Here is a 71,541-nt window from a genome sequence, read left to right as displayed (position 1 = left end):
TCTTGTAACCTACAGGGTGATATTTTCTGACCGGGCTCTCAGCCAAGGGTGGGGCCCATTTGATTTTATGAGATCATGTCATGAGATAGACAACAAATTCCATATTATCTTTTCCATCTCTCTTGCCAGGTCTTTTGGAAGGGCCATAGCTCAGAGGTAGAACATCAGCTTTATATGCAGAAGGTCCCAGGTTCAATCTCCAGGCATCAATGGGAAAGACTCTGAAGTACTGGCAAGCCACTGCCAGTCAGTGTAGACAGTACTGAGTTAGATGGGTCAATGGTCTGGCTCAGTAGGAGACAGTTTTCTCTGTTCCTATGTCTTTTCAGTGGAAGTCATGTAAGGGTTACATGACAGTTTTAATGCAGCTCATTTCCAAATTGAATTCAAAATATTTTCTTTTTAAAAATGACATAATCTTAGATTGCTGTGCTCTTAGGGAAGTTTTATCACTGTATAAACAAGCATTATACAGGGATACGGGTGGCGCTGTGGTCTAAACCACTGAGCCTCTTGGGCTTGCTGATCAAAAGGTCGGCGGTTCAAATCCCTGTGACGGGGTGAGCTCCCATTGCTTGGTCCCAGCTCCTGCCAACCTTGCAGTTCAAATCATGCCAAAATGTGCAAGTAGATAAATAGATACTGCTCCGGCAGGAAGGTAAACGGCGTTTCCGTGTGCTGCTCTGGTTTCGCCAGAAGCGGCTTAGTCATGCAGGCCACATGACCCGGAAAAACTGTCTGCGGACAAACGCCAGCTCCCTCGGCCAGTAAAGCGAGATGAGCGCCATAACCCCAGAGACATCTGCGACTGGACTTAACTGTCAGGGGTCCTTTACCTTTAAACAAGCATACCTGTAGGCAAAAAAACTTATTATCTTTCTCTACACCCCCACCCCAATTCAGCTGACATGCTTCTGTACATGGGTGGTTCAGGGGGGGAGCTGCCTCCCCCCAAGTTAAATAAATAAAAGACTTAACTAACTGACTACTTGCATCACAGATACCTCGGTTCTGCCCCCCCCCCCCAACATAAAGCCTGCCCCACCTCCAATATAACCCTGTGCCCATGTGGAGAGTACCATCTACATTCATACCTCATGTTACATTTGCTTCAGGTTGAACGTTTTCAGGTTGCATCCCGCGGCGACCCGGAAGTACCGGAAAGGGTTACTTCCAGGTTTCGCCGTTTGCGCATGCGCAGACGTGCAAAATGATGTCATGCGCAGAAGCAGTGAATCGTGGCACGCGCAGACGCAGGTTGCGTCCTGCTCATGTTGCGAATGGGCCTCCAGAACGGATCCCGTTCGCAACCAGAGGTACCACTGTATACCTTCACTTCAGACATCCAAATGTTTTGGGCTGGATCTGAGCCAGTTCCTTTTGGCTTAAAATGGTTATCTTTCAGAAGGCAGAAGCACCTGTCATGCGATTTATGCTGTCTGTTCAACTCTCTATAATGCTACAAGGCTGAATATTTTGGGGGGGAGTTCCTAAGAAGGAAGAAATTATGTTACAATGCTGAAGTTTGGGGACTTCCAAAGAAGAAAGAATCACCCTTAAAAAGCAACAAAATGCTCACAAAGCAACCTTGTAAATAAGCCCACAAAAGTTACTAGCCTGCAGAGTGTTTTAATAGCTTGCTTGGAGCCCAGTAGAGAAGGGATAAAGAGCCCGCCTCATTCCTATACTGGGTGCAGAAGAGAGCCGTCCCCTCCTCTGGAAATCTATAGGACTTGGTTTCTGTCTTGAGTACAGAGGAATGATAAGTCACCCATCCCTCCTCTGCCAACTTGCTCGTTTTCCTGGTCACCTATTCCTACAAAGCTGGTGCAGCTTTACCTTTATTCTCTCCTTGCTCTTCACCAATGACCTCTACGCCACATTGGTCCTCAGTTGCCACTCCTTTGGCCCACATTTTCACGGGTTGTCTTGTTTACTTTGACACGTAGTGCAAATAATTCAACAGCTCAAAGTGATTGGCTGTGTGCGTAAGCTACTGTTTCATCCTAAGGGCTGCACATGTAGTAACATGATAGCAGCCATAAATTAGCTTATGGAGAAATGGATTTATGCCATGTTTATACTTGATACTTTGCAAAAAGTTCAATCCTTAAAATTAAATAAACCCTGCCCTACAGTTACCTGTTCCGTTAGACTTCATTTCTGAGGATGCTCATGTTTTCTTGTTTATTGGTGTACAGTTGTGCTTATCAAAATTGGACAGGGTGGCTGAGTAAGGGGGGGAAAGTACAGTTCACAAACTGGCAAGTCTCTGTTGCTTAAGGGCTTGCTTTACTTTAGACCCTGGTCATGTGGCTTTGACCTGATCCAGTCTGCCTGTGTAGCTTGTCCTACTTATTTTTTAACATAAAACGTGCCTGGAAGGCTGCTTTAGTTGAAGCTGCTGATTTTCTGTTTCCTGCAAATTAGCGCCATCATATATCTGAAAGCTACTTATTTAAGTGATGCTTACTGATTTGTATTGCCAGCATTTTTCAAAAGCAAAGAGCTGGAGAATTGGTTAGAAAATGTTTCTTGTAATCTAGCCAGGTCAAATATTGACGTTGAGATAGAATTCAGGAATTGCAGATACCTGCATTGCTGATGCCGGAAGTTCCGTTGTTGCTGCTTTCTCCCTTGAGTTCTAATTCTGCTGTTCTGTATGAGAGATACGCTCTCTGAATCTTGTGGCAGACTCATTGTTAGAGCTCTAGGAGCAGACTGGTGAATTAGTGCTAATAAGGCAATCCTGCCAAGAGAATATGAGGAACGCATCCTTGCCAAATCTTCCCTTATTGCCTCTTTGTGGTAGCTTTTCTGGCCTGCTCTTGGGATTCAGACAAAACAGACCTGTAGAACATTCAAAGTCAATTTCCGATCGGTTAAAAGCAGCTAAATTTCTGAGTGCACCTTCTGTAAATTGCTCTCTGCTACAGCTGAAAGCATCCTATGTTATTTTGAAAGAATACTGCACGCAATACCCTTTGGCTCTTCTCAGCCTTTGTGTTTTGAGGAGCTTTTTCATTTTCTAAGGATAGATTTCCCCCTCAGTCTCAATTCAGAATAGGCCTTATAGGACATATGTGGCATAACCACACAGCACCATACTTTCCCTCCTCAGTAACATATAGCAAACAACACACCTAAAAAACAAGCACCCACATTCTTCCTTAAATATGTGGGTTACAACAGAACCCTCTGTTTGTCTTAGCATAGAGAAGCTGTGTTTGGCTCCATGTATAGGTATGGGGGTTGCCACCCATGGCCTATGGCCTTACTTTGGTTTTGCTGTGTTATCTGCTCAGCAGTTCTTGAACTGTGCTCCAAGTTGGATGCAGGAAAAGTAGCCCTTGGCTCTCTCTCTAGGAGCAATCTTTCCAAGTAGTCTTTCTGAGATCATTGCATGATGGTACTATTTGAAATGAGAATTGTGGGAGAAAATTTGTTCATGGCAGAACTGTATTGAAAAAACACAAGAGGCTTAAACCTTCCTGACCTCTGCTCCATATTCTATTAAGCCTCTTGTGTTTTTTCAATACAGTTCTGCCATGAACAAATTTTCTCCCACAATTCTCATTTCAAATAGTACCATCATGCAATGATCTCAGAAAGACTACTTGGAAAGATTGCTCCTAGAGAGAGAGCCAAGGGCTACTTTTCCTGCATCCAACTTGGAGCACAGTTCAAGAACTGCTGAGCAGATCTTGCCTGGGCTGGATCAGTCCCCCACAGACACGATTTCTGGCACCGTGGAAGTGAGTCCCCGTGCTGCACTGCGCCGGTTTAGCGCAGTGCGCAAGCGGGCAACTTGGTTTGGGGGTGGCTCATGGGCCAGTCAAATTACCTCCGCAGGCCAATTCTGGCCCATGGGCCTTAGGTTGGTGACCCCTGAAATAGAGTATCCCATTTCTGTTCAGGAGGCTGCATTGTCACCTTTGCAAACACAGCCCCTGGAACCAGTTGATCTTGAGTTACCACTTAGCCAGGGTTTTACTAGCCCAACCAGAATGTTGTCCTCTTGGGTCAGCAGTCAGAACGGGAAGATACAAAGCCAGAAAATGTTCTAGCCGAGAGGTTCTTCCTGTTAGCAGGCACATGTGAGCTGCTGCAGCGTAGGCCATGCACGTTAGGGTATCTGTCACATGCCTGGTGGCTGCATTTTGCATTATTGGTGCTTTGTGAAGGCTAAAGTTTGTCCTTGCAAATGCATGCACACTTTGTTGCCAGACAGCGATCTGCCCCTTAAGAAGGAGATAATGAACTGAATGACCGGGTTGTTTTTATGTCAAGATCATATGTTTCATAGCTTTACTTCATGGCAATGTGTTCTCTTTCCCCCTCTTGCCCTCACAGGTCGAACAGGTGAAATTATTAGATCGTTTCAGCACAAACATCAAGTCACAAACAGGAACACTCTATCTCACGGCAACTCACCTGTTATTTATAGACTCGAGCCAGAAAGAGACATGGGTAAGGATTCCAATGGTTTTCTCCAGTGAGGCACCCTTTTTATTCTATTTTGTGTTGCTTTATTCTGATGTAGAGGACTCCCCAGGCCCAGTCTCCTGTCTTTCAATAACTGGGTAATTGTTGTTGTAAGCTGTTTTAAGTATGCAGAATGTGAGGTACAGTTGTTTTAAATGGGTATTGAACCACATGCCTCCTTCAGGTTGACTTCTTTGAGCTGCGCTGTTCCAATGTTTTGCAGGGCACTCTTCCAAGAATCAGAGGCTTTAGTTTCAGCCTCCTGAGAGAAGGCTATGGTATTCTCACTTCATTTGGGCCACTTGCCCAGATATCATTCCTGTGCATGCGTGGAGATTAGCACTGGCAAGTGTGTGAAGTCAGTCTCCCACTCCCAGGTCTAAGGCACATCATCAGTTCTCTTTGCCCATTCCGCCACAGTTAATAGTTTAATTTTGCAAACTGTTTTTTTTAAAAGTGTGCTGTATATCCTATAATAGTCTAGCTAATTAAACTCCATAATTTTATTGAGTTATGAATAATTGGCATCTCCCCCTTTGGTAGTTTCTTAATTTTAGTCTTTGAAAAGAGAGATAATGCTGAGAGTTTCATTAACAGGTTTCTGGCTATGTATAGCTAGTGTTTTCCCTCAGTGTGTTGGTGTGTCTGCATTTGTAGCCTGTTGAAGGTCACCTTCAGAAGCAGGACTAATAGAATATAGGTTAGCTAGCATCCCTACACCCAAAGGGGCTTTTCACTGCGTTCTCAAACAGCAGTCCCTGCTCCTCATTCCACAAGGCAAGTTGCTTTTGAATCTGACAGAGCCAGAGAGAATCGGAGAGCCAGTTTGGTGTAGTGTTTAACAGCGGTAGACTCATAATCTGGTGAACTGGGTTCGCTTCCCTGCTCCTCCACATGCAGCTGCTGGGTGACCTTGGGCTAGTCACACTTCTTTTAAGTCTCTCAGTCCCACTCACCTCACAGAGTGTTTGTTGTGGGGGAGGAAGGGAAAGGAGATTGTTAGCTGCTTTGAGACTCCTTCAGGTAGTGATAAAGTGGGATATCAAATCCAGACTCTTCTTCTTCTTCCTCTGAGGGGAGCTTGGAGTTATCTGAATACCAATTGCTGGGAACCAAAGATGCGGAGAATGCTGTTGCTCCTGTGAGAGCAGGATGCAGGACTTAGATGGAGCTTTGGCCTGATTCATCAGGGCTCTTCTTATCTTCCTAACTTTCAGATATAGTTTGCAGTGGAGTATGAGAAAATAAAAATAAATCCCACCGGGGTTACTCCTCTATTTAGTATATCATATTTATTTATTTTTTTCTTCTTACAGCTGAAAGAAGTCCCAAAGCCAGTTAAAAGAAAAGCAAAATACAAAATTTCATATTAAAAGTCCAGAAAAGCAATAGAAATATGTTAAAAGGTTGTTAATCAAAAATATTGCGGACAGGATCTTTGGATCCTGGTCACAGCATTAAGTAGTGTAGCACATCCAGTAACAAGCAAGCAACTTGAGATAATGTCTGTGGTTCTTCCATGGAAACCAAGAATTATGAAAACGCCATTGTGGGTTTTCTGTGTGCTGCAGATACTGCACCATCATATTGCTGCGGTAGAGAAACTCGCCTTGACCACGTCCGGCTGCCCCCTGGTGATCCAGTGCAAGAACTTCAGGATAGTTCACTTCATTGTTCCCAGAGAAAGGGACTGCCATGATATTTATAACTCCTTGCTTCAGCTGTCAAAACCAGGTAGAGTGGCTGCCTTTCTCATTACACAAGCATTCCCCTTGATCCTTTTACCTGATTCTCCTGTTGTTTTATCATGTAACTTAACTGTGGCTTATTATATAACTTAATTATGAGTGCTTGTGCAGCTGCTTTTTATACTTTGCAAACTGTTTCGACACTAAGCAGTATATAAATTAAACAACGACGACAGTGTGGTGACTCTGGAATCCCACAGCAAGGCTCAGGCTCCTTCCTCTTTTTCTCTTTCTCCTGGCTTGTTTTAGCAAGATACGACGAACTGTATGCCTTCTCATACAACCCGAAGCAAAAGGAGGAAGAGAGAGTGCAAGGCTGGCAGCTCATAGACCTTGCAGAAGAGTACAACCGGATGGACGTGCCGAACTCTGACTGGCAGCTATCAGATGCAAATCGTGATTATAAGGTAATAGATTGCTAACATAAAATAAAAATGAAATGAAAGACCAAAGTGAGAAGTGGCATTTTCCACCTCATTCATGCTGGAATAATTGTTGGTCTGTTCCTTTTCCTCATCGGAATTCAGTTTCAAAGGTTCGCTTGGAAAACCTTGTTTCTTGCAACTGTTTTGCAGCTGCTTCGATTGAATTCACACTCAATTGCATGCAGGAGGGACGGATGACTCAACTTGTCATTAACTGAGAGAATGTATGCCGCAATATAATTAGGCCCCCTCTCTCCTTGCTGTAGAGCTCAGTTCAGTTTTGTGTGCAAGGCTACATAGAAGGCAGCAACTTCTTCACTTCTCTTCTAATTACTTTTTTCTTGCTTGTTGTGCCTCTAACTAAAGAAGAGGCAGTGTAGAATGAACACTAGGAATTAATTTCCCCCCAGGTTTTATTTTTAAAATCATGCAAGTATTTTGATGTGATAGCCACCAACCTGAATGGCTTTAACAGAGAATTTGGCAAATTTATGGAAGCTATGGTTATGTGCTACCTCCAGCGTCAGAAGTTGCTGTGTAACACAAACAGGAGAGGGCTCTTTGCACCCATGTCCTGCTTGCAGGCTTCCCACAGGCATATGGTTCGCCATTGTGAGCACAGAAAGTTCAGACTAGGTAGGCCTTTGCTCTGATCCATCAGGGGTCTTATGTTCCTGACATGTTTCAAGAACCCAGTCAGTGTTTTTCTGAAGCCCTGATACTTCAGAATTCTTCTAGGTAAGGGTTAAGCAATATCCATTGTGAAGATATGGGGAAAGGCCTTTCCCATTGATTTCAATGGATGCCACCAGTTGCACACCATATCTTGAGGAAGGGAATATTTTTCTTCCTGAGGGCCATATTCCCTTGTAAGCAAAGATCTGGGAGTGCGTACTATTGGTTGGTCAGGGCAGAGGCAAAAGTAGGTAGAGCTATGGCTGTGGCTCTTTGTACCAGAGGCTACCTTCCCACTGCACACAAGTCACTTTAAGGACATTCCAGCCTGGCAAAAGCACTTGGGCCCATGGAGCAAGGCTGGTGAGGGCCATGGCTTTAGGAGAGTCCCAAGCGGTCAGGTAGGTTTGGAGGTCTGCATTTTGCCCCGGACCCCGAGCTTCCCCATCCCTGCCATATCTAAATGCACTGTCCTTTATAGTTCCTTTCCTTTCCTCCCTCAGATCTGTGAAACATATCCCAGAGACCTCTATGTTCCCAGGAGTGCAAGCAAGCCCATCATTGTTGGCAGTTCTAAGTTCCGAAGTAAAGGAAGGTTTCCTGTGCTGTCATATTATCATAAAGATAATGAGGTATAGTCTGATTTCCATTCAGGGGAAATGGGCTAAAGGCTATTTTCCATCACAGGAAAAGACAAGAAGGGTAAGTACAGTAACCCAGATTCATAGATCTGTTGCGGCCCATCAAAAAAGGGCTGTTAGTAGAATGTAACATTGGGGTAGGCCCCACTTCACTAGGGCTGCAATTCTAGCCCCACTTACTTGGGAGCAAGTCCCATTGACTTCATTAGGACTTAACTTCTGATTAGACATGGTTGTGGTTGCACCACAGATATCTGTCTCTATATGTTGATTTTGTCAAGAGTTCCGAAAGTAGAACCTTTACAACTTGTCTTGTGTTGCAATTATTCACACTGGTTTGAAAATTCAGGACTTAAAGATTCAAGTTTTCGCTTCCCGTTTATGGGGATGTGGGGAAGTTGAAACTAGAACTAATAATAGCATGCATGGCACCAAGAAAACAAACTAATGTGGTTTGGGCATTGAAAAATGCTCTGAGTTGATTGTGCATAATGCAAATGTGTCTTGTCTCTCTTATAGAAACTAATTTTGTGTCTGCCATCTTATATCTCCAGCTTTATCACTAAAATTTGGGCAAACCGTCTCTGCCTATAACAGAGGAAACCATGAACTCTGAAACATTTTGGCTTTCAAGTTTCCTTCTGGAGGTTTTGCATCTTCAGAGTCCCATGCATCATGCTTCTGGCTTTCACCTTCCCTTCTTGCAGCTACCAGAGAACTAAGAACTGTACTTAAAATTCAGACCACTGTTCATGTCCTCTAAAGTGCTCATATAGACCTTTCATTGTCTTATCTTTATATTTGTTCCTCCATCTTCTAACTAGGCTGCCATTTGCAGATGTAGTCAGCCTCTCTCGGGATTCAGTGCCAGGTGTCTGGAGGATGAGCACATGTTGCAAGCGATCAGCAAAGCCAATCCTAATAATTGCTATATGTATGTTGTGGACACCAGGCCTAAAGTAGGTACCATTCCCTTTAGCTGGTTTCCCATGTGATATAATGCCGTAGTTTAGAGATGGGAAGGGGTGATGTGCAATTACTGCTCCTTGACTGCACCATATCGTTAGGTTGCTGTTTCTGTTAGGACCCAGTTTGATGAACAACCTGAGAGTGGCAATGGGATGAATTGGGAAGGGCCTTAAGGGTTGCCTAGTTCAATTCCCTAATGATGCAGGAAGTTGATTACTGCAGCATCCCTATTAGCTAGTCACTCTGCCTCTAACGAAGAAGGACCCAACGCCTTCCCAGGCAGTCTGTTCCACTGTTGAGCAGCTCTTTCCACCAGGAGGTGGTTCTTAATGTTTAGGTTACGTCCTTTGTCTTCATGAGTCCTTATGGGTTCCACCCTCTGGAGCAACAGAGAATAAATTTGGGCTACCATCTGTTTGTGAGACACCCATTCAGATGTTTGCAGATAACAGTCTCCTCTCCAGGCTAAAGCATACTCGGCTCCCTCCTTATAGGACTTGATTACTGGATCCCTCATCATCATTAGACTGGCTGTTTGTACTCATGGACTAATTCCCCCCGCCCCCCCCGGCCCCGATTTTGGAGGAGTTGCTTACCTGACTCAGGCCCCTGGCCAGGATCCAATGAACAATGCAACTGATTGAATACCTCCAGAGGGCTTTGTACTGATGCTTCTCAAAATAGCAGCTTTCCATGCCACATAGCATATTGTGATTATGCTGCTGGGAGCTGCTATTCAGGGGTCAGGACAAATTGTGGGGGGTTACCAAGTGAGTAGGATGCTTTCTGATACTTCATATCCTACGTGATTAATGGTTTGGCTTAGAAAGTAGGAGGTCATGAAGGGAGGAAAAAACCCTGTCTTATAGATCTGGAAACCTGAGCAATCATAATGCTCCTAATATTTATCAGATGGGAGTTCCCACACATTTTAACTGCTTTACCTCCTTTTTCTTCAAGCTGAATGCACTGGCCAACAGAGCAGCAGGTAAAGGCTATGAGAATGAAGACAACTATTCTAATATTAGATTCCAGTTTGTTGGTATCGAAAACATCCATGTAATGAGATCAAGCCTGCAGAAACTTTTGGAAGGTATGTATAAATTTGCTTCTAATTGGTAGAAAGCACTTGATAATTACAAAATAGACTCTTGTAGAGCCTTCTCCACCCCCACATAGCCATACCAAACAGCTTATTGCTTGAAGTAATAAATACAGTATCCCTTATGTACTGAAGGGTTAATACATTGGTTTCTATCTTTCTTTTTTTTGTAAACCGCTTTGAGTTTTTTCTACTCTAAAGCGGAATATAAATCTTATGAAAAAAATATCTGGAATGCACATCAATTTCAGGTCCCTCTCTTTTTGTTTCATGTAACATTTTCAAGCTTTCAACAACACGCGTAGTTCAGCATCCTCTTTTGCACAGCCCCCATGGGATGTAGATGAAACTCTGGGGGGAAAAGGTTGTTCATATCAAGCCTAGGAATTGATTTGTTCAAAAGTGAAAGTAAGCTTCAGTTGCTTCCCTACAGAGGAAAGTGCTGCTGTTTGAATTTAATGACCGAGTATCTTTCTATTTCAGTCTGTGGGACAAGGGGCCTGTCGGTCAATGATTTTCTGTCTGGTTTGGAGAGTTGCGGATGGCTGCGACACATCAAAGCCGTGTTGGATGCTGCTATCTTCTTAGCCAAAGTAATTTGCTTTCTTCAACTTGTGGCCAGTGGTTCATGCCCATAATAGTACACCAGCAGGTGCAGCCTGCATTCCGCAAGCTTAGTTACATTCCAGGATAAATGCTCAGGGGCACTACCCCAGCAACACTGGGTAAAGGAGGGTGGAATGCTCTCAGATCCAGTTGGCTGGGTGTATTTAAGAAGGTGCTGCAATTGGCTACTCAGTTCATGGAGTCCCTCCCCCGCACGTGGTGCGGGTTCTTAGCTCAAGAGTAGAGCAGAAGCTTTGCATGTGGAAGATCCCAGTTTTTGTATTTCAAAAGAAAGATCAGATAGCAAATGATGTAAAAGGCCTCTGCTTGATCCTGAATTCCAACTCCCTTCAGCCCCAGCCGGCACAGGCAGTGATCAGGAATTACAGGAGTTGTAGTTCTGGAACTTCTGGAGGACTACAGGTTCCCCATCGCTGGTCTAGATAGTTACTCCCGGCTTAGGGCAGCTTTCTGTGTTCTTAGGGTAACTTGGTCAGTATTGTCAACTTCAGACGTTCCAATTGCCTTTTGGCATTTGGAAGGAAAAGAGTGTGGACTTGAGTAACTTATGCCTCCCACTCCCCAGGCTGTCAGGTATCGATGCACAATCACCTGTTTCCCTGTTAGGGCAGTTCCAAGTGAGGAGATAGCTCGCTGCAGCATGGTGCCTGAGTCCAGCAGCAGGCTGTATATTTGAATCAAATTATTGCTGCCGTTTGTTGTGATTTGCTAGCCACTTTACTCATCGGAATGTTTAGGGAAGCTTTTAATGTTTGGTGCATTACTGTATTTTAATATTTTGTTGGAAGCTTCCCAGAGTGGCTGGGGAATAGATAATTAATAATAATAATTATTATTATTCAAAGCTGTGTTTGTTTTCCTTGAGATACAAGTGCACAAGCATCAGTCAATCTTCTTGTCTTTTTCACAGGCCATAGCTTTGGAGAGTGCAAGTGTGCTAGTGCATTGCTCCGACGGCTGGGACCGGACGTCTCAAGTGTGTTCTCTGGGATCTCTGTTGTTGGATCCCTTTTATAGAACAATGAAAGGCTTTATGGTGCGTAGTTGAGGCACACTGAGCTGCTTTCAATTGGCACATGCTACAACCGAGTTACTTTGGTGCAATCGCTCTTGTTTTACTTCCTATATACCATTTTTTAATGGCACTTAATATGCTAAGTATGTCATAATAAACATTGGGGGGGGGGAATCTTTATCCTATAAAGGGACATCATTAACATTCAACACTGGTGTGAGTATCTGCAGTGCTGGGGTGTCCCACCAAAGAACTTAGCAGCTGCATGCTATGCTAGCTGCAGCTTCTGACCCAGGCACAAGGGAAGCCCCTCATAACAACACATTATAGTAGCCTTAATTTTGAGGTTGCCGATGCATGGGCACTGTGGCAAGGCTATCTGAAGGGCATGAGGTTGGGGGAGAAGCCTGTTTTGTTTACAGGACTAATTTTAAGTAGTAAACACACCAGTTGTATCAGTTCGATTTTTTGAAATTACTCTGACATGAGACTTAAATCTAATGTATATATTTGAGTTTAGGATTGTTTTGGGTACTGCTCTGATATTTTGGGTTTAATTCATCAAAACCAAGAACTTTGACCTGGGTAATATAATCCAAAGTTAGATCTGCAGCATGAAAACAGATGAAAAGCTGATGCCTTGTTTTCTTCTAGGTTTTGATAGAAAAAGACTGGATTGCGTTCGGGCACAAATTTTCAGACAGGTAGGGTATTTTGCTACAAAGATGCTGTACGTTTGAATTAATTATGTAACTCATTGTGTTACTGTTCAATTCATATGCTTACACAGATCTCATAATCTTATAAGGGACCTATATACTTTTAGTCCAGAAGATGCATTTGCTCTGTTTTCGGAACCCCTCCTGAGCTGTGACACTCCTCAGATGACTTTTTCTGGATATCAGCCCCAGTCCAGCCAGCCCCTGGTCTTGGATTCCCTACTTCCCAACGCAAGACTTTTTGCCTTGTAGAGACGGCTCCTGGCTTTTAGCATCTACCCTGAGCTTTGTGTTGTCACCAGTTAACTTAGACTTGGTAGCCCCTCCGGGATGAGCTATAAGTCATGCTCCTATACTTAATGTCTTTCTGTCCCTCTGAAAAAAATGTGTCATTTTCTTATGCACGTACATATTCTTGTACATTCGTGTCAGACATTTTTAACTGGTCCAGGATAAGCCCATTGGGTCTAGAAACCTGACCTAAGCTTGAAATACCAGTTGAGAGCTCATCTTTGTGTGTGTGTGTGTGTGTGTGTGTGTGTGTGCATGCCCCATTTTATTTGCAGTTTTTATGTGACTTGGCATGTGCCGTTCAGAGCAACATAGCAGAAACTTGGGTAGGGCGGGGTCCATAAAACTGCATCCCTAGTTCCACGTCCCAAAGCGGGCTTTGAGCTTGTGTTTTTCAAATAGCAGCCTGTTCCACCTCCACCATCACTCTGCTGCACAACAAACTGACTTGGAAACAAGGTGGGACTTCCAAAGAGCAATGGAGATGTGCTCCTAAAAGTCAGAAAATCCCCTTTAGATCACATTTGGTAATTTTGTTTTCTTCGTGTCCACTAAGCATTATCATAGGTTGAACCCAACTTCTTGGAGTAGACCCCTTGATATTAGCAGACCTAAAATGAGCCAAGACCATTCAGATCGGTGGGTCTACTTGGAGTAGAACTTAGTAGGATTCAACCCCATATATTTATTATACTAATAAACTGCTTTTAGTTCTTTTTTTAAAAAAAATCTAAAGCAATACAGAAAAGAATAAAAAGCATATGATGGATAATAAAACAATACAAAATATAATTCCACAGCTTCCACAGAGACCAGTAAATATATGACAAGAATCTCTACTCTGCAAATACTTGGGTGCGCAGAAAGGTTTTTAGCATATCCTGAAAACATAGATAAGACCCAACTGAACCTATGAAAGGAGGAGGAGGTTATGTTGGTGCATTGAATTTTTGTGACTACCCAGGGTTAGTTTTGCCCACCATTTCCCCCACGTATTTATCCTGAAGTGCTTTTGCAGCAGCTGGTCTTATTTTAATGAAAATGAAATGTAGAAGTTGTCGCATGCTGCTTACTGGATCTGCTCTGCTGATGATCTTCATACAATATGGGGGGGGGGAGGGGAGTTCCATTCTGTCTGTCTGTCCCATTAGTTTTTATTGCTGTTGTAAATATTCTAGATGGTTGTGATTACTATTTTACGTTGCCCTTCGTTCTCTGTTGTGACCCGCAGTCGAACAATAAAAACTAACTGGCTGGCCTCTTTTAATGTGGAATGTATTTTATAGATGCGGTCAGCTGGATGGAGACCCAAAGGAAATCTCTCCCGTGTTCACTCAGTTTTTAGAAAGCGTCTGGCACCTGACGGAGCAGTTTCCACAAGCCTTTGAGTTCAATGAGGCTTTTCTCCTTCAGATCCACGAACACGTCCATTCCTGCCAGTTCGGAAACTTCATTGGGAGCTGCCAGAAAGAACGAGAAGAGCTCAGGTAAGGTTTCATATTAGCTCTCTTAACTGCTAGGGCTTAGAATCACCTTTCTGGTGTGTGATGGTGGGGAACCAAGCATTGCAAAAACATTAGATCTTTTGCACTCCTTAAAACATGAATTCTTGAAAAATCTTCTTGAGAATATAATCGCTTTCAAGAAAGAGAGAAAGTTTTATGTGAGAATCGTTCTCCCTTTGGTTTAGAAATATAACCCACTCCCTCAGCATGCCATTTCACTATTTAAAATTCCACACACCCTAGACTGCAGTTTCCCATCGTCAGATAAAATGATATATATCTGTAGTGATAATCCATTAAGTCCAACTCTGATTAAAGCTTGGTTAATCACCACCCTATATCACCTTCTACCCCGACCCCCACTTTAAAGTAAAGAAACAGCATTGGGGGAGGGGGAGGGGAGGAGGAGGGAAAGACTCACCCCAAAATACTGCAGGCACAATCCAATTCTGTTTCTATTCCCTCCCCACCTCACCCCCCAGTGATTGCTTTCTGGCCATAGATCTACCTTTCCTAACCTGGTTTCCTCCAGTTGTTGGACTACAACTCCCATCATCCCTAGAGCTGATGGAAGTTGCAATCCAAAACATCTTGAGTCTTCTAGGTTGGGGAAGGTTGTCCTAATATCTCCACTGTGTGGGTAGCTTTGCCATTGAAATATGGCATTAGTGTTGTTCAGGCCCTGGCTGCGATTCACTCAAGTTCTTCTTCCCTTCAAGATTGAAAGAGAAGACGTATTCACTGTGGCCTTTCCTTCTGGATGAATGCAAGAAGTACCTAAACCCCATCTATAATGAGAATTTTTCTCAGTCGCTCACAATTCTGGAGCCTGACACAGTATCATTTAATTTTAAGTAAGTTTCAATGATGTTTAAAGAATAATAATAATAATAATAATAATAATGTTCTAGCTGCCAGAATGGTGTATTAAAATACTATTGCGATTGGCACATACAGGTTTTGGAGGAACATGTATCATCAGTTTGATCACACCATGCATCCCCGGCAATCCGTAGTCAGCCAGGTCATGAGCATGAGTGAGCAAAATAAACTGCTGGAGAAAGACATTAAGGAACTGGAAGCTGTGAGTATTTCCAATAACTATTTTGTCTTCAGAGGTCCGACACAGGCCTGCTTTGCTCCTAAAAGGTCAGAACCGCATCCCATCGGATGCTTTTTCAAATGATGGTTTCTTTCTGTTGCTTTTGTGAAGATTATTTTTGCAACTGGCAAGAGAAAGATGGCACTCCACCTTTCAATAATACCCATTCAATAATACGCACACACAGATGGACTGGAACATGTCAGAGAGCAGTTTGCACCAGAGGGAGACTTAGAAGATGCTATTGAGTGTCAGCTTTTCACCCCCATACCATAAACACCAGTCCTTTGTATAGTGTAACTTGGTATCCAAGTTGTGAGTCTTGTTGGTTTGTTGGTCTCTTGGGCTGACCTTGTTAATAGGCTCCCCATCGCAATTCCTGCCTTAGTGCATGTACTACAGCTGTTCAGGAACAGCAGAGGGTACAGAAAGTATGAAGGACCTGATACTATAAGGAAGCAAGCGGTGCCACTGATAGTGGGGAGTGGCAAAGCTGCAGTGTGTGTGTGTGTGTGTGTGAGAGAGAGAGAGAGAGAGAGAGAGTTCAGAAGTTGAGTGCATTGGCCGTGTTTCCCAGAAGGCCCCAGGTTCAGTCCATGCGATCCCCAGTTAAAAGGAACTCTGGTCGCTAGCTGGGAAAGACCTCTAGATGAGTCTGGAGCTCCACTGCCATCAGAGAAGATGGTACTGAACTGAAGGAAGGAACGGTTGGACTCTGTGTAAGGTAGTTTCATAGGTTGATAGGGAAGGCGAGGAGTTCGCTAGGTTGGGGCTGGATGTGAACAACAGTTTCTCAGGCTCCAAACGATCACAAAAGGAAAAAGGAGCCTACTCTGAAATACCCCTTTTAATCCCAGAAATTAGGTCACCGTGTAAACAAGGAGCTGGATGCAGCCTTCACCAAGGAATCTTTGCGGCCTGTGTCACCAGTTCTTAAGACACCCCAGTGCTTTAAGAAAGAGCAGCCTCTTCTGCATGGGAATGACTGCATTCGAACAATAGAGGGCTCCAACGCAGCAGACAATCGGTACAGCGAGTATATGGAAGAGCTCTCCAAGACAGAGCCTGGTGTTGTCAGTCTGGAGTACGGAGTGGCAAAAATGACGTGTTAAATGTCGCACAGAGTACTGACGGCGCATTGTGAGACTGGTCTCTTGGAGCGTGACCAAAAACCGGATTTGTGTAAAGGAGAGCCTCATTGATGTAGACTAGCATGGCACACAAGTTGCTAAGGAGAAATGCTGTTCTTGTGAGAAGTAACTGAATTTAACAATACCGAAAGGAATGGGGAGAATTTAGTAAAAACTTTTTTTGGCTTAAAGAAATGAGGAACGGAAGTTGTTGTACGTGTCTAGAGGATAACAAACTTTAGTTTGCACTAGATAACTTGGAATGTTATTTAATATATCAATTGCCAAATGGTTTAATGGGCTTTGAAGATCTACTTCTAGGATACAACAGAATACTTACCGGGGCCGCTGAAAGTATATGTATATAGATAGAATGTACTGTGTATGTGTACTCCTATTTAATCTGTTGCCTGTTGCTAATTTTGATGTCTCATGTTGCCATTGAAAGTACTGTATATCACATGCAAAAGATGGAAACTTATCATCCCAAGTTCATAGCATGATGTTTGGAGACTCATGAGAGAGGCACTCAGCAGGGTCTAAGTTTGCATTTGTAACTCTGGAATTCCAGATCTCCCCTGTCTCTTGAAATGTCCTTTTACAAAAATCAGGAAAACTGGTTAAAACTGATTAAAACTGCACCCCTAAGGGCTGTGAATCTTCTGCAGAAATCTAGCTACAAGCCTTATAGTTACATTCCAAAATCCATGTAAGGACAATGCATTTATTATGCCATCAAAAGTGTCACAATATAGCATGCAGGCCTTTGAGTTCTCAAGAGCACTTTCAAGTTCTGGAGTAGTACAGGAGAACTTGAAAGCTTTACGTAACATTTTGGAACATTCTGATTGGCCAAATAAAAGCCACTGGCCCAATGTGGATTTAAAACTTGCCTTTTATGTGCCAACAGAACAGTCTTTACATTTATGTAATTGTGTGTATTCCTACAAAGAGCCAAAACATTTGTGTGCGATGGATGGGTGTTCATCTCAATGAAAGCAAATGTGGTTCTAATTTTTTGTGTGTATTTCTTTCAGATCAGTGAGGTTTCAGAGTTTTTGAAAGAGTTAGATATTGTAAGCTAATCAAACAAAATAAATGCCGCAGAAGCAGTATCAGTTTTTCTGAGTTTGATCAAATTAACGGTTGTCTGCAGGGTTTGTTGTTCTTTCTTAAAATAAATTTAGGGATTTTTTTTTAAGCACCTTAAGCACCTCAGTAGAAAAACTACGTAAATGAAATCTTCAAATAAGTCTCCTTGGATAGCTAAGGAGGCAGCCGCTCTTTGTTGTGAATGGAGAAGAAACAATAAACTTTAGGTTTGCAGGCCAGCTGACTGCGCGTTTTCTAAATCCACTTGCTTTAAAAACCTGATAATGCTCATATCCTCAGGATACAGGATGCCACCTGGGATCGAACTGATCTCTAGTTAACTAACAAGAAGGGTTGGTTAGGAGGATTATACTGTTCCCCTCTCGCATATAGGCAAATCAAATGTATCCCCAGATATCATTGTCTCGGCTTCATCAGAAAAGAGAATGGATTTGCTTTCAGCCTGTGATCCTGCTTCTGTTCACATTTTTCACGTTAGCTTTTATTGTCTTAATGAAGGAAATGAAATGAGCTTTGAGAGCCAGGATTATAAACATGCACGCCTTGGGGTATTATTCTCCCTAGGTGGTATGGTAGGCTAATTTGTACCTGAGGGATCAAATGCTTATTTGGCTCAGAGTGAAAATTAGTTTAGATTTGCTCTAATCCCCGAAGGCTTTTGATCAAAACTGCCAATACGCAGCATGGAACTTGACACAGTTGGCCGTGTTTCCCTCTCCCCTAGTTGGGATCCAGGCTGTAACAGCAAGGGCGATGCAGGTCATAACTTAATGGAGTTGGCAAAATTGTACAGGGGAGAAGCATTAACCTTTTTAAGTGGTTTCTGGTTTTGTATTGTAATATGTTTAAAGAGGGAACAATGTGAAGGGTATTTTTCAACGTCGTCTTGGTAGTAGATGTTCTTGTCCACGGCTGGTTGGTGGGGTGGGATCCTGCATTCAGTGTAGTAAATGCAGTAAAACTGTACATTCTTATGTCTTCTGCCACTTTAGTGGATGTTGCATTGATACAGATTTCTGAAAGTATGAGGACAGAAATATGTGCCTTCTGGTTGTTTCCCCCTCTCCCATTTTATGCTGTGGACAAATAATCTCCCTGTGTTACCATAAACACTGAAAATACAATACTAAATGTTGCCGTAACACACGTTTCTTGTCGTCTGTTTGTATATTGGTAAGAAATAAGCTGCAGAAAGCTGCACATTGGGCTTATTGTGGAGCTATGGAATTAACAGGGTTCCCCATGTTGATCTGTTGCTGCAAAAGCAGTGATGTTTTGTGGCACATGAAATACAAACCAAGTCACTATGGCATAAGCTTTTGTGGGTGACAGCTCACCTCGTCATGACTATTAATGATTAAAAAACTTAAAAGATGCAGCGTCAAGTGAAGTGTTCAGCGTCCTCTCGCTTGGTCCTCACTCTTTCAACCAAAGTTCTCATATAACTTGAACAGTTGTTAATTGATGAGTGTTCCTGTTGAGTATTCTAGTCTGCCAGCCATGGCTTCTTGCAGAATACCGTTCCACCCCAATCAACACTTTCGTTTTTCTTTCCCATCTGACATTCAACATTCTGTTGCTACTAAATATGTTCAGTCCTCATTTAGGCTACTTTGGGGTTGGGTTTCTGCTTTAGGTTTTGCTTTTTTACAAATTGGACTTCTGTAGACCTCAGGGCTCTCATGAGCAAGCTGGTACGTACCACTCTTTCTCAATATCCCTTATATATTTATTCAAGTAGTTTTCCCTGTGGTCACAGAGCTCTAGGAAGTGGAGCTCTTACATGATCAGTGCAGAAGCCTTCTGGCCAAATTCTTTCCCCTGTACGTTCTCCACCTACGTTAGGTGAATGGTGTACTTCAAACCTGACCTGCATGCCACACAAGTGTAATCTACAAAAGAAATTGGATCTGGACAGATTTCATCATATTGATGAAACTGACTCTTGACTCAGAAGCTCTTGAGTTTTTTAGATTTTCTTTCTTTCCTTTTTAAATCGTCCTGCAAATGTAATGCCTTGTTCCAGGAAATTGTGTCTGTTTCTTTACATGTGTTGGGTGTTGTTTTTTTTAATTAAAAAAATGGCGCTTCCTCTGGTGCAAAGAGGTACCATTTTGATAAAAGCTGTATGGGTGAGAGTTAATTGTGTAGTGGGATCCTTTTTGTTTAATTGGAGCTTTAAATTTCCAGCCGTTCAGTTTTGTAGGACAGCTGCCAAATGGGCAGGCGAGCAAATGCGGGAGGGCTCTGCTGAGCTTGTGCATTTTCTATACGTATCCAATTACGAGTGACCTCAATCTCGAAACGCAGCAACCTAAAAGCATCTCGTCACAAAGGCAAGCAGAAGCATCCCCACCATTCCCTCGTCTCGCCCACCTTTGCGGTTTCAAATCAAAACAATCGCCTTGCTGTGTGCTTCAAAGAGCGGGCTGCAATTGGAAAAAAGATAGGGACCCTCTTTAGCCCCACCATGGAAGAAAGTCCTAGGAAATGGTATTATGTATTCCCTTCTGCCGTGGCTATTTCTTTCTTCCCAAAGACTTCTTTTATCAGACTCCCACAGTAATACAGCACATCTGGAAAACTCTGAGATAACACAGTATTCTGATACTGGTGTCCATTGTGTGCTTAACAAAGGCTCCTACAGCTGCTAAATCCAGAGAAGGAACAGAGCCAAGCTGGCAAGACTTGGCTGCTGCCCCCTTTTAACAAACACTGCCATGGAATTTCTTTTCGATTATTACTGTTGCCATTTTTCTTCACCACAGATGCTTACGGATAGAGTTGTGATGTTCTCTTAGTCACACCACTTGACATGGTAAAGGTAAAGGGACCCCTGACCATTAGGTCCAGTCGTGGCCGACTCTGGGGTTGCGGCACTCATCTCGCTTTATTGGCCGAGGGAGCCGGCGTACAGCTTCCGGGTCATGTGGCCAGAATGATTAAGCCGCTTCTGGCGAACCAGAGCAGCGCACGGAAACGCCGTTTACCTTCCCACCGGAGTGGTACCTATTTATCTACTTGCACTTTGACGTGCTTTCAAACTGCTAGGTTGGCAGGAGCAGGGATCAAGCAATGGGAGCTCACCCTGTCGCGGGGATTTGAACCGCCGACCTTCTGATCGGCAAGTCCTAGGCTCTGTGGTTTAACCGATGGAGCAAACTTGTTTTCCGCTGTTCCACATGGTAGGACCCGAACCGATGGATTCACATGACGAGAAAGGAGATTTTGACAAAACATTAGCAAGAACTTCCTGACAGCAAGAGCTGTCTGACAGTGGAATGAACTACCTTGGAAGGTGGTAGACTCTCCTTCATTGGAAGCTTGTAAACAGAGGGTGGGTGGCCATCTGTCAGGGATTCTTTAGTTGTGATTCCTGCATTGCAGGGGGGTGAGCTACATGATCCTTGGGATCCCTTCCAATTCTAGGATTGCTCTTAAAAGAAATATGGCACTTGAAATAAGCTTGGATAGTGGTGAATAACTAAGTCGCAGAAACCACAAAAAGCTGCTTTATCAGACTGTTCAGGCCAGCGTTGTGTGCCACAGACCTGTTCTCCAGATGTGTTGGTCTACGGCTCCTTCGGGTCCCAGGCAACGTGCTGATGGGAGTTGTAGGCCCATGCAGCTCTCCAGGGTGTTTGGCAGGGACTGAACCTGGACCCTCCTGCATTCAAACCATGTGTTCTGCCATTGAGTTGGATCTCTTCCTTGCATCCCCCAATTTTTTCATGCACATGTCCTGTTGGAATAAATAGGCGAGGTGAAGCCATGCAGTAGATGATGAATCTGGGCACATTTTAATGGCAGCGAGTCTGGAGAGTGCTGCTGTACTCTGGTCCTGCTTTTGGGCTTCCGATAGGCATCTGATTGGCCAATATGAGAACAGGATGCTGGACTAGATGGCCTTTAGATGTCCAGCAAAAGGTTCTTATGAAGAATATGTATCCAGGATGTGCTGTCGCTATGCACTAACCTCACACTCTGCGGCAGCCAGGGAAGGAGTGGGAAGTTATTGTCCACTCTGTGTACCCAGCCCCATCAATGGCTGTGTTTACACTAGCTTCAGTGTTCTCCCACTGCTCCCTTTTGACATAATCTATGATGCAGAGTTGTCCTGTAGTTTCTTGGGAAACGCTGCTGATGGATGTGTTTCCCTTCAAACCAGCTTCAGTCTGAAACGAAAACTTAAGCCGCATTCAATTCACAGTTAAGATGAGGTGTGTACATCTGAGCTAGCCATTGCACATGTGCAGACGGCGGCTTCATGGAGAGGCATGGAGAAAGGAAACGGGTGGCACAAATCCGATGAGGATATAATCTCCCTCTTCCTGGTGGGTACGGCAACATGCAAAGGTGACTCGAAACACAGTGGTGATGCTGTGTTTTAAGGTGCTGATATGCACCCAGCCTTAGAAATACCGCACCACACAAACATTCGTATGCACACCAGAGAAGATCAACAAGATGTGGCAAGGAGGGGCAAGGTGCAGAAGAGAAAGCAGTGTCGCCTGTATTTTTGAGCCAGGTAAGCGAAAAAGCTCAGTTGCTCCATTCTTTCAGGAGTTGTGCAAGATCACTGCTCTAATTCAGCCCCTGTCCATTGCAGCAGGGCTTGTGCTGGAGGTGTTCAGCAATGTAGGGGGTTCATGTTATCAGGCGTGTACTGAGTGTACTATTTCGCCACCACTGTCTTCAAGGAGTTTCACAGTGCAATCCTATGCATGCTTATATGGAAGGAAGTCTCTTTGACGTCATTTATTCATAGGCAAGCATGCATGTGATTGCAGCCTGATAGCCTAACCCTGTGCATGTTTACTCAGAAGCAAAGTCTCAACGGGTCTTGCTTTCCAAGCCTGACATTTAGAAGACATCTGAAGGCAGCCCTGTTTAGAGAAGCTTTTATGTGTGACATTTTAATATATTTTTTATCTTTGTTGGAAGCCGCCCAGAGTGGCTGGGGAAACCCAGCCACATGGGCGGGGTACAAATAAATATTATTATTATTATTTATTATTCCAACTCAGTGGGCACTGGACTGCTGCCTAGAACTTTAAAGGACAGGTGAGTCTTGTACAAGGCTTTAGAGCTTGGCCAACAATAAACTGTTCTTACAACACCTTGTATCAGTGAAGGAGGAGTTGGTCAAGGCTCCCTATGGGCAGATGCCTGGTGTCCACATTATTTAAGCCCAACTGGCATATTTGTGCCACTGGAACACAGCATACAAATTACAGTGGTACCTCGGGTTAAAAACACCTCAGGTTACAAATACTCTGGGTTACAGACTCCACTAACCCGGAAGTAGTACCATGGGTTAAGAACTTTGCCCCAGAATGAGAACAGAAATCGTGCGGCGGCAACAGGAGGCCCCATTAGCTAAAGTGGTACCTCAGGTTAAGAACGCTTTCAGGTTAAGAACGGACATTCGGAATGAATTAAGATCGTAACCAGAGGTACCACTGTAGATGTTAACACTGCGTTGGAGACTGATCTATTGAGCCAAATAGGGCATGGCGCCCCCCCCCCCCCACCTCGCTCTGCCCTCAGTCAGCCCACACCTGCCTGATTTATTCCCTATAACCAGCCCAGGGGGTGCCCCTGGCTGTCAGTTTTCTCTGAGCCTTGTAGACCTCAGCAGGGAGGATGGGGACAAAACTAGAACAAGTTGACTCTGTGTGCTTTGGCTCCCTCTACTGTTGGGCTCCCAGCTTTTCACCCTAACAGTTCCAATGGACACCAGTCCTCACAGGGAAAGTGTGCATGGCTTCTGTAAGGGGGGGGGGAAGGGTGAGATGGCACTTGAGAACTACCGAGGATTGTGTGGCAGAATACTAAGGTGTAATTTGCGTAAGAGAATTCAGCTACTTAAAATTCCCAGGGGAGTTAAAGTGGTTTAATTCATGCCGTTTGAATAAACCTCCCTTTTCCAGCCACAAACCTTTCCAATGACTCTTTCTCTGTCTTGATGAGTGATTCAAGAGCATCTGCAGTTATTCAAATGATCCTTTTTTTCTGCTTCATAATCCACAATTGTTTCTACATATTTCCCTCTGTTCCTCCCTGCCCTCTCCCTCCACATCTGCTTGCTTCTAAAAGACGTCTTTAAATCCTTCTTTGGTGGTGGCTTCCAACACAGTGGTTTAAAACTAACGCAGTACCATGTCCTAGTTTAGAAACTGCAGGCATTGCCACCATTGATGCAAGTTTAGTAACTTGGATCTGTCCTTTTGACTTTCTCTCCATCTAAACTCCGGTTCTCTTTGACATGGGTTTCCTTTATTTCACCTCGTAACTATTCAGTCAATTGCAGGATTTTCCTTCCCTTCTCATTTTTTTCAAAAGAACCTTTGCCAAATATGTGTGGTGTATTTATTTATCCTCTCTCACACACAGTCTGGGGTGTTTTATTTTTGGGTGGAGAATGATGCTTTCCACAGCATTTGCATGCTGAAAGACGCATTGTGCTGGCGGTTGTTTTTAAAAACCATTTCAGTCTATAACTGTAAGCTCCACTGACAAGCCCACTTCCTTTTAGGACCACTGATTTAGTGCCACCCTTTTGTAGTTCTCCGGGCTTTTTCATGAGCTAGTGAACTTGAAAAACACTGCTTTTTCTCTTTCCTTTCAAGGCTCTCGATTGTAAAAGAGCCAGCCCTTCAATGCTTTGCATCTCAATATATAATACGCAGGCACTTTAATGGAGTGTGTGTTGGGGGTGGGGAGAGGAAATTATTCCTTTTGGTGAGATGAAAATGGCATGCACTAGGGACAGTATACAAATGGCTAATCAGACATCACTCTGCTAACCCCTTGCTGCTATAAGTTTGAGCCACGATGTGCCAGTTCCCAGAATTTATGCTTTCTAAAAATTCTACTCATCCTAATTGCATAGTGATTTGGGATCAGATCATGCAGTTTCCTAAGTGAGCCTCTTTTCAAGCATGGTGGGAAAAGTAGGAAGAAGAAGAAGAATCCTGCAGGATCAGGCCAGTGACCCATCTAGTCCAGCATCCTGTTCTCACAGTGGCCAGCCGGATGCCCATGGGAAACTCACAAGTAGGATCCAAGTTCAACAGTACTCTCCCCTCCTGAGGTGTCTAGAAGCTAGTATTCAGGAACAAACTGCCTCCAACAATGGAGGAAGATCATATCCAGGGTTAATAGTCACTACAGCCTCACCCTCCATGAATTTGTCTTTGAGCTCATGTGCTCCCACCGTATCTACAACATAACCATACCCAGCAAGTGTCCTGGGAAAAACGGGATACCTGGTTTTGGCGCATGAGAGAATGGTGGCCATTTTGGGTGCTGTGCTCTCGCACGATTTTGCACTGAGATTTAACACACACACACACACACACACACACACACACACACACACACCCTCTTATTGGGGGACTGCAATGTCACGTGGCACCCCAAAATGTGTGTTTTGAGGTACCGTGCATGCATAGACCCATTCCAAAGTGCATATTTTGGGCTCCGCAATCTTGCATTGGAGCACAGGCAGGAAGATGCGTGCCCTGGTTTGGGGACTCAATATGTTGCTGCACAACTAACATGTGACATCCTGCTTTGCTTACACAATGCTTATGTGGAGATTAGACTGGGTCCAGTCTTTATTGAGCATTCATTCTGCTTTTTTGCAGGGAGTGTATAAAACAAGAAACATCTATAATGATTTGCTTGCTGGATGTTTGGGCATCTTAATCTTTAGTTTATCCCACAGTTTTTTTAGTGCATTTCACCACCACTTTCCTGACTGAAAAAAGGCTGTGGTTTGTTTGTTTTTTAAGTGGATTTGTTGAAACCGAGTGTTAATCCACTTTAAACGCACATACAGTGGTACCTCGGGTTAAGTACTTAATTCGTTCCAGAGGCCTGTTCTTAACCTGAAACTGTTCTTAACCTGAAGCACCACTTTAGCTAATGGGGCCTCCTGCTGCTGCCGCGCCGCCGGAGCACGATTTCTGTTCTCATCCTGAAGCAAAGTTCTTAACCTGAAGCACTATTTCTGGGTTAGCAGAGTCTGTAAGCTGAAGCGTCTGTAACCTGAAGTGTCTGTAACCCGAGGTACCACTGTATTAAAATTCAACACTACCAATCCAATAGGGCTACGCAACTGAAGACAATTTATAGTGACAACAGCATAAACAAGCAAACAACAATTTTGAGAAATGTGTGGGGTGGCAGAGGTATGGATCGCCAAAAAGTCAGGCCCTGAAGAGTTTGCTTAAGACATTACCCCACAAGCAGTATAGAGTTTCATGCTAATTTTGGAGGGTAAAGTATATGGGCTAAACACCCCCCCCCCTCATTTGTTCAGATGCTTTTTGTATTGTGAGAAGAATGTGCAAGTTCCCAATGACACAATCTGTCAAGGTTTAGAGGGGAATTCTGCTTCCTGACGTTCACTGTGCAGTTTTGCACTGCTTTCTCTATCCAACGTGACAAGCCTGAAATATTTTCTGGTTTATGGAATGTGCCACAGGTATCGATTGGTTCTTCCTACCAGCTTACTAACTGGTGCATAAAGTAAATGAGCTATTTTGGCAAGCATTGGAGAATTGCCACATGCCCACTCTGCTTGCTCCCTCGGCAAAAGCATCGCATCAGCAGACTCTTCTGATAGTCACGGAATTTAATTCACTTGTAAGTAGAGCAGAGGATTAATTGCTTTTATGGACCATCTCTGTTGACACAGTTTGGGAGCAGAGGAGAAGCAGCCGTTCAATTCAAAACCATCGGTTGCACCACCCCATCATTTTATAGTCAGCGACATTAGAGTTTTAAATTTCCACGTGACCTTAATGAAGAAACTAACAAATTTGTCCAAATTGAATTAACTTCATTTTTGCCTTTAACCAAATCCTACAATTAGTTTGATTTATTACACACCATTTTTGTGCTCTTTAATGAAAATAGAGCGTACCAGCTTTATAGCGGAATGGTTGCTCAGCCCTAATGAATCCTAACTCTGTTTACCTGGGAGTAAGCCCTAATGAATCCAATAGAACTTGGGTCATATCCATGCCATATGTTTAAATAACATTATTTCCCATCAAAGAATCCCGGGAACTGTAGTTCTATTGTATCTCACAGAGATACAATTCCCAGCACCCTCACAAAACTACAACTCCCAGGTTTCTTAAGGGGGGTGCCATGTGTTTTACAGTAGTCTGGATGTGACCTTACATCTGAATAGGCATGATCAGGACAAAGTTCTTGCTTCAGAAGGAGTTGGAAAGCCCAATGCTAGCCTCATTTTGCTTTTTCAAATAAGTAAGATCCTTGCCTCATTCACTCGTCTAACACCCCTGGGAGTTTGTTTTATTTCCAGAGCCAGGGAAGATGATATAGACAGTTACACATATTTGCTGAAGTCTACAATGAAAGCCCATTTGAAAGGAGCTGGTTTGGAACACCTTGAGGAACTTCTCTGCTTCTGCCTGGACATCAACGGGTCACTAAGCAAGACATAGTGACATATACCTTGTACAAACCCACACAACACTGGAATACTGTTTGCATCTTGTACCCATATGTATATTGTAATTGCTGTTTACTTCTCACATAAGCATAATTGTATATGAAGGGGAAGGAAAGTGTGTGTGTGTGTCACAGAGAGAGAGAGAAAAATATTTTAGCTCCCCCTACTCCTCGCTGCATTGCAAGCGATTCCAGGGTGGGTACAATAACTCAGTTCAAGAATAGCTTCCATCAGTACATTAATATAAAATGAGAGCAGATAAGGATTAGGATTTTGATGTACTGATTTGTGCTCAGGCTACTTGTTATATGCACATTGAACAGCTAGTCAGTTGGAAAATAGGATCACCTGAGTATATGCACAATTTTATGTACAGGTGGCTGGGGAATGGGTAGAAACTGGCTGCAAGGGGAATTAGTGCATCCCAAATCCCCCATAGAAAGGATTCTGCTTGTATTCAGTTGAATTTGTTTAATCCTCTTTCACAGCCATCCATGTTGGTGGCCATCATGGCATCTTGTGGGAGAGGAGGATATGTCAGAGCTTGCTGGTTTTTCATCTGGGGTAGGGCCAGCCCTACCATTGGACAGTGTGAGGCAGCCACCTGTAAGGCAGTGGTAGGGTAGGGAGAGCAGCAGCTAGGTTAAGTGGGGAGCAATCAGCAGCAGGGTGCTGGAAGACAGAAATGCGTGGGTGTCGTATGGCCAGCCTTCTGCCCTCTAAGTTAGTGTACTGCCCTCAGGTACAGAGGAACATGCTGCACTGTCACTGGGTTACAGTAAACCTGGTTGGCTTTTGTACTTGTAACTGGAGTGGTGGAGGGCAGCAAATGCTATATTGCCCTCGATTATGATTTTCTCACTTTATTTATTGGAGAGAGAGGTTTGGAAGAGAAATCTTATACTCTCTCATAGCAGAGTTAAGCCCAATGATGATTCTTCTAAGAACATTAAAACTTGGTTAGATGTGCATATGCCCTCATCCACCTTTAAACAAACATTCCTAACAAAAATACTTAGGCTAGAATAAATCACAGACACTTACCGTAGATCTGCAAATGAGTGAAAATTTTACTCACAGAGTTTCCAGAAGTAACAGGAAACAACTCTCCATTCACAGAAAACAAAGATGAAAAAGACTTAAAGGAAAGGATCATGCAATCTTTGGGTTAGCAAAGATGTAGGCTTTAAAATATCCATTTTGGAGAGATTCCGTTCACTTGTTTTTTCTTGCCACTCTGAGCCATTGGCTGCATGGCTCCTTCTTGCTTGTTTCACAAAGAGAAAGAGGAAAGGGGTGTGGCAGAGCCTGTTAAGCCACACCCACTCTGGTAACTTGAGCTCAGGGCTCAGATTAACCCTTTCATGTATCCAAGTCTGAGTCAGTAACTGCATATTACAACAATCTAGTCCCAAGAGAGCATCCACATTGCAAGCAGAAGGTGTCAGGTTCAATCCCCAGCATCTCCAGGTTGGGGTGGGAGAGACTCCTGCTTGAAGTCTTGGAGAGCTTCTGCCAGTCAGGGTAGACAATACTGAGCTAGATGGACCAATTTTCTGACTCAGTATAAGACAGCTTCTTATGAGTTCCTATGACAACAAAATGTCTTGAGCCTGATCTGATCTTGGATAGCTGGCAAACTGGTTGCCTATTTCTTCTCCTGTTCCTGATTCCTTTCTTCACCACCTTGCTGCTGTAGCAAACTGAACTTTAATATTAATTCAGGACAGGTGAGGTGTTCTGGTACCTAACAGAATTCCATGCTGGTGGAGACCACCTGTACCCCTACTGCCCAACAATTATTGAAGTCCTTTCAGTTCCAGACTGACCTATGTTTTCATCTTCCACTGCTGGCCTTGAGTTTTGATTGCTATCTCTTTTTTTTCAATCTTTAGCTGTCTGGTTTTAGCATTCCGAGTTATTTAGTGATCTGTGCTAGTTCTGTTTTTATTCTGTTTTGCTGTATGTGTCTGGTTTTGTTCTGTAAGCTACTTTGAATACTTTTGTAGAACTTCAGGATAAAAGTCATAAGCAAGGCTGGCATCTGATGATGTTTTCCCTCCGCAGCAACCAGGTAACCCACCCTCTGCCTCTGTCCGCCTGCCGTCAGGTCCGATCCCCATTACTGAAGAAGATGCATCTCACAGCTGCATCAAATCAGCATTGATTAGCTCTAGCAAACTAATAAGGCACAGTTAATTTGAAGAAACAGCACTGTTTATGGCTGGAAAGCAAACAAGAAGGGGGAAAGCTTTCACCCGTGTGCTGGGGAGAAACTGTGTGTCCCATTTCTGAAGCCTATTTACATACAGCTTGATTCCACAATCTAGGCCTCCTTGGAAGTGAATCTCATGGGGTTTGAGGAGACCCAAACTTGTGTGTGTGTAATTGCAGCTATCTTTTGCATTTTCTTTTAAACAAAGAACTCTCTCTTTTTAAAAAGCACTTTAATTCCTCAGTTAGAAGCAAAGGGTTATATTTGCATAATTCAATGCATGCTTCAGAAAATAGAATAGATATTCAGACACAGTGTTTCCTCTTAGTTAAGAAGATTGTGGATGTGGCACCTCTTTGTGCTTTCCTCACCAGCACAGCTCCTGGATGATGATGAGATGATGATGATGATGACTACGACGATTTATTAGACCACCTGTAATGGTTCTAGGGGTTGCTCGTGCGTAAGTTGCCATTACTCCTGGCTAGGTTGCTTGGTTGAACCCTTTCTGTCTGGACAGCCTCAAGTTCCGTGGCTGCCTCAATCGCTGGCAGAATCCGTCAGTGGGCGTCTCTTAAACCTCTTCCAGCATAAAAGCTGTTTGACGCCCAGTCTCCTCCCCCTTTGCCTGCGTGGAAGTTTTCTGCGCAAGGTGGGTGTGGGCAACGGAGTACTCGTGCCCTCTCCGCTGGTCTCCTGCGAAGAGTCCTGGAGCCACCTCCCCGATTCCTCCATCTGCCCCCCTTCTCCACTGGTGTTAAGCTGATTTCCTTCCCCAGCGGATGGGCTATCTCTCCTCCTACTTGGACCCTCTCCACCATCGTCTTGGAGCCTCCTCTCCGCCTCCCGCTCCGATGGCAGTTCCCTGACACCACCCTTCACCATAAGGCTTCGTGGCGGGTTACAAGAAGTAAAACCTAATGTTAAAAACAGTTCAAAACAACTTACAATCACAGAAATAAGGAGGGTGCCAAAAAATATACCTCAAGTGTCAAAAGCCAGGGTATAAAGGTAAAGGTTAAAGCAACTAATGAACAAAAAAAATCATCAGCTCTACCTTTCCTACATCAGTGATGGCTGAGGAAAGTTTTATCTGATAAACTTTTGCTTGTTACAATACTCCAGGGGCATTGTTAGGAGATATCCGGGGTGTGTGGTGGGGTGTGGGGCAAACTGTGGCTCCTTTGTATGGGCCCTAGATCGCCTGCTTTGTTACTCCTTTTTAAACTTATCTTTCCTCCCACTGTACAGGGCTGAAAGTTGCCCCATCTGTACAAGTATATGCAAAATTATTTTTAATGGACCTGAGTCCTGTAAGGACATAGCCATGCCAATGCCCTAGGGCTGTGTAGGCACCACATATTTAAAGCACATGATTTCCCCCAAAGAATCCTGGGACTTATAATTTGCCACTAGCGGAGCTACAATTCCCAGCACCCTTAGCAAACTACAATTCCCAGGATTCGTGTGGTTTATATGTGCTTAAAATGCATGATGGGCGTGCAGTCTTACTGTTAAAAGCATTTCAGTTCTGCTGGGGTGGGGAGGCTTTTTCTCTCTTTTGAGGAAGGAGCTAGAAGAGGAGAATCTGGAAAATATAATTTACATAGGGAGGAAAACACCTGCACTTTTCTAGGCTTCTTCCCGCTTCAAAACCCAACACACAGAAACATAGGGGGCTGCCTTATGCTGCATCAGACCATTGGCCCATCTAGATCAATGCTGACTACAATGTCTGCCAGCAGCTATTCACTGTTTCCGACAGAGCACATTCCCAGCTCTACCTGGAGATGCCATCAATTGAACTCAGGACCTTCTGCACACAAAGAACAAATCCTCTACCTCTGAGCCACGGTTCCTTGCCCGGTAGGCATCCTGCAGAACTGGGGAGAGTAAAACAATGAGTCCACACCTGACAATTAATGGATTGCAAGAGATGACGGTCAAAATCAGGAAGTTATAGCAAGCACAGCTCTGCTAATTTGCATTGAGAAACACATTTCAAAGTCCCAGAACAGCACTACTGGGAATTTGACTATTTATCTGATGAATCAAGTTTTACAGCTGATCCATCAGTTCTCGAATTAGTATATGTCCTGGAGAGACTTATTAAAAAGTGGTGCAGAAAGGGGTGGGATCAAAATTGCCTTGCTAAATGCTAATGGTCACAACAGGAAATGCTGAGACCTTCCTTCCTTCCTTCCTTCGAATCACAAGCCAGTCTCTGTCTTGGGAAAGATACAAGCATAGACTTGGAAGCTCTTGAGTGGTTCTGACCTTGGGAGGAGGCAGCGTTTAACACCAAATTTAAATGGTGCTGAATGCAGACTGCACACACCAAAGCTCCCAATGGTTCCTTTGCATGTACAGTTTTACCTACAGTATGACTAGGGCTAGTGACTCGCACAGGATTTTGGACCCAGAAGATTGTGACCTGGATTTGGGCTGTGTTTTGTTGTGTTGGAGGGTATGCATTACTCTGCTGGAGAACTGCATTATACAATTCCGAGAAGTGTGAATTTCAAAAGCTGGCTGTGTTTGTTTTGAACAAATATGAATTAGCCAAGACTGCCTTTAATTGCGAACTGAATCAAATTTCTACCTCATCTCTAGACAAAGCATTCTCAGTTGTGGCACCCAGGCTTTGGACTTCCCAGTGCCTAAGCCTTTTCCCTTTTCTGCTTTTCAGAAGCCAGCGGAAGTTATCAGTAGGAATAACTTCTCAGTAATTTACATGTGTCCAGCATTGCACTGTTAAAAACTCATCTGGCACTTCTACTCATCTAGCACTGCGGTCCATCAGATTGCCTATTGTGGTTTGGGAACATCTTTTCTTTTCTTTTCAGTGTCCTGATGGGCCTTCGATGCAGAATTTAGTTGTTGTTTTTTCCTGACTCCTGATGACATTGTAGCTGTTGTTGTTTTTTATTATTTTATTGTACGCTTCTTCTGGAGCATCTGTTAAAAAGCAGCTTATATCACATCATTTGTCTCTGCAGACAAAAGCACATGTTACAAGTGTTGCCAGAAATGGGTCTTCCCTAAAGCACAGTAGAAAGACAACAGACAACATGATGGCCGATGACAAGCCAAGCTGAATAGAAACGCCAGATGGATATTAAGAGCTTGGCAGGTTTCCCCCTCTTTTTTATTTCTCTCTTTCAAATACTCATTTCCCAGATGTATATTGCTCAGTGAGATCAGATTCAGAAAATTCCGATGCACCCCAGAGAAAATTGCTCAGCGGAACGGATCAGAGATGGAGGAGACTGTGGTACCATCTGGTCAACCTTCAATGGATACTTTACAGGTTGTTGGCCTGGAGGACATAGGAAGGCACCTTATGCTGAGTCAATTCCTCTAGCTCAGTATTGTCAGTGACTGGAGACAGAGGCATAGCAAGGTCAGGTGGTATCTGGGGGAAAAAATTTTTGGCACCCCCCAGATTGCAATTTTTGGGAACATTGCCTGGAGTTGTTAAACTTTTTAAGGGACAGTACCCCAAAGTTAGGGACGTGGGTGACGCTGTCGGTTAAATTGCCGATCAGATGGTCGGTGGTTTGAATCCCTGCGACGGGGTGAGCTCCCATTGCTCGGTCCCTGCTCCTGCCAACCTAGCAGTTCGAAAGCACACCAAAGTGCAAGTAGATAAATAGGTACCACTCCAGCGGGAAGGTAAATGGCGTTTCTGTGCGCTGCTCTGGTTTGCCAGAAGCGGCTTAGTCATGCTGGCCACATGACCCGGAAGCTGTACACCGGCTCCCTCGGCCAATAAAGTGAGATGAGTGCCGCAACCCCAGAGTAGGTCACGACTGGACCTAATGGTCAGGGGTCCCTTTACCTTTACCCCAAAGTTGTTGAGCTTTTTAAAGGGAAGGTTGGCCGCAAAACACATGCGCCCACAAATTGCTCAAATCCAACCAGTGATCACATAAAACTGTGTCAGCGCCGCCACCCGGGAGTGCGAGCACTGCCCACTGGGAGTGCCAGGATGATTGTCGGGCGTATTTGCGTGATCAGGGGGCGGATTTTCACGTTGGGGATCGCGCCAATTGTGGAAATCCACCCGCCAGGGGTGCGAGCACCACCACGCAGATCCACCGGGGGGATTTTGTCACACACCCAGGCATGACACCCGGGGCGGACCACGACACCCACACACCCCTTGCGACGCCCCTGCCTGGAGATGCCGCAGATGCAACCTTGGACCTTCTGTGCGCAAAGTAGATGCTCTGCCACTGCGCTCTGGCTTTCCCCCAAGATCAGACTCTTTGGAGAAAGGAGACCAATCACATGTATGCATTGGCCTTTGACCTTCTTGGCTGTTTAAAGCAACATGTCTAAGTGTGGTGTAGTGGTTAAGAGCAGTGGACTCGTAATCTGGTGAACTGGGTTCACGTCTCTGCTCCTCCACATGCAGCTGCTGGGTGACCTTGGGCTAGTCACACTTCTTTGAAGTCTCTCAGCCCCACTCACCTCACAGAGTGTTTGTTGTGGGGGAGGAAGGGAAAGGAGAATGTTAGCCGCTTTGAGACTCCTTCAGGTAGTGATAAAGCGGGATATCAAATCCAAACTCTTCTTCTAATTGTATACCTCCAAACATTCCTTAGATGAAAATAGGGACATTTCTTACTCCCCCCCCAACCCATTTTTTGCCCCCTACCCCACCATAGGGCATGTCCTGTCAGAAGAGGGCAAGTGCCACCACCACTTCAGCAATGGGACACAGCATACAAGCCCTCCACTGTCCTGAGAAAACCCCTTAATCCTGATTTTTATATTATTCTTTAAATAAAAGCACACACCAAAAAAAAAATTTTAGAGCGGGGCAAGATTAGACGCGGCCACACAAAGTATTTGTTTTTTTAAAAAAACCAAGACTCTTTGCGCTCTGCTCCTCCTTTCCTCCCATCCAGGGCAGCCCAGGAGCATGACAGTGACTTGGCTGGAGGCAGATCAGGTGAGCAGTGCAACTTCCCCACTGCACCATCCTGTGCCCATTCTAAATCATGCTTTCATGAGCACAGAAGGCTCCCTGTTTCACACAGTCTGACTGATGGATGGCAGCCAGCAAGGATGAATATGGGGCAGAGCTCATCTCCATTTCCCCCTCCATCCCATATGAAGTTAACCTGGAATCTGCATGCCTGATCAAGCTCTAGGTGTGGCCTCTTTTGAACAGGTGACTAAAGCTGGATCTAGACACATCAAAAAACGAGTTTCAGGAAAACGCGTTGTAAACCTCTAAATGGGTAATCACATTGGCGAAAGATGGAACTCCACAGCGCCATCTGGTGTCGCAGATAAAACGGCTTTTCTTTACTAATGTAGCTGAGTCTTCAGTTGCATTTAGCTGCTATGGGAATCCGTGAAGTACACAGAGCCCAGCTGCTCACATCCTGAGTTTAAAAAGCAAAATAAAATGCTTGCACCTTTGAGCTCTGTTTACTTGAATGGAATAGCAGAATCAGTGAGACTTAATTGTGTTGGACTGCGCCCATGGTGAGCAATAACTGCAAGGCTTTTCTGAACAATATGTGCGTGTGTGAAATAAATGCACAGTTATTGCCCATCTGGTGATTGCAACAAACTCGTGCCTTCTCAGAATATATCTGAGCAGACTTTCACGTGAGCTGGGACCACGAGATCAAGTCATTTGTATGTTTATCACACTGCCAATAACATGAACATCATGTTCCATGTCTGAGGAATCATTTGTAGCTAAAATTCCCCCAAAGGAGGAAAAATGGGACTTGTATTCAACAATGGCACAGGTATATCAGACCCAGGAGAAGCGCTGAATATATTAAAATGCTTAATGAGTGTTTGCTGTATTCCTGCATTCTTATACAGTTTCATTATAGCCCGCTTTGTTGTAGAAAATGTGGTTCTCTTAGACTTAGCGCATAAAGAAATGTCTCCCCTCCCTGTGGCTGTGAAGCATTCAAGTATAAATCAAGCTCTCCATTCGGTGGGCAGTAATACAACATACAAGGCTGCCCTGAACTACTTCTTCATTCTTTACAGCCCCCAATTGTTAGCATCATGGGAGAAACTCGCTTCAGAAATAACTGAGCAACAAAGCAATGCATGGTGCGCAGAGCTGTATTTCCTCTTTATGCGTCATAAGAGGTAATATACATAAGACCCTCATCTCAGGTTCCCAGCATATCTGGAACAATGCATAAATCAGGGCTGACTAATCTTTTTCAGTTTGGGGGACGCATTGATGGTACCTAAGCAGTGGGTATGGCCAATATATGTGGGCATTTACACACACTGCACATTAAACCACACCCACATACACTCAGCAGACATGGACATTCAAAAACATGCATGCAGAGGCACACACACGCACCAGCATTTCCAGATCTCCAATCTGAGCACCAAACACCACAACACTGAGATCAGAGACAAAGCTCCTTCCCTGCTTTTTAAGGGGGAAAGGCAGTGTTCCTCCCCACCTGAGTGCTGGAGTGGGTGTGTTTGGAAACGCTGCCTTCTGCTTTGTACAGGATGATTCCCACTGCTGGGATAAGCCATGCTGAAAAGACCTGAACCTGCCATAGCATGTACTTCTCAACCCTAAAGGCAAATCTAAGAAAGTGTTTATTTAGAATAAGTCAAAGAGACCAAAGGGAAAAGGCAGGATGATTCATTAATAAAATAAACACCAGGATGTAGCGAACTGTCATGGGCTGGTTGGATGCAGAGGAATGCTAGCAGGAACCAGCTGGGAATCACCAATGAAAGAAGGCTTAGTTTCCAGGGAGTGGTGGTGGGACAACAGTCAGAGGGAGAAGACCAGGAAGAGGAGGTGTTGGAAGCTGAGGAGGCAACTGGGCTTAGTGAGCTGGGAGAGTCTGTGGCAGAGAGAAGTCCAGAATCAGTGGCAGAAGCTGAAGCAAGAGAGGAGGGAGGAGAGAGGCCAAGAGGTAGAGATGAGTCAAACTGGTGAAGAGTCATGGATGTCTCCCCCTCCTGCTGCGAGAAGTTCCCCTGCCCCCTTGTCTGCTAAAACCAGAAGAGGCATTAAAAGGGTGGAGGAGAGATTTGCGACACACAGATGTAGTCTCTGATTGCTTAGGAAAGAACCCTGGAGAGGAGGGGACTTAGCTAGCTCTGGAGAGCTAGGGACCTTCAGTCTCAGCAACTGCTTCATGGGGGAAAGACCTACCGGAGATGCGTTGCTGTGCTCATTAGGCTTGAGACTCCTTTGCATATCGTGCTTTTGCTAATAAAGTGTTAACTCCAACTTGCACAGTGTGATTTACTGCTGGCCTGCTCCTGTCTAGTAAACCAGATCGGTAGCTGGGTTCCTATTGAGGGTATTTGGCGAGCCAACACGACAGTGATGCAGGATTGAGGATTGGAGCGATCATTCTGTGGTATTATGGCAGTGGAGAAAGCTGTGTTGTAACTTTTGAATAAATGTGGTTTGTTTTTGTTTGTTTTATTAAAAGAAAGGATGGAAAGGATAGCAAGATATCAGTAGTGGTATTTGCATCCTGCGGCTCTAGACAAACTTGCAAGCAAATGCTGCAAGTGGAGTTTGATTAAAACATAATCTCTTTACAAGGCTGCTTTTTATTGATCTCCTTCCCCATGCCATGGAACCCCTTTTGAAAACACAGGGAACTTTCAAAAGTACTTTTGTGATATGGCAATGGGAGAATTTGCTGATCAAAGGAAAGAACTGAAAAGTCTTTAGGCACCTCTGAAAGCTGCTCATTGGATCTCAGCCCATATTTTTACATGGACTGCTTTGATGCACTGGGTAATTTCTGTATCACTTAATTAATGAGATCCATCTCCCTATATCTGATTTCTTTACAGTGGGAAAACTCTTAATCCTCATTCTTTAAGGAAAGCACCACTGTATAACATACATTTCAATCTATGTTCTTTAGCGGGATCCATTGCTGATACTGATCAACATCTCCTTTGTGAACCAGAGACACTTTTTATCGAATGGATTATCACTGCAGGAAACAGAGACTACTACAAATGATTGGGGGCAGCATTAGGAAGCTGGCTGCGTTTCAGGGGCTTTTCAGCTCAGTCTTATGAGGATGGTGATGTTAGAATCATAGAATTTTTGAGTTGGAAGGTACCCTGAGGATCATCTAGCCAACCCCCTGCAAGGCAGGAATATACAGCTGGCCCATACGGGGATCGAACCTGCCACCTTGGCGTTATCAGCACCAACTGAGCTGTGCAGATGCAACCACTGCATAGGGGAGTGTGGCGTTTGCCCTCCTATGTGTGTGATATCATACTGGGTTCATAGGGAAAGAGTTAACTAATTGTAAAATGACTAACCAATGGGAACCCAAGGGGCAGAGTTAACTGTGTATAAGGTTTAAGCACAGAGAGGAGTTAGAGTGGTTGAGAAGACAGTCTGGAGTTAGACAAGAGAGGGAAGATAAGTCTGTGGGTTGGGCTAGTCTGGTGTGAGAGAGGGAGAGAATTTGTTAAGAGGGGTCAGTCAAACAGTTGAGATAATCAGTCAGAAGGTATTAGGAAGGTACAGGGAACCAGGCAGAGGGCCTTCTCGGTAGTGGCGCCCTCCCTGTGGAATGCCCTCCCACCAGATGTCAAAGAGAACAACAACTACCAGACTTTTAGAAGACATCTGAAGGCAGCCCTGTTTAGGGAAGCTTTTAATGTTTGATGTATCACAGTATTTTAATATTCTTTTGGAAGCCACCCAGAGTGGCTGGGGAAGCCCAGCCAGATGGGCGGGGTATAAATAATAAATTATTATTATTATTATTATTATTAGCCGGTAAAGAAACTAAAGTTAAGCTACTGACAGGAATGTTATCCAAGAAACCATAAACTTGTTAATGTTTGTAAAATAAACTTGTTTTTTTTTGTTCATTTTTAACAACTGACTGGACTCAGTGTTTTACCAGAGAGTAACTGGTTGGTGGCAGCGGGGAAGCGAGCACAGTGGTGGCACAGGGATCAATAGACCGTTAAACGTCCGGGGACCTTGTGTGATCGCCACAAAAGTGGTTGTCTTGAGGAGCCTTGAGGAACATACGCAGTAATCCTGAGGAGGCATGCAAAGGCAGAAGCTCTTATATACAGTGTAAGTCAGCCCGATTTATTTCTTACATCTATTTGAAATTCATATCTTGCTCTTCCTCCCAAAGGAGCCCAGGGTGGCAAACATCAAAATGTTTAAACAACACAGTTTACCAGTTTCCAGGGTTCTCTGTTAAAGTGTTACACCGTGTGGTATGATGGTTAGAGTGTCAGGTTAGGACCTGGGAGGCCAGGGTTCAAATCCCCACTCAGCCATGAAGCTCACTGGGTGACGTAAGGCCAGCCACTGCCTCTCAGCCTCACCGACCTCACTGGGGTGTTTTGAGCATTAAATGGGGAGGGGGGACCCATGTGCTTCACCTCAAGTGCCTTGGAGGAAAAGGTGGGCTATAAATGCAATAGACAGATAAATACACTTTAAATATATGGTACGGATGTGACCATAATCCAACAACATCTGGTTGCTCACAGGTTTGTTTGCTGGTAGAGGCACAGCTAGGGGACGCGGGTGGCGCTGTGGGTAAAACCTCAGCGCCTAGGACTTGCCAATTGTCAGGTCAGCGGTTCGAATCCCCTTGGCAGGGTGCGCTCCCGTTGCTCGGTCCCAGCGCCTGCCAACCTAGCAGTTCGAAAGCACCCCCGGGTGCAAGTAGATAAATAGGGACCGCTTACTAGCGGGAATGTAAACGGAGTTTCCATATGCTGCACTGGCTCGCCAGATGCAGCTTGTCACGCTGGCCACGTGACCCGGAAGTGTCTTCGGACAGCGCTGGCCCCCAGCCTCTTAAGCGAGATGGGCGCGCAACCCCAGAGTCCGACACGACTGCCCCGTACGGGCAGGGGTACCTTTACCTTTACCTTTTAGAGGCACAGCTAAAGTAAGCTGCTGAGAAGTTGGCAGCCCAAGCTCAAGCTAGCAAGAACAACAGTGTGAAATATTTAGCATTTATTTAGTGTTTCTGAGTGTTCAAAAGCACTTCACACGCAACTAATGCATTATTATCCCCATATTGCAGTCCTCTACTTACAGCATTTAAGTGCCAAGCAAATCACACATTAACACATTCCTCTTCCACTTTGAAAACAACAGGCCTAATTATTCCTAAGGCTACAGCTTTATCATATTTGGTGCTCAATATCAAAGAATTTGATACTTGAGTTTCAAAAGCTCCTCTGTTAGGCTTCAGTGGTCTTGAGCAGGGAACTTTCTCTGTGGGTGTTACAGTGGTACCTCTGGTTAAGAACTTAATTCGTTCCGGAGGTCTGTTCTTAACCTGAAACTGTTCTTAACCTGAAGCACCACTTTAGCTAATGGGGCCTCCTGCTGCCACTATGCCACTGGAGCACGATTTCTGTTCTCATCCTGAAGCAATGTTCTTAACCCGAGGTACTATTTCTGGGTTAGCGGAGTCTGTAACCTGAAGTGTATGTAACCTGAGGTACCACTGTACTTCCTTTTAACTTTTACTGAGCTCTTGCCTCCCTCTGCCCTTCCCATTCATTGGCTTTACAAGAACACCTATAAAGTATGGGACTCTTACTAAGGCCTTTTTAAACTACTACCCCAGTGTCTCTCTCTCTCTCTCTCTCTCTCTCTCTCTCTCTCTCTCTCTCACACACACACACACACACACACAAATGCTTAAAGTTCTTCCACCATTCTGTCTGAAAGTTGCCATCCAGTAGAACTTTCCTGATTGGTGAAAGGCCTTTTGTAATCTGGCCAAATAAGCATTGATCTGACACCCTCAGCAACATTGCAAGGCACTTTACGGACAAAATAGATTTGGACACTGTCGCTTGAGGTCTAGGACACGAGACCCTTTGACCGCTGGTATTTGAATCCAAGCAAACATGATGCTGTTAAAGTTTTAAGTTTAATGTACATAAAATGCTGTGTTTGAATGCCTTGTATTTGTAATGCTGCAAACAGAAGCTTACCTTAAGCGATAGGTTCCATTGCGGGTGAAAGCGGAGGGCTGATGTTTTTTAATTTTAGTGAGTTAAGCTACCTGATGACTCATTGCTGGAAATCAGAGCTAAGCTCTCACAGCAGGAGATGAAACTTGAGAAGTCAGAGACAAGTAGTAGCAGCAGCAGCAGCAGCAGCAGCAGCAGCAGCAGCAGCAGCAGAGAGGTTCTGCAATGATAAACAAGCTTAGGATCTCTCTCTGGGATCAGAGAGAGGAAAGTTTACTGAACTGCATAAAAGACTGAACATTGCTTGAGTGCAATGTGTTATAGTAAGTTACAGGAACAAAACAAAAAGTAACTAGATTTTAGATGGTTCTGCAGTAAAGTTTTGTAACTCATTATTGGGGTGGAAAGTTCATACACAAGGTCCAGAACAGGGATTCTGTTGAACAAGTCTTACAGATGTTAGCTACAATCCATAGGTATCCTGTAGTTTCTCAATAAGCACTCCTCTTTGATGTGTTCCTCCTCAAACCAGCTTCCATCCAATTTGAGAAATGCAGGCCATGGTTAAGCTGAGGTGTGTACAATTTGAATAGCCATTGCACGTGTGCGGATGAAAACTTCCTTGAACAGGAGTTAGGGTGGGGAGTGCAGGTGCGGGGAACCAAATCAGGTAATGCACATTGGGTGAAGATGACCCTGCTTTCTCTGTAGTGTGTACAGCAAGTACAAATGAAAGTACAAATGCAATGTAAAACATGGTGAGGGGGATACGACCTCTATGTTTGAAACCGCTCATGTGTACATACCCTTCATTTCAGTTCTAGTTTAGGGAAGCAAAACTAGACTCCCTGATTTCAAGGAACAGACAAGAGAAAGCTAGCAGGATGCGCATGCTGGAAGAGCCAGGGTCTCCTCGTTCAACTCACTTCCAAGTGTGTGCATGAATATTTCATACACACTCCAATTTCTAGTAACGATTATGCTCTAGGAAAACCACAAACACCATGAGCTGAAAGCCATTATAACAGTTTGGCCCCGATCCCATTTGCTTTTCTGATACAATTACACACTGGCCACTATTCAAAGGACTACTCTAGGTGCACACACCACAGTCTCTGGCATGCCCTGCAGAATTTTGACATTCTTTCCTTAAGCAGCAGACACACACACCTCAGTAATGCCAAATTGCAAACTGCTTATGACGCTCCCTGGGGCATGTAGAAGTAGTTGCATGCCCCCCGCCCCACCTTAATCTAAACCATCATCTCTATCCTAACCGGTCTACCCACTTACTACAGGAAGGCACACAACATGGAGATTCTTTTTTAGAAGCTTCCACGAACTGCGACGCTGAGCTCTTGTTCCTGCAGTGTGTTTTCACCCTTGGATGCCTTTCTACAAGTGCTCCAGATATTGTTTCAGAGCTGCTTTAACTCTACATCAAAGTCGCAGCCCAGACAGAGCAGATGAAAGCTGGGCGTTTGGGTAGAAAGTGGAGGTGTTTGTGGAACGGAGCAGTCGTGCCGATTTTTGCCTTTGCTCCATGAGAAACAAACCACATGAAGGAGACCCACACACATCTCCAGCAGAGGCAAATCTTTTGAGTGAACCTGCCCAGATGGCAGATAACACAAAGGGGGGAAAGCCACCTGTTCTCCCGAGGCAGCTCACAGCTCTCACCTCTTCAGCTTGTCCAGGATTTCTTGGCAGAAACAGATGGGAAACCAACAGAGAAGAGGCAGAGAGTTAGCATGTGTGGACCCATTTGTTCTAAAGCTGTTCAGGGAAGAAAAGGCACATTAGGGAAGAGAAGGGCCCTAGCTTAGTGGCAGAGTATCTGTGTTGCTCCCTAGAGACCTCAGGTTCAATCCCTAGCTATTCTAGGTAAGGGAAGACTCCAGTCTGAAACCACAGGGAGTTGCAGCCAATACTGAGCTAGCTGAGATTGAATCCCAACAAGACAGAAGTCCTGTTTTGGGGGGACAGGAGGCGGGCAGATGTGGAGGATTCCCTGGTCCTGAATGGGGTAACTGTGCCCCTGAAGGACCAGGTGCGCAGCCTGGGAGTCATTTTGGATTCACAGCTGTCCATGGAGGCACAGGTTAAATCTGTGTCCAGGGCAGTTGTTTATCAGCTCCATCTGGTATGCAGGCTGAGACCCTATCTGCCTGCGGACTGCCTCACCAGAGTGGTGCATGCTCTGGTTATCTCCCGCTTGGACTACTGCAATGCGCTCTACGTGGGGCTACCTTTGAAGGTGACCCGGAAACTACAACTAACCCAGAACGCGGTAGCCAGACTGGTGACTGGGAGCGGCCGCCGAGACCATATAAAACTGGTCTTGAAAGACCTACACTGGCTCCCAGTACGTTTCTGAGCACAATTCAAAGTGTTTGTGCCGACCTTTAAAGCTCTAAACGGCCTTGGTCCAGCATACCTGAAGGAACGTCTCCACCCCCATCGTTCTACCCGGACACTGAGGTCCAGCATCGAGGGCCTTCTGGCGGTTCCCTCACTGCGAGAGGCCAAGTTACAGGGAACCAGGCAGAGGGCCTTCTCAGTAGTGGCGCCCTCCCTGTGGAACGCCCTCCCACCAGATGTCAAAGAGAACAACAACTACCAGACTTTTAGAAGACATCTGAAGGCAGCCCTGTTTAGGGAAGCTTTTAATGTTTGATGTATTACTGTATTTTAATATTTTTTGGAAGCCGCCCAGAGTGGCTAGGGAAGCCCAGCCAGATGGGCGGGGTAAATAAATTATTATTATTATTAGTGGTCTGACTTGTTAGGACACAGTTTCCTATGTTCCTAAAACAGATTTCGTAGGTATCAGCCTCCATTTCAAAGTGTGCTTTTCTTCTTCCAGCTTTAACCAGCAGCTCAAAAAATATTAGGACATATCACAAAATGGGCGGCTAACACAGCAGTAGGTCTCAGCACACCACGCTTGGAAGCAGTGAGGTTTCAGTTAAGTGGCGGGCCTCTTTTTGCTACAGAGGTGTTAGCAAAGTCACTTTAAGTAATGCAAACATAGTCCAGAGAGGAAAGTCCAGATTGCTATTGGGGGTTTTTTGGATTAAATTTCTATACCATCCTTCATCTGAGGATCACAGGGTGGTTTACAATATAAATACATCACTAAGTAAATTTCTCCTAATAGACTCATGTTTGTATGCAATTTTGACAAATATACATATATATTTTTTTGCAAAGCATTTCCCTCAAAAATAATGCATTTCTGCATCCTTTTTTTTTTTTTTTTACTAATATGTGCATTTTATGGACATTTTAGCCATTTTCATACATGTTACACGTCTGGAGAATGGCACTGCAAAATTCAGAGAACGGAGAAATCTGAGGGATGGCTGTGTTTCAGTTCATGCATCATTTAGGAAAGTGGAAATCAGGCAGGTTTGCCTTTAAATGCAAACTGATTCGAATTTCTCCCCCATCGCTAACCCCAAGGCAGAGGTTCCTCTGCTATTGTGCTCTGCTGTGATCACTTTCCACATCTTGTCTGCAAACAGATTGTTCTCTCTCACCTGCTTTCCTCACTCCAGAGATTCTACACTAGGCATCAAGATGACCATGAAGGTTGTGGGTGGCAATATGTCTGTCTAGCTGAGCCTATATAAACCCTATCTACAATCTGTGGGTCATCTGAGGTACCCATATCTTTTAAGGGAGGGGATTAGGATTTAGGTCTAACCAATTTAGTTTATTTTTAGCTTCAAATTCTGGCTTTCCATCTGGTTCAGATATTTTGAAACAGTTCTCCACTTTGCCTAGAGGTCTTTTCCTAGCATGGCTGTTTCCACATGCTGTCCATATGGCTCCATCAGACAACTATATGTATGGCTATATCCATTTTCTACTCCTATTGACGAACAGAACAATCCTAGCCATGTCTACCCAGAATTCAATGGGGCTTACTCCCAGGTGGGGATGGATAAATATGCCAATTTCAATTTCTCTCAGTTTCTCCTTCTACCAGTCTTAAGTTCAGTTCCACACATTTCCAAATCAGCTTGCAGTTTTTAAAAAGTCCTCATTGCAATTTTGCCTAATATACACGTTGGGAAATATACACTCTGAGAGTTGTAGAGATTTCCTTAAATTAAGCCAAGCTTGCTTTGTGGGGAAATTCTGTCCAACATGGTATTCCAATCCTCCTCAGAGATAGAAATTTTTGAGTCCAATTCTCAGAGTTTTGGCAGTCCTTCTCCTGTTCTCACTTCAGTTATTAATAACACATTATATAACATAAACTTAGCCTTTAATATGGCTGTTTCATTAGTGCAACAGTTGCTCAGGTGGGGTAAGGGGAGGCGTAGTATATTTTATTATTCTAACCTGCCTTGGGACCTTGCGGTAAAGGGTGTGTAAGAAATCTAATAAAATAAAATAAAATAAGCTGTCTTCTTGAGTACATATTCACTAACGGATGAATACATGGCCAGTCCTCCCATTAGGCAAGGCGAGGCAGCTGCCCCAGAATACAGAGGTCAGGGGATAGAGAACAGGAGCCAGATGGTGTAGGACAGAGCTGTTTGTGCCACAGGTCCTACCCGCTAAGCCCACCTGCTGCCTTTACATGTGGTGGAACACATCATCTCATCACCTGTATTGAAGTAAAACATTTTGCCAGCCTGCTCAGTTTTTGTACATGAAATGGGAAATGGGATTCCTGACTTGTCCTTTGCCACAGGCAGCAAAATGTCTTGGGCTGGCCCTGAGTGCACCTTCCCAGCACACCATTTTGGACAGTGCAGTGACACGCAGAGAACATCTTCTCCGTGCAAGAGAAAGCAGAATTTTGCATGGGCCACTCCAGATAGTCAAAACACTGAATGCTATTTTTTATTTTACACACAGAGTGCTTCTGCAGCTGTGCCCAAGTCAAAGTACCACATTTTTCCATGTATAAGACTCCCCCATGTATAAGATGACCTGAAATATACTCAGTCGCAAAGTGATTTCATGCTCTTTATTCAGCTCATAGTGGTGAGGAGGAATGAATGAATGTCCCCTCAAAGTATCTGCTTTATATACATTATTTACACAATGGGCTGCACATGATTGGCTAATTCCGGAATTCTACTGTAAGCCAATCAGGTTGTGGATTTACTTCTATCTGGAGCATGATTGGGTGGTTCCTGCCAACCAATCATACTGCTGCATTGTTCTAGGACCAATCAGACTGCTGCCTTTTGGATCCTATTGTTCTAGGACCAATCAGACTGCTGCAGTTTGGATCCTATTCAACTCAGTACATAACATGACCCCTATTTTTTTGAACCCAAAATTAAGGAAATGAAACCCTAAAATAGAAGTGAAAATCTGGATGATGGCGGCGGCAAGTTGTTGATCTTTTTTGGGGCGATCGCCCTCAAAGTTTCCAGCATGAGGTGCATGCAGTGCACTGTGGTGCAGAAGCAAAGGCAGCAGAAGAAGTTTGCAGAAGCAAAGGCAGCGACTGGGGCACCACACGCTCCCCCTCAGTGGCTGCTGCTGCTGCTGCTGCTGCTGCTGCGGGGAAGCAGGCTCCCAAGCAGGATGCCAAGGAAGAGCTGCGGCCGCTCTGGTTGGGCCATGCCGTCAAGCAAATTGAGCTGGGGGCAGGGTGGGAGCTTGAGAGGGGAAGAGGGGGGGAAGGAAAGAAGGGCAATGAGAGGTATCTGAGGCAGTGGCAGAAGTAGTGGCGGCAGTGGCGGCTGATCTCAATCCGCTGGCCAAACCAGCATGGGCTTCAGGAGGTGAGCCAGTCACCAGCATGTAACCCGGGGGGGGGGGGGGGAGAGACAGCAGCAGGAGGGACCGCTTCAGCTTGCCCAAGCCAAAATCCCGGACATATGCTTAATTATTTTAAAATTTCCCCCAGATGTCTGTGTACAAGTCGGCCCCCATTTTTTTACTAATTTTTTAAGAAGAAGAAGAAAAGTTTGGATTTGATATCCCACTTCATCACTACCCTAAGGAGTCTCAAAGCGGCCAACAATCTCCTTTCCCTTCCTCCCCCACAACAAACACTCTGTGAGGTGAGTGGGGCTGAGAGACTTCAAAGAAGTGTGACTGGCCCAAGGTCACCCAGCAGCTGCATGTGGAGGAGCGGAGATGCGAACCCGGTTCACCAGATTACGAGTCTACCGCTCTTAACCACTACACCACACTGGCTCTCAATACCGTATTTTTCCGTCTTATACACAGAAAAATACGGTGATTAGCAAACAGCGTCATTTATAATCTCAGCCATGTAGAATGTGATGTTAGCCTCAGCTTCAGAAACAATCCTGACATCATAATTAAAAACACTGACAAAGGGGGGGGGGAGCTGTCATCTCCATGATCAAGTCAGGCTACATATGGGAAACCGAGAGTCAACTTTCTGATCCCACATTTTACAGGCGCCTATCCTCAGAGTCCTCTGAGGAATAGCGAATGGAACTATGTAACATGAGGAATTCCCTACAGATCTGCCAGGACCAAATCTGCATAGACACAACACACCAAACCATATAAGACCTAAAGGAGTTGGGGATGAGGTGGCTCTGTGTGCTTCCCAAAATGTAACACTGAAAAATATAAATATTTTTTTAAAAGAAATAAATGAATGTCTGAATATGGCACAACCAACTACCCAATAAGAACAGGGCTTAAGTATATTAGTTTTAAAAATCAATCTTAGAAAATTGTTTTTCAAAATTACTATGGCCTAAGCAAGCTGGCATTCAAATCATTAATTGAAATCAGATTAACAACATCTTTAGGTTAATAGGTCAGTAATCCAGGCGTGCTAAAATATGGGTTACTAGTTAAATCATTCAGAGGCTCAGAAACACAGATAAACCAAACAAGGATTAAACTGCTCAGGCTGTATTAGTCTTTTTAGGAAATCCCAAATTGAGTTTTTACATACGAGGACTTCAAATGCGCACTGGGCAGTCATCGGTTGCAGATGGAATATGCACCTTTTTTAAAAAAGGGTTAGTTTACTTTGTTCGCCATAAACACAGTTACTGATATCGCTGAACAGGTGGATGATTCGAGTAGATTTTTCTGGATAAATTTCATGGCTGTTGTTTTTAATGATAGAAGATTTCTTTTGGGCTGCATTATTGCACAAACCCACCTGATCCAAACATTCTAAACTGATGTGCAGATTGGAAAGCAATTATTAAGAATAATTGGGTGCGCTCTTCCCACCTTAGATCAAATCTATGCTGCCAGGTGCCATAAGAAAGCGGCAGAGATAGCACAGGATAGTACGCACTCCGGAAATGATCTCTTTCAGCTTCTGCCTTCTGGAAGAAGGTATAGGGTTATAAAGGCCAGGACTAGCCGCCTTAGAAACATTTTCTATGCAAATGCAATTCTGGTTCTAAACGAAGCATAAGGGGTCTCTATAGAATAGTGTATTTAAAATGGGGTTTTAGAGTTTTTAGGGGTTTTTAAATGTTTTATGTAGTTTTGCAGTAGTTTTATGTAGTTTTGTGGTAGTTTTATGTAGTTTTTCAATTTCATTGTTCCGCATGGGACAATTACAATAAAGATATCGTTATCGTTATCGTTATTAGTTCTTGCATTGCTCCAAATTTTTGCAATATAGTTCTTGACTCAAAAAGTGAACCAAAATGCATATAGAAATCCTGGTTTTTATTAAAATGAGTAAAAATTGCGTATTTTATGGTAACATAGCTTGAAAAGGCATTTTTTTAAAAACCACATACAAACAAAAATAACGCAAATTTTCATGCCCTTTTAAAAAAAAAAATAGAGTGATGCAGAAACTGGATGGAACACACTTTGGAATCAACACATGTGAAACTGACATGCCCCAGATATAGGCTGACCCCTCCATATCTGCTTATGTAACAGAGAAACCAGCATTGCAGTTTGTAAGGAATTGGGGAGGGACTCTATATTTTGTTTTCCAGTGGCTGCCAGCAACTGATTCAACCTGCGTCCCCAGGAAGCAAAACCTCCTTCACCCCCTGTATAAGGGAAGCTCAAGGCACATGCCAAATAAGCAGTGCCCATGCCATGCCCTTTGGCAGCAGGCCTGGCACCCGTGGTTGACTTTGTAAGGAACTGGCTGAGGGTCCAATGTGTTTGAGGTTCATCGGAACACCCTAGGGAGGTAAGCCAACCAACAATCTGGGTGAGCAGAGTTAATCCAGAATCGGAGAACATTTTGCTGTCTAGTCAGGAAGATGTGCCAACCCGTGGCCCTGAGGATTCATTACAGAGGGCAGCTGAGATCAGAGACCAGGGCTCCCAAGTCTAGTCTAATAAGCCCCTAATGCAAGGTCTATCTTGCAAGCTTTATGGCTGAGCAGGAGTCACTGATTTCCCTGGTTAATGTTCAATCCACTAAACCTTATTGTTCTTTTCTTCACAAACATCTGAATTGTACCTCACTTCTCACAGTCATTTCTCCCTTCCTCCTATCTGGAGCCCTAGCTATGGGTATAATGATTACCCTGCAATTTGCCATGTGTTCTTCACAAATTGTGGGGGTTTGTCATGAATATTTTGCCTGGAAAAGGCATTTTTTTTGTTTCACATATTCCAAATATTCGAAGAGGATTTCTGTTGTTGACTGCTTTTGAATCCCTAAATAAATACATGCCTACAAAAGCCAACGATTCCTATCCCAAAGCAACGCCAGATTTGATAAAGTACCTCTTCTTTTGCTTTTGTTTAATTGGACTAAGGGGGAAAGATGACAGCTGGGAAGCTGGGAATGACACATGTCTGCACCTGCCCTGATTTTGATGGCAATCATCCTGACAACAAATTATCTGATGATGCTGGAGACAGAATTGTTGTCTCTCTGCAGCATGAGGTTGTTGTTTTTTTTAAAAAAAACCCTCTGAAAAGAAGTGTATACGGTTAGATTTCCAAGGCTCAGTCTAGATAAAAAAGATTTATAGTGAGTGAAGGGCACCATGTTGGCTATCTCTGGCTTGAAAAGTAGAGTATCCCTCAAACATATAGGTGAAACCATAGTAAATTTAACTATCAGTTCAGTAAAGGAATGATAATGAAATCTGTGTCAATAGATACTATCTAGAAGAGCTTGGACTATCATCTGCCAGGAATCCTACTGCTTCTTCTGTTTGGGGCTGCAGGGATGTGTGTGTGTGTGTGTGTGTGTGTGTGTGTGTGTGTGTGTGTGTGTGGACTAGCAGATCCATTGTGTCTACATGCTTATATGAATCAATCAGTGCCTTTCACAAGCACTGAGAGTCCCTCTGTTGACATCAAATTAAAGAGGTCAGTGGAGTGGATATAGGCATCATTTTAAAAAGAAGCAAACCATGTCTGAGTTCCCTGGAAACTGTTGCTACTTTGTGAGACTGATCAAAGCAGGATGCAAAAGAAAAACCAGCTGTGCCTGCTAGTCATAACCCCTTTTTTTTTTTACTTGGCCTGGATGCGGCAGTCAAGATGGCTGCAGCATTGCTATGCAATACAGGCATATTTCTCTTTCTCTTTCAAGGCAGCAATCATGCAGTTCCAGCTGGAATACAGAAACAAAAGACTGCCATGCTGGGTCAGAGCAATGATTCATCTAATTCAGCATCCTCTCTATGGCTATGTACACAACTAGTGGCTTAAAACACAATGAGGTCATTCCCTCCCCCAGCCGTGTTTCGAATCTCATCTTTGTGTTGCTGTACACACCGATGCACCTTACCTGTTTAGTTTCCCTGCCCCTGCAACACCCGTCTCCCCAGACTCCTGTTCATGAAGCTGTCATCTGCGCATGAGCAATGGCCGCCTTAGATGTAAACGCCTCACCTTAGTTGCAAAGTGAATGTGGCTTAAGTTTTCCTTTCCGATTGAAGCTGGTTGGAGGGAAAGCCCAACAAACAGCCATCTTTCTTAAGAAACTACAAGATAGTGCTGCATTGCAGCCAGTGGTCGTGTGCACACAGATTCAAGTCGGCAGTGGGAGCGCACTGAAGGCAGAGTAAAGGGTAGTAAGTGCACAACCTGGGAACACAGAGGAAAGCCCAGGGAGATTTGCAAGATGGATGACAGAGCTTTCTTCCAAGAAAAATAGGTGCCAGAACTCACCATGAAGTTGTTACAGTAAGTCAAAGGGCCACTCGGAGCAGCCCTGAACAGATGTCGGTTTGACAACAGCCACGTTCACCACCCATAATAGTGTTTAAACTATAGCAAGCTGATTCCTTAGATGGTTTGGGGGTAGCCCCTGGTTCTGGCGCAGGTCAAATACATGCGCCCCCACGTCCCTCATTCTCTTATTCTCGGGCGGATGGCTAGGGCAGCTTGGAAGGGCCCTCATGCAAACGTGTGTCTGTGTGTGTGTGTACATGCACACGCACAGTAGAAGCCCAGCTAGAAAGCTTAACGTCCACCACTGCTACACAGGAGACAGACTGAAGAATAGGAAATATGAATTGGCCTCACCCCATAGCTTGACCAATCATGGCTGGGAGCTAGGTGGAGTCGTAGATCTAAAAACAAGTGTAGACTTGCACACTCTGGCCAGCTTCTACAGTAGTACCTCAGGTTAAGTACTTAATTCGTTCCAGAGGTCCGTACTTAACCTGAAACTGTTCTTAACCTGAAGCACCACTTTAGCTAATGGGGCCTCCTGCCGCCAGAGCACAATTTCTGTTCTCATCCTGAAGCAAAGTTCTTAACCTGAAGCACTATTTCTGGGTTATTGGAGTCTGTAACCTGAAGCAGATGTAGCCTGAAGTGTATGTAACCCGAGGTACCACTGTACTTTGACTTTAAATGCTTGTTCTGGGATACTCAGAAGTATGTAAATGCAAGAAGCAGGTGGGAGAGCACCGGCCCACAATGGCACCCACCTGAGAGGTGCTGGAACTGCACTCTGGCGCGATCCAGATGAAAAAATGTGCTGGCTGTGATAGCTGTCTTCCACAAGTCATACCCTCAGAACTGCTTCCCATCTATTCATGTAATCCTTCTAAGCCAGCTGCCTCATCCACAACATCCTACAGCAATGAGAACAGTATTTACATTTATGGAAAAGCTACCTGCATTATTCCCCATCCTTTCATTTTTTTACATAAATGAAATTGCAGCTCGGATGATTAAAAGGCATAAGGGGCAGCAAGGGAAATAAACAAAATAAACAAAAACAACAACAAGATGCCCTTGGGCATTTTTTTCATTTGTTTCAGTAGACCTCGCACAGCAACAGAAGGCAAAATTAACCACATGACTTGAGCATTAAGGTCAGGACTGGATTAATCATTATGGTATGTGCTCTGCAGAGCAGAACCCCAAGCTAAATGGCTATGGTTCAGTTATTAGGGAAGTTTTCAGTGTGAAGAATGTTATAAGGGAGTGCGGATGTAGATCAGTAGTGGCTATGACATATTTGGTTCAAATATCCCAGCCACAATCTCACTAGGTGTTCTTAGGCAAGGCACTATTCTTTCCGTCTCAGCGAGCACCCCCTCCCCTCCCATCCGCAATATGGGGCTAATGGGCTGTGTGGATAACGTTAGTAGTTATTTCAGGCACTAGGTGGCATTGGACTTAGTTATAGCTGGGGGAAGGGAAGAATTTCTTGTTCTGTTCTTGTTGGAAAGTGACAATAAAGTTTTTGTGCACATCTTAACCCTAGTATATGCATTCTATCCCCACCTATGAGATATACTGAACTAGTAGTAAGAGGCACTCTTACTACCTCTGGTAGTAATGGGCATACAGTGCTGCACACAGGGAGGCTGAGGGTGACATGCAATCCATGAGCCACACATTGTTCATCTCTGATCTAGGGTGGATCTAGACACAGGTTAAAAATGCTATAAAGAAGTCAAAAATTAAATCGTTACAGCAACAAAAAAGAAAAAAGCCTATGTAAAAATCCATACAATCTCCTTTTTGCTCTCTTGGTGATGGGTGTCTATAACACATTCAGAATGTATTATTTGACAAATGTAGCTGAGTAGATTCTGATTCTTGTATCTGCTTCCATATACACAGAAACAAAAGCCATGATTCAGTGGGCTGAGAGCAGTAGACACTGCATGGAGAAGGTCCCAGGTTTAAACCCAGTTAAATGGATATCTAAGGTATCTGAGATGTCTACCTGGGACACTGGGAAGCCACTGACGGTTGGAGTGGAAGATGCTAAGCTGCTATCCAAATCAAGGCATCTTCACATAATGGGCAGGGCCTATATTTAAATCACTCTTACACTACTTTAAGGGCCATGGCTTCCCCCAATGACTCATGGGAACTGTAGCTTACCCCTCTGATGGCTGTTAAAAGTGGCATAAGAGTGTGACCTAACCTCATAAAATATGTATATGTGTCTTCATACCCAGGTACACAGTAGTTGTTATGATATATATTATCGGAAGAAGCCATTAAGGAGGAGGACCTTAACGTGAATGACAGTACAATATATAACACAAGGGGCTGTCTTCCACTTTTTCAAGCAGGGATGTATAGCAAAGAGTCATTCCTAAGGGAGTGATTTGTCCTTACATAACTCTTTAGCACTGCAGCCATGCAAAGAACCAAGCAGATTGTATCTCCTGGGTTCTGATTTGTTTACTTGTTTGGTTTAGCCATTTGTCTTTCCCCATCTAGTTAGTAGACGAATGAAATTAAAATCCCAACACTGGTAAATAATCCTTATGGAAATAAATCTGAGATTGGATACTGCACATTCTTAGAGGGTCCAGTCGCAATATATACAATGCTATGGAAGGATTAATCAGAGAGAGTTTAAATAAAATGTAGCAGGTCAATACATGGCCATATTAATTAGAAGCAAGTCCCACTGTTCAGGAAAATATTTTGAACGGGTGTTTAATTTTAAGACAATACACACTATGTGTTGCCGGGAGGAGGGAATTCAAGAGAAGAAGTACTTCTAATAATTGATGTTTCAATATTTCCCTTTAGGTCAGGAAGCACAAAGGAAGCCTGGATGACTGTAAAACAAATATTCATTATATGGAATATTCTTTATTACATTTTTATCCTTTTCTCCTCTGAGGAGGCAAGGGTAGGACACATAGTTTTCAATTTCGCCCCTCACAACAACTATGTGAGGTATGTTGGACCAAGGGAAAGCATCTGGTCCAAGGTCTCCCATGCAGCAGACCCACTAGAAGAAGAAGAAGAAGAGTTTGGATTTGATATCCCGCCTTTCACTCCCCTTCAGGAGTCTCAAAGCGGCTAACATTCTCCTTTCCCTTCCTCCCCCACAACAAACACTCTGTGAGGTGAGTGGGGCTGAGAGACTTCGGAGAAGTGTGACTGGCCCAAGGTCACCCAGGAGTTGCATGTGGAGGAGCAGAGACTCGAACCCGGTTCCCCAGATTACGAGACTACCGCTCTTAACCACTACACCACACTGGCTCTCAGGTAGAGAGAATCCAGCAGGGCTCTCAGTGGACACTGACAATGGATGCTGAGAAGAAAAGATGGAGGGGCCTGGGAGTTATTAGGAGACCCTTATTCCCCTCACAGAGCTACAATTCCAAATGTTCCTGGGATGTGGGACTGGTTGTTAAACTGCTCTGAGGATTTTAAGTCTGTGATGAGAATGCCCTCAACAACAACCCTGTAAGGTTATTACTGCTAGATTCTGTGCTTTTTTCTGGGGGTACACAGGGGTACGTGTACCCCTAAACATTTTATGAATCTAAGTTTGGCCTCACTGGGGGGGCAGTATTTCAATATGAGTGGGAAAATGAGAGTACCCCTAAACATTTTTTTAAGAAAAAAAGCACTGGTTAGATTCATTTAGAACCCACATAACTTCTGTTCTAAAGCAGCTGTATTGGCTACCAATTCATTTCTGGACCCAATTCAAGGTACTCACATTAGTGTTTAAATCCCTTAAATGACTTATGGACCAAATACAGTATCTGAAATACACTCCAAATCATCATTATCGTAATAATAGTAACAGGCTAAAATACAGCTTACTTAGAGACACGTGCCAAATTCCTTGAAGTGGTTGAGACAGACCCAAGTCTTTCAACTCTCTCTGTCATCAGAGCAAGGCCAGCTCTCCTACCCAGAACAATCGTCTCTGTTGTTTTCTGTTTTCCTAACCAAATTGCATCTCAAAGCTTGTCCTCAGCAGACAATTGAAAAACGACATAAAAGATATTTATGTTGAGCCTGGAAAAGAAGAGACTGAGAGGAGATATGATAGCCAGCTTCAAAGATCTCAAGGGCTGTCACATGGAAGATGGAGCAAGCTTGTTTTCTCCAAAGGATAGGACATGAACTAATGGATTCAAGTTTCAAGAAAGGAGATTCTGGCTAAACACCAGGTAGAACTTTCTGACTGTGAGAGCTGTTTGACAGAGGAATTGACTCCCTCAGAAGGTGGTGGACTCTCCTTCACTGGAGGTTTTAAAGCAGAGGTTGGATGGCAGGGGGTTGGACTAAATAACCCTCAAGGTCCAGTCCAACTCAATTATATGATTCTATAAGATAAAAGAGAACCCCTTTGGGTGTATGTATACAAAAGGTGTTTTATTGATTTAGTGTCTTCCCTCCATTGTGCCTTAGCCGAAAGGGCCAGCTTCAGAGGTAGGCATCGTTAGGCACCTGCCAAGGCTCCCTCTGTGCTGGGAACCCACTGTTGGCCCCCAGAAATTCCTTGCTGTCATTTCCTGTCTTCACATGCCTTGCACTCTCCCTTGGGACAGTTGTGCAGTCTGGACCCAAGGGGAGAGGACACATGAATGGGCAGAAAGTCCTTTCTGAAACCTGCAGCCAGAACTGATAGCAGACATTAATGTGGATAGCAATAGTGTGTGGCCCAAAAAAGGGTACTGCTGGACAGCCACAATGAAACTTCCCACAAACCTCTATATCGATGTAGATGAGACCTTCCTTGAATGGATTGCTTTGTGCACGCAGCTTGGCACCATTTACTGATATGGCACAGATGTGTTTGTGTATATCAGGGCTGGCATCCGTACCTGGCATCCAAGGGCAGCTGTGGGGGCAAAGAACCTTGGATGAGCCCACCACTGATGTTGGAGATGGGCTTCCCATTCTGGGCAACTGAGCCTGGGAGCTGCCCATTGTTTAAATTTCCCACAATGCCCTGGAACAATACTTTGAGCCAAAAAGCATTCCCCACTCCAACATACAAGGGCTGCATTGCCATCTGAGCAAGCTTTCACGAGCCACATGCCAGTGATAAGTGGGGCCAGAGGCAAAAGTAGACAAAGCAATGAATGTAAAGTTTATTTTGTACACATTAGGCTAATTTTATGCACACACTCGTCTTCCATATCCTTCATCCAGACAAGCAAGAGGCATTCTCACAGTTCAATGACACTTTCTAGACAGGCAAAAATACCTGGGGTGTGAAACAGGACCAGTGAGGGGTGTGGCCTGGGGAGAATTATGAGGGCCAGACAGTTTGGATTTGGATTTGATATCCCGCCTTTCACTCCCCTTCAGGAGTCTCAAAGCGGCTAACATTCTCCTTTCCCTTCCTCCCCCACAACAAACACTCTGTGAGGTGAGTGGGGCTGAGAGATTTCAAAGAAGTGTGACTGGCTCAAGGTCACCCAGCAGCTGCAGGTGGAGGAGCGGAGATGCGAACCCAGTCCCCCAGATTACGAGACTACCGCTCTTAACCACTACACCACACTGGCTCTCTCAGACAGAGCTGTTTGGAGGGCCACAGGCAGTTTCCCCACCCCTGACATAGGCGGTAGTGTTGATAATTAAAATTCTGGGTTGCTCGCAATGACAACATGACACAGATCACGGCACTGGATGTGTTAGACCGCCTTTTAGGTATGTGAATGTGCTTAGCTTTTATTTTGTTTTAGTCTTATATTGGTTTTGGTTTTGTATTATATTGTAAGTTGCTTTGAGTTTTCTTTTTAAAAGTGGTGAATAATGATAATAATATATTACCACTCCTACTGCCACCACCAATAGGAACCTGCTGGAGCCCAGACCTGGAGGTAGCATTGGTGTCTGTGCACAATCACAAGAAAACCAACCTTTTTCATGAGATTTTGAGCCATTTAATCCTCCCATACACCATCAGACAGAAATGCTGCACAATAAGGTTTCGTCATTTGTAAACTTTTACTTACATTGTGCAGCTTCTTCCAGCCAGATTTGTGAGCCTTTTTTGTTCACTTTTCCAGCATGGGCTTCTGTTTACTTGAGCTTTGAAAGAATGGTTTTGTGTGAATATCTGCATTATGTAATGTGGCAGCTGTGGGTGGGTTGCTGGCAATGAGCAAGGAATGCTAGACCTCTGGACCTAACATCAGAAGCCTTTTCTTCCTTGAGAATAAAAAACAAGCCCTATGGCAAATTTACAAAGCACACTCTCTGACCCAGATTTCAGATGTACATAGTTCCCCATAGCTAATAACATGGAGCAACATTACCACTCTATAAACACTCCTATTATGCACACAAAAGCTATTTGCATTAAAGGATCTTGCAATTGCCCCCATAGAATGCACACCATTTATTACACTTTGTACACTTATTGCAAATATTTGCTTATATCAGATCTCTTAATGCCCTCAGAAATTCTGCAAATAGCAGCAATTAAACATCACATCACTGACCCATTAACTTGGAAGCACAGAAATGGGATTCCATTGATTTCTGTTCAACTGCTTGTAAGAAAATGTATTCAGGATCACAACCCAATATTGCCATTTTGTTATCTTATACCTGATGTTTAACTTTCCTTATACTGATTAAAAACAATTTGCTTCTGGCGTAATACAAGGCCACTAAACTATGGAAATCCCTGGTTCTGACCAAACATGGATTCATACAATTCAATTTTCCCCCACCACATAGTGATTACCCACCAGGTGTGTCGGGTTCCGCCCAACATGGTGGATGCCCAGTGTACCATGCATGACATCACTAGCTGGGAGAAGCCCCAGCACACCCTCCAAAAGGCCTGCTGGAGCCCATTGCAGCGGCAGGAGAGCCCACCAGAGCCCATTTCAGCAGCAGGAGGACCCGATGGAGCCCGCCCGGCTGTGGAATATTGACATGGCCCAGCCCCCTCATTTAAAATGTTGTGGGTGCCTGGGCCACTACTGAGTTACAAGTGGCAAGCCAGAAAAAAATGCTTTCTCCCTTGTGGCATCCTGCCTTAAGATTTCTGGGTGGCTACGCATTTTGCATGTTTAGGGGGCTGACAAAAATCATTCTTTTTAGGAGAGTTTTGTTATCTGATTGTTTAGTGGTACTATTTATAGTATTTGTGAGATGATCGCATTCTTTTTTAAATTATATTTTAAAAATAATTTAGTCATGGTTTGATCTTACCATAAGGTGTTTTAGGAGTCATGTTTGGCCGAGAAGAAAGGTAAAAACGTAAGCAACACAAGTCAGTGTGATGCAGCAGTTAGAGATTTGGCCTTGGTCCTGGGAGACCAAACTTCAAATCCCCACTCAGCCATGAAAGTAACTGGGTGATGTTTGGCCAGGCATAGTCTCTTAGCCTAATCTGCCTTAGAGGTTGTTGTAAGGATAAAATGGAGATGGGGAGACCCACATACCCCATATTAAACTATTTGGATGAAAGGTGGGATATAAATGTAATAATAATAATAAACATAATAAACATCACACTCAATTTTCCTCCTCTCCTCCAGGTGCACAGTGTTTTTGCATTGCATGACTACCAGCCACCAACATTCAACTTCTGAAGTAAATATGTTTTCTCTATTCTCCATGAATGTTACATTTTATTTGCTTATGTAACAACTTTGTTCTGAATCACTAAGTAATGACGGAGACAACACGACGTATACACTAAAAATAATGAAAATGTTATGACTTGATGGGTTTGTCGGCTCATCTGTTTGTTCTCTGCATCTGTTATCACTCTCATTCTGACAAGTAAGCTTTCCTTGACCCAGTACCTGAACAACTGTATGAATAGAGTATTCGTTAGTGGTTTGCTGGAAGCATAGAGATGACCAGGAGGCAAAATCACTACTTTGCATTCCTCCTATACCAAATGAATTAATGCAAATACATGCTAGCTGTTAAAAGTGGTGAACAGCCAAAGCATTGCCAATAGAATTTGTCACCTGATTGTCAGCTTTTCTATGGCATATGCCAGGTGGACCTTTTTTTAGTCTACATATCCTTTGACCAACTAATTTTTTTCTGTGGTCCCTGTGGCACCCAGGAGCCCAATTATATCACCCCTTGCCTGCAGAGCTGGCAGCCTCTCACTTTTTTTCAAATACCCTCTCTTGTGGAGTAGTCCCTCAGCCTCCTCTCCTCTCCCCATCCTTGGGAGTCTTCTGGGCAACTGCTGCTCCCCCCCCGGTCTCTGAGTTGCCCCCCTCCTGCCCCAAAGAGAGGTGCCTCCTCACACTGTCCCACAGGAGCCCAGAACTTGTCTGTCCATTCCCAACAGCAAGGGCTGGTGGGCTGGCTGGCTAGGCTCCCTTGCCTGTTTGCTTGCTTACTCTGAGGCTGCCTCAGCTCCTGGCAACCAGCACCCCCTGACCAGCCCCAGAGGCAGCATTTGCCTGGGGAGCTTGTAGCCAGGGCTGCTGTAACAAACAGCTGTGCAAGTCTTTGGGAGGCAGAGATGCAAGAGGGCATCTAAGGAGGGAAGGAAGGAAAGAGGGACAGAGGACAGTGTTGCCTGTGGCACCCCTGACCACCATTCAAGGCACCCCAGGGTGCCATGGCACCCTGGTTGGAAACCACTGGAATATGCACAATATTTGTGGTAGTTAGAATTTTGTAAACAACCACTTCAAGATCTTAAGCTAGGAAGATATATTGTCCACAGTTAGCATAGTAGGCATTAAGCATGTTGTTGTTTAGTTGTTTAGTTGTGTCCAACTCTTCGTGACCCCATGGACCAGAGCACGCCAGGCACTCCTGTCTTCCACTACCTCCCGCAGTTTGGTCAAACTCATGCTGGTAGCTTCGAGAACACTATCCAACCATCTTGTCCTCTGTCGTCCCCTTCTCCTTGTGCCCTCCATCTTTCCCAACATCAGGGTCTTTTCCAGGGAGTTTTCTCTTCTCATGAGGTGACCAAAGTATTGTAGCATCAGCTTCACGATCTGTCCTTCCAGTGAGTGCATTAAGCATAGTGGGTATTAAAACACAAGATAAGTTCTTCTGTGGTACTTAAATGTTATTTAATCATTCGTGATTCTCATTACACAGAACAATAGAAGCAGTAATCTCAGCTTGCATTTTTGATATGGCGTAAGCAGCTCTTTGGGCAGGGATACTGCAGCTGATAATTGGCTATGATAATGGGTCTGATATGGTCTCTTGCAAATATAGTCTGTCACGCAACCTATGAAGATGGGAATACAAAGGAATTCAGGAGACTAACTTCCCAAAAGGACCCGTTCCTACATATCTCCAGGGCCACACCCAATGCAGCTGTTCCATGTAGTGGATAGTGGAGAAAATCGTTTCACAGGAATGTTTCATCCCCCCAGTTTGCTCAGAAATGATTACATCTATCAGAAATACTAGAAATCTAGCCTCAGATCTCATTTTTGAACAAGTTACATGGATAAAACATTCAGAAGGGGGAAAAAATCACAAGTATGCCTTGTGGGAGTTATTCAAGCCGACATCCTGTGGATGCAAAATGTTCTGGAAGAGTTAGCTGGCCTGTAACTGTTCAGGAGAGTAAGTAAGAAAGGACTCTGTCAATGTCACATGAGAGATCTGTGACTGGATTTCCTGACATTTTTGTTTTTATCTTAAAGCCGTCATGGGGGAAGAAGCAGTGACTGAAGAAGTGGGCCTAGGGGGAGGGGTGGTTAACTCTTTCTCCTGCATTATTCTCCTGATGCAACCCTCCCCGCCAGCTGCTGTTAACTCTGGAGGATAACAGGACTGAGCTCTGAATCAAATTACTTTTTGCATTATCTGTACAGGTTGCTGTTGTTTACTGTACTTGTACCTAACATAGGATTATTTATGCACACCAAAACTATTTTAATTGGTCCAGAAATTTCTGATGAACTGAGTTGTTGTTTTCACATCCTTACTAGTAACATGGGCAGAGGATTTGAAAATCCTGAATGTTTTCTTTCTACAATTTGGGGATTGATGCTGAAATGTGTTCTAGGTTCTAGGGAAACACATCTTTGAAAGGCTTTTGGAAGAGGAATGCCACCAGACCCCATGAAAGTTGCCCAGTTTATTAGACTTGCTGTATAATAAAATGCACCCTTTGTTTCCATCCTTCTGGCTACATGAGATGCATGCCCTCTTTCCAATGCTTGGTTTTTAAAAGGGTTTCCAGCATGCAATTTGCATCTGACCCTTTTGGTTTCTTTTCTAACGCTCAGGCTTCCTTCTGAGAAAGTGCCTTCAAGCATATGCAGAGTATCTTTCCCCGCAAAATGGAGTTGGGAAACTTGAGGGTGTGCTGTAGTGGAGAAAGGCTCCAGCCCCACCACCTCTTCCTTTAAATAAAAAGAAGCCAGGTGCTGGGGAGAGAATAAAACAGGAGCTTAAAAGCGTGAGGAAAGGAGTTGTGCTGGTGGATGATCCACATCCCCCCCGCTTCCCAATACTTCTGGTGTGTAAGCAACAGCCTCCTCGTGCGCCCCAAATAAAGCAGCCCCCTCCCTCCGTCCCTGCCCAGGCATATGCTAAGCGAGCGAGCAGCCGCAGTCACAGCAGCCCCAAATGGATTAAGTTATATAAGCCCTCCCCCTCCCCGCTTTTGGAAAGCCGCGGAGGGTGGGGTGGGGAGGGGGGAGTCGCCTCTCCCTTCGCCCCTCCTTCCCTCCCGCCATCCCCGCTTTCTGGCTTTGATTGTGGGCTGCTGTAACAGCTCAGGTTGGCTGCGGAGCGAGCGGATGGACGGCGGCGGCGGAGGCCTGGCGCAGGCCCAGGCCTAGGGCTGACTAAAAGCTGCTTAGCCGTGCCGGGGTTGCCATGGTGACGGGCAGGAGGCAGCGGCGGCCGCAGCAGCAGCAGCAGCGAGGAGGCTGTCAGTGAGCGAGAGAACGAGCGAGGGAAAGGAATCAGGCATCGGCGGGGAGCTGCAGGAGGGGAAGGCAGCCGCCGCCGCCGCCATGGACGTGCACGGCGACTGTGCCGAGCTCAGCGCGGTGGGCGATCAGCCGCCGCCATCGGGCAAGCTCAACAAAACCGCCTTCAAATTGTTCAAGCGCAGGAAGTCCGGCGGCGCCATGCCCAGCATCTTCGGCGTGAGGAGCGGCGGCAAAGGCAAAGGCGGGGAAGCGGGCGGAGGGCAGCCGGGCATGGTGAGGAGCAAGACCCACGACGGGCTGGCCGAGGTGGTGCTCGAAGGCGGCAAGAAGGAGGAACCGGGAGGAGGAGGAGGCGGCGGCGGAGGGGATGACCAGTTTGGCGGCGGCGGCGGCGGAGCCCCCAAGGATTATTCCCCCTGCTCGGCGGCGAGCAAGTCCCACCGCTTCTTCTCTCTGCTGCGCAAAAACGGCCGCTCGGGCGAAGGCGGCAAAGGGGAGAGACCCAAAGGGCGCGGGGGGCTCAAGGGGCTCTTCAACAGCATGAGGTGGCACCGCAGGGACAAGCCCAGCAAGGAGGACGAGGCCGGAGACGGCGCCGAGGGACAGGCCAGCCACCTCAGGCCCGGCTCCCTCACGGCCAGCCTGGAGTGCATCAAAGAGGAGGCGCCACGACCCCCAGCGGCGGCGGCTGCAGCCCCCCAGACCCCCTCAGGGGTGGCCAGTGGGGACCAGATGCTGCTGCTGGCCCACCCCAGCGCTGAGGCCATGCCCACCCAAGAGCAGCAGGACGTCGGTGCCAGGGAGCCCACCCCACGTACCTCACCACCACTGGGAGCCGAGCCCCCCGGGATCCAGCCCCCGGTGCAGGAAAGCCGCCCCGAGCCGCCCCCCGGAGATGGCGATGGCCCAGGGACCCAGGAGGACGGCGCCATAACAGGTGACATCCCCATCGAGCCTTCCCCCCCTGTTGAACCCGAGTGTGAACGCAGCCAAGAGGCGGCGGCGGCAGCCCCTGACCCTTCCTCTCTTGATCCACCCTCTGAGCCGTCCATTGACCGTATTTGTTTGATGTTTGCTGACGTGACTTCACTGAAAAGCTTTGACTCTCTTACAGGCTGTGGGGACATTATTGCCGACCAGGAGGAGGACGTGGGCAGCGGCGGTGGCGCAGGTGGAAGCGACAAGAGCGCCCCTGGGGTTGGCAAAGCGGGGGCTTCCAAAAAGCCCCCCAGCGTGGTGACCTATCAAGGAGGAGGAGAAGAGATGGCCAGCCCTGAACAGGTGGGGGACACGTGCGCCCCAGAGTTCTGGGATGTGTTGTCGCAAGCGGAGAAGCCGCAGGAGACCCCGGGGGGAGGGAAAGAATCCCTCGAGGGCTCCAGAGGTGGCGGTTGTACCAAAAAGGTTCAGGATGCATCGACAACTGGGAAGCACATTGGTTTCAACCAGATTCCAGTTCACCACAGCCACAAGAATGACCAGAAGTGTAGGGAAAAGGAACCACAGGAAGCCATCCCCAGCAGCGATGAAGGCTATTGGGATTCCACAACACCTGGGCCAGAGGAGGACAATGCCAACAGTATCCAGAAAGAGGTAATTCCCAGGGACAGCTACAGTGGGGATGCTCTCTATGATCTGTATGCTGATCCAGATGAAAATACAGCCACAGTTACTTCTGCAGAAGACGTCACCTCTGTGTCTTGTTGCAAGCCACTGTCTCCAGTAACAACAACATGCCCAGTCAAAACCCATACAACTTCACTCAAGGACTCCAAGATACCCATCAGTATCAAGCATTTTACGTCGCCACATGGCAGTCATGGCCCAGATACCAGTAATAGCCATCATCTTGCACACCACCAGCCTACCAAAAGTGAGATCCCTAGAACAAAAATCCCAGTTTCTAAAGTGCTTGTACACCGGGCAAGTTACCGGAGCCTAGCAGGGACAACAGGTAAAACAGCCACATATCATGAAAGTGCCAAAAAATAGAAGGAGATAAATATGGGTGTGTCAGTCTTGCAGAAACCTGCTAATAAGCAGTTTGGCATCATCTAAAGGAAGACACCTACATGTGCCCTTTCTGTGAACAAAAGGGATGTGTGCTTCTAAAGTCCATCTTGATATATAGTATATATATAAATATAAAGTTAGATTCTTTTTGAGCACTTTTTTAACATTTGTATCTGTTTTTCTGAAGCACTAAACCACTCGGGAAGCCACTTTTCCATGTCTTTTGTGGAAGCAGGACTTTGATTAGGTATATAAAATATAATAATGCAAACTTGTGCCATGAATTCTTCAAAGAAGACACAAATTGGGAAAGAGAGGACCAAAAGAAGTTTTCCAGTATATATAATTTTACATTTGTTTGTTTTAAATGTTTTTAGCCTATACTGAGAAATGTTTGCTCTAACTGTGGGAAAATGTCAAGCAGAGTAATAGCAACAACCATAAAATCCCAGGTATTTAACCTGAGATAGAAAGAGCACTGTCAACCAGCAGCAGATTCAACTCACTTGTGAAAGGTAGATTAGCAAGTTAGATGGATTTCTATAATAAGATATATTTTTGTTTGTCTGTCTGTTTGCTTTGGATCTGTCCTAGTGTAAGTGGATAATGAAGACATCTAGTGAACTCTCAGTTGTTTACACCAATATTTTTCCAATGCACAAAATAATCAGGTTCAAGGGAATAACTTTCCTAAATGCCAATATAGAGACAACTACAACATTTATACAATAAATGGTTCTTCATGTATAGATAGATGCATATGATACTCTTAGTGCTACAGCTTTTTTAAATTAAAATGTCTTTCTGTATTTACTAGAGTTGAAACAAAATTAGTTTTTATAGCTTGATAATTTTACAGTTCTAAATGTATGGACCTTCTTAAAAGTACAGTAACTAGAGCAAAATTTTATATTGGCTCTAACATCCAAGGATAGGCAAGTCTATTGTGTTAATCTTACAAGAGCATGCATAATACTGGAACCAAGGATCTAATGGTGTTTTCGCTGCAAACCCCTTATTTTCAGGACTTTCTAAAAAATAGAATTTCAGTTTAGTACTTGCAGAGCTAAAGCCTGAGGCTGCAAACCAATTTTTAAAATGTTTGTTTTCAAATGTTAATAAATTTAGCTTTTGGTATTTGCTGTGTGAAAGTTTGTATTTCACACACATACCAACTTTTAGACTTTAAGATTATTTTCCTTTAAGAAAGAGAAGAAAGTTGGCGAACTGTTACTCCATTAAATAATTTTATCACCATGGACAAAACAGACATGTCTGTTGCCACTGAATATAAGCAGTGCTACTGAAAAGTGGTTGCTGTATTGACATCTTTTCAGTGAAGCAGCATCACATGATGTGCCTAAAGATTTATTTTCAAGATAGAAACAACCCCATTGTGGTCTAATATGACAGGGCTTAAACAAAAATAAATTAATAAAGCAGAACACCACTAGGCAAAGAGCTTGTTTCAGAGGTCCTATTTATTTTTTAAGAAAGTAAAACTTACTTTAAAAAACGATATATATTTTGTGATGTAGAAAATTCTAAATTTCCTTCCTTAAATCAATTATAAGAGTTCGTTTAACCTCTCCTTTTTAAGTTCCCATAAGTAAATATTGGTTCACATAATATACATTTGAATAAGAGCATTAAGGTTAATGAAGAGAAGCTAGAACATATAATGGTTGTATTCTTGCCCACAGCTAGGCTGCTTATATCACCTTGATTTTCAATTGCATTAATGTAGCCTATATCAGAACTGCCCCCCAAAAATATCAAGAACCGGAATGCTTATTTACAAAGGTCAAACTCCCAAGGATGATTTTAGGCATGTGCAAGGGCTTGAGTAAGCCATGTGGGATTTATCTCTTCTTTTTACTTTGATCAGCTGATCACCACATGTTGTCACAAACTGCTTTTTAAAGTATATTCCGTTTCATAAGTCATTTGCCACTTCACATGGAGGGTTGGGAAGCAAGTGGACAAGAAACATAATTCCCAACTCCCCATCCCTTTGGGCATGTGACGCTGTGGTCCCAGTGGTCAACAGTGAAACAAAGTTTTGTGATCCTAAGGGGACTTCAGACATATGTTCCTAAACAGCAACCCACATGCCACATAGTAAACTGGTTTTGAAGGGGAGAGCAGGAGCTCTGTTAAAGCAGTTTGTAATATGGCATGGGGATCAGCAGTTCAAACAAAATCATCATTAGGCTACAGCAAAGCCTTTCCATGAACTTAAACAGACCATTGGATCCCAGTCAATAATGTATATTGCTTGCAACCATGCAGATACAGGCTATGGTCCACAGAAATCCCAGATAATAGTGGGGAAACTGCTTTTGCAAATTACATGCAACAAGGTTGGGGTGGGCCATGTCTTCCATTATCCAAAGGAGCAAGGCAATGGTCATATCTTAGCCTTTCACCCCATATTTACTTTGTTGCTATGTGCTAGACCCTGAAAGCTGAGTTCTAAGCATGCTTAATTGGCATTAATTGGCAATAAGTAGTTCAGTGGTAATCAATGGGTCTCCCAAGTTTTTAAAAAAACATGTTTAGAAGCAGAGTGCTAATGAACCCAGGTGGGTTTATTTTGTATACTTTCTCAGAATGTATTTGTGAGTGGTTGCAGGTGTGCAGCCATTTACAAATTCATATTGTACATATGCATGTATATTCCTATGGATACACATACAATACATGCACACATTTCTGTAATATGCTGAAGGGCACATAAACTTCCATGCACAGACAAACAGACCAATGGTACAAATAGCAAATGTTGCCAAATCATTTTGACAGTTATTTAACTTTGCCTGAGAATGGGATTCACATTTGACCTGATTCTGCTTGAGTGCTTGTGTGTTTTTTGTAGATTTGGGATGGAGAATGATTGACTCGTCCTTGTGCGTGTAGTCCCTCCCATTGAAGGCCCTGAGACTACATCAAATTACACAGACTGTCCCCTTGTGGCTGTAATACTCCAGAAGGAAAGAATCCAGGGACACAAAATTTTATTCCAAGCTGGATAATAAACAGCTATTCATTGTTTTACATCAGTGAAGATCATGCTGTTTCTGCATGCTTTTTATGCAAAACTATTATAGCATTTTGTTTAAAAGGGCAGTTGTGTAGAGAAGTGCTGCAGGGTGCTGAAAGTTGAGCTGGAAAGAGGATGTTGTAATATGCCGGAAGAGTTAGCTGCAGGTCAGAACAGTGGTGTATCTTTTAAAATCCTATGAAACAACGTTGCCATTTGGGAGTCCTTATCTCTCTTGCCATTTTTCACCATATGCATTTTGCTGATCTGTAGCCTGTTATGTATGAAGAAACATTAGAGTTACCCATAGATAAAATTCCCCTTCCATTTATGACTAAGATGTCCATTAAAATTGTGTTGTCTTTCATTTTCTTGCTTTTTCATTTTACATCCAGTTGTTGCTTTTCTTTCAAAGGCTAGTAAGCACAGAAGGCATCACACATACAACCATTTTTGTCACAGTAAAATGGGAGCAGTGTAAATCACTCTCAGTATCTTCCAGGGATACTAGCAACACTTTAAACAATGATTGTGCATGACAGAGCAGTTTCCATTACCAACAGTGCTCACACAATTTTGCTGGTAAGGGAGTAGCACCAAGTATACATCTGACTAGCAATAATATCATTTTTGTTAACACTCCAATGATGTATGAATGATCACAGTTTTGTAATGTCAGTTTGGAGTGAAAACTACCTTGTTTACTATGCTGGAAGTCTATTCACTACAATCAACAAGAGTGTTGTTCTCCTAACACACGACTGTTTAGGTGAAATGGCTGGCATGTAGCAAGTAGACCTGTGGAGGGGATCAGAAAGATAATAACATTGTTTGCCCAGTTTGTAGCTACCAGTTTGTAGGACCCATTTTGGTAGCTGTTCAGTTGTCTGCTAGTAGTATTTATAAGTTGATGACAATCATCCTGAAAAGGAGGAGGAGGAGAAGAAGAAGAGTGTTTGTTTGTTTTATCATAGTAAGGGGATTGGCTGATTTATGAATCAGGGCAAGGCTCTGTGGACATAGGGATGAGTCCACAATTTGAAGATGTGGTATATTCTGCATGAATGTAGTGTCCGCAGGGCAAGTCTTGCAGACATTGCATTCATAGGGTGTTTGTGTGATTGCGTACAGGTCATGTGAGAATGATCTTTATACATGTCTGTCTCAGAACTGCAAACTCATCAAACTATTATCAGTGTTTCAACTCCAAGGCGCTTTCAGTAGCCAGGAATATGTGGAACTCAATTCTTACATGATGCTTTGACCTGAAGAGAAGCAATGTAAGGTGCTTCCCACACTTCCAAAACATAGCCTGTGGAAGCACCACACTGCACCAACAACATGTGAGTTAACTGTATCAGTGCTGACTTGGTGTGTGATGCTTCCTTATTTAACCAGATCCAAGCCTTTCATTTTGTGCCTGCATTTTGCCCTGCCCTCATCAGCAGTGTTACACTCAACCCACATGCTGCCATGAACCAGGGTCTTAAGAACTGACCCTTAATTATTCACAAAGCACCATTTTGTGCAGTGCAATCTGGTGTGGGGTGGCTCTGAAGGAAGTCCTGTTCAGTGGTCTTGCTTACAGGCAGATGTGCATCAAATTATAGACTTGAGTGGCTAATGATTTTGAAATCATTAATTCCGCAGCTTACAAATTGCCACTAATTTTGACCATGATGATTTTATTTTTAATAAGAAGATTATATTTGTACACTAGAAAATAAACAGTGCCTAAGACAATGCACTGAAGAGGATGTTCAATAAACATGTGTTAGGTGTATTTCATTCCCTTCTGTGATCTGTAGAGCACTCTGGTGATTGAGAAAAATAGTGGAGTGCTGGAATTAAGGGAATGAACCATGTGCAAGTGGCCATGCTAGAGGCATTCTGTAGAGATGTGCATTTTAATAACAGAAATTCATGTATTTCTACAGCCTTGATAGGCAGAAATGATCTTCCAGATCCCAAAGATGCTGTATTCTTTAATAATGATGTCATTATTATTTTTATTCTTCAAAGAAGGCTTTATTTGTTTAGACTTCTGCTTGGGATGATGCTTGTACAGTTGTTTCCCTGTACATAACATGAAAAGAGTATGCTACATCAGGTATTCGGTATTTTTTACTCTTTGCACTTATAGGTCACTTGGTACCTTTTACATGTTTTTAGAATATATTATGTTGTTATGTATACTTCCAGTATTTTCTGTGGCATATGTTTTTTAAACAGGAGCTTTCTTTTAAAGGCATGGATTGCTCTGTGTGATCTTATTTTGCTCCCATAGATTGTAAAGAGGTGCCAGAGGTGTGGTCTGCATCTGAGACAAAGACTTGGTTCTCATCTCAGTGCACATGCATTGCTTCATTGGCAGGAGTCCACAATGCACTTATTCTGGAGCAATTCAATTGATTTGAGTAGCCTGGGATAAATGGTATGTGGATTCCAGCCATTAGCAGTCATAGGAATAAAGCACATGCAGTAGATTTAAGACAGGCCCTGTCTTGACAAAGCAAACACATGCTTACTGTTACTGAAGAATTGAATTGGTTGCCCGTTAAACCTCCTAGGTTAGCAATGAACAGAATTGGTTGGCTTCAGTTCATATGCTTCTCCTATGAAAATTCCTTCCTTGGTTAATTTTTAATGGCCTCTACTGAATTATTTATCTAGACTAAAATGATATTGCACCAAAGTCTTCAAAATGTCTGATTCTGAGGCCAGTCCGTCCCCCCTCCCCCCACAGCATAGTGCTTCACTATCCCAGGGAAATCAAATTGCCATGCTTTGCTTAGTGAAGCAAAACTGTTACTTGGTCTGCAAATTTATGGGACTGCCCAAGCTTAAAGGAAGCTGTTGATTTGGCTCCTTAGCTTTTCATCCTACTAAATGGCATGCTTTCCAAAAAGCACTCATTTTTTGTTTCAGTAAAGCTGTGGATGAGGCAGTTTGATTGTGCCATAAATTTAGATGCTAGACATTTATTTAACAGTAAAAATGTGTGTGTATACACACATATGAATGAAATGGGGCAGTTAGCACATGCTGTTGGTATGAAATTATTGTTTTTTTTTCTTTACTCTAGATGAGGAAAAATATACATTGATCCTATAAAGACTCCAAGAGAATTACGTATTGAGATATTTCACATAGGGCAGAGGAACAGTGTGTCTTTGCCTATTTTTAAGGCAGAAATCACCCATTTGCCCATATATAACTATACTGACATTATTTATTACCATTTTGAGTTGGATATGAAATGGGTGCATTTTAAAATAATCTTGGGGTAGATATTGCTCATGTCATTGCCCTTGACTGCAATGGAAGCTGGTACTGTACTCTGGGAACAAGAGTTGGTGATGTTGTGAAACCTGCGGTGAATTATTGGCATATTGCAATTTTGTACTAAACAACGGAGGATCCAAATTAGACATTGCACAGGAGTTGCAATTTTGTTACAAAAAAAGAAGAAAGGCCCAGTTTGGACTGGGGACACAGCCTGGGGAAGGCAGAGTGTAACTGTTCCGCCACTGCCTGTCCCCCAGAAACTGCTTGTAGCTGTGGAGGAGGAAACTTACAAGCTTCATTGCTTAAAGCTGGTTAAGTCTTCCCCACCACAATAACAGCAGCTTTGGGGAAGGGAGAATTCAATGTGGGGATAAAGGGTTAGATCCCACCACAGGCCCAATTCAGAGACCCCATCATGGCTGCTTTTCATAGGATTGAAAAGACATTGAGAGCTCCCCTCACAGATCTTCAACATGTTGAAACAGAAGTCAGTCTTTCAGAGAATCTCATCAAAGAGCTGGTCCAAACATCATGTGGCTTGGGTGCACACCTTATATGTTTCAAAAACACGTGTAACATGTAGGCTGTCAGGACTGGCTATGGCTCTTTGTCAAGTGTGAACCTGAGTTAATCACTGAATAATGTTGAAGCCACCTTATGTTCCAACTCTGTAGTGAGAGTTGTGAACTATTCTATATCCACAGGCAGAACATTTAGAGGTGTCCTGGCCTATTTTCAGTGCAGGAGCTGTTAGGGCAAATCTGGATTGTATAGGGCTCCCTTCTTGGTAGACTTAAGATGTTTCCAATCCTGTCTATTCTTCCTTTCTCCCTCCATTTCTGATTGACAAGTTTCATCCTGCACACAGCATTTTCGTAGAATCTTCTGGAGGTGATTGGCTTGATTAGGCAGAGAAGCACTTTTTGTTCATAACTAATGTAGCTGAGAAGTCTGAAGGAACAAGGACAGAATGCTGGGAACACATGGAGTTCTGGTATAACATTTCACTCGCATGCATCACTGAGCACTAGAAAAACCATATGGGAATCCCTATAAAACATGTCATCCATTTTCATCATTGGTGCCTACACTTCTCTTAATGCCATTTCCAACATGACATCAGTTATGGGATTGTGCCAGTCTGCTTTTTACATCCCTAGCTTGGTATGGATAAACCCCACTGTTATGAGTGGGATGGACAAAGCCTAAACATATGCAAGAGCTTGTAACCTTATTGTCAAAATCTAGGTTCCTCCATATGTGTCTGCCTATGAAATCCCTCCTAACCTGCTGAGTTTTTCTTCTATGGTCTGTCAGTGTTACTGGCTAATATTATCTGCTCATATAGTGGAACAACTAGTTCTTCACACTCCATCAGCACAAACTCCTCTTCTCTCTACACACTGTGAATTCTTCATGCAGACCTCGTTTCTCCTCCAATATCACATAGATTCTGCCTGTAGTTTTCATCTACACCCATTCCAGGGCCAGCGGAGCACATTTAACGTGCCTCCCTCTCACTGCTGCTGTGTATTTTCAAATTGCCTGCAGTGTAGACTCCATGCACATCCCTCTTGCTCCACAGCCAGCAGAGATTAGATCCTGTTTATCCATCATCCAATTTGTTTGCTGCCAGCAATGCTTTCTCCATGCTCATTCCCTTTCACCCAACCAGAAGTGCATTTTCCAGGGGGGGGGGGGAGGAATTCCCTCCCTCATCTTGCCAAATATGCGTTCTCTTTCCGCAGCCAGTGCATACTGCAGGCTATACATGCATTGTCTCTCCCTGTGCATGTCACTCAGTATCAGCAGTGCATTTTCGATGAACATCCTTGTCAGTGCATTTTTATTAGAAGCCCACGTCATTCCACTACCTCATTGTTGGAATCATGCTCCTTTCTCAGAACAGCCTCAATTTATTCATCTTCAAGCAACATTGCATAGCTCATAAAAGAAAAAAAGCAGGATTTGC

General features: G+C 44.2%; 2 protein-coding genes and 2 long non-coding RNA genes across 4 annotated transcripts in view; 2 read left to right on the top strand and 2 right to left on the bottom strand.

Moving 5' to 3' along the window:
- MTMR6 (myotubularin related protein 6) overlaps nt 1-18,689 on the top strand; it is a 20,168-nt gene extending 1,479 nt beyond the window's left edge. Inside the window, exons 2-14 of the mRNA XM_083437145.1 lie at nt 4,354-4,470; nt 6,057-6,219; nt 6,483-6,640; nt 7,837-7,965; nt 8,799-8,933; nt 9,904-10,036; nt 10,529-10,638; nt 11,583-11,708; nt 12,342-12,391; nt 13,984-14,184; nt 14,922-15,056; nt 15,160-15,286; nt 16,162-18,689. Coding sequence (XP_083293271.1) covers nt 4,354-4,470; nt 6,057-6,219; nt 6,483-6,640; nt 7,837-7,965; nt 8,799-8,933; nt 9,904-10,036; nt 10,529-10,638; nt 11,583-11,708; nt 12,342-12,391; nt 13,984-14,184; nt 14,922-15,056; nt 15,160-15,286; nt 16,162-16,416 — 1,839 coding nt within the window. The 3' untranslated portion in view covers nt 16,417-18,689. The remainder of the gene's footprint in view (nt 1-4,353; nt 4,471-6,056; nt 6,220-6,482; nt 6,641-7,836; nt 7,966-8,798; nt 8,934-9,903; nt 10,037-10,528; nt 10,639-11,582; nt 11,709-12,341; nt 12,392-13,983; nt 14,185-14,921; nt 15,057-15,159; nt 15,287-16,161) is intronic.
- A 10,098-nt stretch (nt 18,690-28,787) lies between these two features.
- Nucleotides 28,788-40,426, bottom strand: LOC310676026. Its single transcript, XR_014510366.1, has 4 exons — nt 40,251-40,426; nt 31,040-31,138; nt 30,131-30,172; nt 28,788-29,690 (listed from the first exon to the last, which is right to left on the bottom strand). It is a non-coding gene; the product is annotated as an uncharacterized lncRNA (long non-coding RNA).
- Nucleotides 40,427-59,303: 18,877 nt separating this feature from the next.
- On the top strand, nt 59,304-65,002 carry AMER2 (APC membrane recruitment protein 2). The gene is made up of 2 exons (XM_083437135.1): nt 59,304-62,162; nt 62,340-65,002. Exons 1-2 carry the CDS (start codon nt 61,307-61,309, stop codon nt 63,215-63,217), a joined length of 1,734 nt encoding a protein of 577 aa, XP_083293261.1. The 5' UTR covers nt 59,304-61,306; the 3' UTR covers nt 63,218-65,002.
- Nucleotides 61,905-69,548, bottom strand: LOC310676006. The gene is made up of 2 exons (XR_014510343.1): nt 69,431-69,548; nt 61,905-69,362 (listed from the first exon to the last, which is right to left on the bottom strand). It is a non-coding gene; the product is annotated as an uncharacterized lncRNA (long non-coding RNA).
- Between the last annotated feature and the right edge of the window lie 1,993 nt (nt 69,549-71,541).

This window comes from Podarcis tiliguerta (genome assembly GCF_965153285.1).
Source record: "Podarcis tiliguerta genome assembly, chromosome: 4".
NCBI lineage: Eukaryota > Metazoa > Chordata > Lepidosauria > Squamata > Lacertidae > Podarcis > Podarcis tiliguerta.
The sequence above is the reverse complement of the archived record's forward strand: the minus strand, read 5'-3'. Positions and strand labels throughout refer to the sequence as shown.

Bases quoted from the DNA above. Each gene is read 5' to 3' on its own strand.
- AMER2 (XM_083437135.1), top strand. From the start codon at position 61,307: ATGGACGTGCACGGCGACTGTGCCGAGCTCAGCGCGGTGGGCGATCAG. The intron at 62,163-62,339 runs GTGACATCCCCA...ACTCTCTTACAG, and splicing joins GGAGGACGGCGCCATAACAG to GCTGTGGGGACATTATTGCC.